Source organism: Centroberyx gerrardi, chromosome 16 (genome assembly GCF_048128805.1).
Source record: "Centroberyx gerrardi isolate f3 chromosome 16, fCenGer3.hap1.cur.20231027, whole genome shotgun sequence".
NCBI lineage: Eukaryota > Metazoa > Chordata > Actinopteri > Beryciformes > Berycidae > Centroberyx > Centroberyx gerrardi.
Genome location: NC_136012.1, coordinates 25,037,848 through 25,109,936, shown reverse-complemented (window position 1 = coordinate 25,109,936; position 72,089 = coordinate 25,037,848). Strand labels below are relative to the sequence as shown.

General features: G+C 42.1%; 1 protein-coding gene across 1 annotated transcript; it reads left to right on the top strand.

Moving 5' to 3' along the window:
• Nucleotides 1–31,213: 31,213 nt before the first annotated feature.
• ankrd50 (ankyrin repeat domain 50) lies at nt 31,214–66,234 on the top strand. The gene is made up of 5 exons (XM_071920254.2): nt 31,214–31,396; nt 32,828–33,963; nt 45,832–46,064; nt 60,592–64,136; nt 64,454–66,234. The coding sequence occupies exons 2-4, from the start codon at nt 33,458–33,460 to the stop codon at nt 64,131–64,133; spliced, it is 4,281 nt and encodes a 1,426-aa protein (XP_071776355.2). The 5' UTR covers nt 31,214–31,396; nt 32,828–33,457; the 3' UTR covers nt 64,134–64,136; nt 64,454–66,234.
• The last annotated feature ends 5,855 nt before the right edge of the window (nt 66,235–72,089 follow it).

Sequence of the window (72,089 nt, the reverse complement as noted above, 5' to 3'; positions counted from 1 at the left end):
AACCTGACACCCCGGCCAATTAGGTGTCTCCGAGGTGAGAGAGAGAGAGGGTCGGCGAGGGAGGAGGGGAGAGAGAGGGAGAGACAGAAGAAAGAGAGAAGAAAGAGAGACAGAAAGGAAGGAAGACTATAGAAACACAGGAGAGGGTGCAAAGAGAGAAAGAGGAGAAAGACACAGAGAGATCGGCTACATTCAGGATGTGGATTACAATTTCTTGTATTTTTTTTTTACTTTAATGCTGATTGTATTGTTTCTTTTATCGTTTTTTTGTGTTGTTAAAAAATTGTAAATAAAAATACCAGAGCAAAATTCATCTTCATACTCAATTCTAAATTGCTGCTCATGTCTGATTTTTTTAGATGACTGTTCAGATTTATTGTAAGATTTAATCCATTTCCGATTCCAATGTGAATTGATGGAGCATGTGCAGAGTGACAATAACAACCTGAATACTGAATTGAGGCATTGCCCCAAATACCAATCAAGTCGGTTATGTCACTTTCTTTCTGTTGTGTCTGGCTCAGCCAAGCTGCCGTGGGCGACATAATTATTACTACTGTCTGAGGTGAATGATGTAACATTTACTTATTGTCATGGCAACACTGACAAATTCCAATTTGAATGTTTAAAAGTCAAGTCACATGTAAGTCACATTGCCTTTTCGATTTTGTTCCACATATCCAACTGAAAACATGCAACTCCATGCGACTTTTTGCCGTTCACACTGATTAGAAACCATCAGAAACGTGTCACATGTGAGGGGGAAAAAAAGCAGCAATGGGACATTTTCAGCTGCAGTGTGAACGAAGCCACAGAGAGAGAAACGGAGATACAGAGAGAGAAAACAAGCGAGAGACGGCCTGGAGAGAGAGAAAGAAGAGAGGGGATGGCGGGGGGGGGTTGGAGAAAGGTGTCAGTGGTCAGATCGCGGCTGGATCAATCGGCTGCTTGTTTGGACAGGCCACATTAATAAGAGCAGTAACACCCTGTGGGCTCCAAACATCCAATATGGGGGCCGGAGAGCCGGAGGATTCCATAATAGAGAGTTACACCAGCAGGAAGGGATCGCTCTGTATCAAATTAACTGCGTCATAATTCATGTGCAGTGCTGCTGCATTATTAAAGCCCCAATCCTTTTTTCATGACAAGATCAATTATGGGTATGTTTTCTGTTGCAGAGTATAATTATGGGTATAACCATGGAAATGACAATTTAGGAGTGACAATTGGAGTGACAATGACAATTTCGGCATCAGACATCAGACTCAAAATATGTCTCTTTAACCCACAGTGTTAGAAACAACACTAAAGTAAAGCTTTTTATCAATAGCTGTCAGTAAAATTGAAAGAAATTGAGTGAAAAAAAAAATTGCTTTCCAAGTCCCAAATATCATTTTATATGCAGCCCACAGCTACTCAGCTACTTAATTTTTTTGCGCTGGCATTACTAGTCTGAACAGACTGATAATTTCACTGTGAATGTGGTTAACTAATGACTTTGTTGTATTTTGTCCACTGCTGTGCATGATGAGCGCTGTTTTCTAACTGAATTTCCCTCGGGACAATAAATGATATTGTACGGAGACTGGGAGTGGCCACTGGAGACGAATGTGTGTGTATTTTGAGGCCACAATTTACTACATCAAGGGCAGGAGCCGGTGCTGTGTGGACCTTGTGTTCTCCTTTTGATTAATTTGAGTGCACAAGATATACTATATCATTCCCTCATTTGGTCAATTTCCCAATTTTGGCAAAATATAAGTAAGACATTTTACTTGAATTCATTGATTTATTTAGTTTAATCAGCCTAATATTTTGTTGAAGATATATTTTGTTGAATTAGGCTACTGTATGAGGAATAGAGATTCGTTAATCAAGTATTACTCCAGGTAAAAATTATCAAGGGATAAGTTATCAAGCCATTGCCTGACGATGATGCTTGTGATGTGAGGTGTTAGAAAGAAACTATTGACAGGAATATTGAGAGCTAATGGCCGATACGGTCATCAATATGCAGACTTGAGGGATGTTATAGGTTTCATAATTGATCAGTTGCAGGGTTTGGTATCAGTCAAGACTTAGAGCTCTCATCACATCTCAGAGAGAGTTGTACTGGCTCTGTATATTAACTTATGTGCACAAGTGTTTTATCTATTTGCACACATTTTATGCAACTTGAGCATATGTTATACACATGCTATTGAGTGGGCACATGTTAATAATTCATATCAATTTTCCCCCCCTACAGGACAGCCACTCCCAGGGCTTTGTAGTATTGTATTAAGCTTTTGCTTTTTTTTTTTTACCTTTTGGTTTTACATTTACGCTGAAGATTGGATCTTTAAGCAGGATTTTTAAGCATCATTTTGTTTTTTCAGTTATGACTTCAGCTATTTTCTGTGTGCATTTAAACATTATGCAGATCAATTGAAATTCACCTCACCATAAAAAAAAAACCTAATTCAATAACCCTTGCCTCCAGGGAATCAGCAGACTATGAATGATAATCACTTGTAATTAACGGCCAGCTGAGTTTCTCTGTTTCCAAATGTGTGAGTTAAAGCCAGCCTCTCGCCTCTACTCCCAAGCCTTTGACACCAACACCCGGATTAAATTGCCATTTTGAAGACACTAAACAACTCAATTAAAACTGCCGGACTCCATCAGCGAGCGGCGAGCAGAATTCAATCTAGTGACTTGCAGCGGCGGATCCTGTCTGGGATAACGCGCCACGTAAGATGTATATTCTCCGCTCTGTGTCCGATGCTAAAGTACCTGTCGAGCTCAATCAGTGAATGAAGGAGTGAATTACAGGAGCAAAACAGGTCTATTCTCTGGAGCACGGAGAGTTTAGCCCGCTCAATCTACCAGCAGGGCCTCAGAAGGAGAATACATGCATCTTTAATTAGCAATCAGTTGGCAATGTATTCACAGCGTTATGTAACTTTGTCATAAAATGTGCTATGCAGTTAATATTCTCTTCTTCTGGTAGTAATAATAGTACAGTAGTAGTAGTAGGTCTGGTGGTGGTAGTAGTAGTAATAGTAATAGTACCAGTGGTTGTAGTAGTAATCATAGCAGTAGTATTAGTTATTATTGTAGTTTCGTTGTTAATGGTATTTGTATTCATTTATGCATCTTAGAAAATGGGATTTGGTCATATGTTGGGTTGACTGAATATACATCTAACAAATAAAACCCTAAGGCATCTTCAGCAAAACTTTGGGTCCAACTGAGGTGTAAAACACTTGCAGAATAGAAATATTGATAAAAAACAGGACGTGAGCGGACTTGGGATTAAATGTATCTCTATTTACTTTTTAATCAATTAAGTCTTTCTTAGCAAAAAGAAACACAACTTATAATGTGTGAGTTCTTACAGCTGGGTGTCTGAACGCTTCTTGGATGTAATATTTAGTTTTTCTAACCTGAGGCACAGTTTCTGCCTTCCTGCAGAGAACAATGTGTGCTCGCACATATCTTTGATAATAAGACTCAATCAGGAACAGGCCTGCATCACATGGTATTTGCGAATAATTCTTGCCGTTCGTTTTAACCTTCTTGCAGTATCGGATGGGTGGGGTTTATCACATAGCATAATACAGTGAGTGCTAGAAAGTTGAGATAATCACAGGAAAGTATTTGAATGTCAGTTTAGTATATTTCCCTGTAACTGACAACTTTATTTGATAAGTTATGCGGTAAATCCCACCCATCTGCTGCTCCGAACAGGCTAAAACAAACAGCGAGAATTATTTGCATATACGTTTTGACCCAGATCAGTTCAGGTAACAGCCAATGGATGAGTGTTTGCACCTGCAAGAAAGTGCTTCATTTTATCCTCTTCTCAGCCTCCATGAATTGGTTTCACAAGTTTCACAGGTTGGCTGAATCAACATGGCTTATGTAAGACTAAAACACTGAAAAAGTGGCCCATTGGGTGGATTTGCATAAGTGTAGGAAAAACCAAACACAGTGTCAAAATGAAAATTTTTGTTAAAATTTTTGACCATTAATTATAGTGTCCTCATTAGGCCAATCAGTGTATTTTGTAAGGATAGCTGGATGTGTGTAGCAAGTTTTTATGTAAATTGGAGTTATAGATTAGCAGTTACGGCCTTTCAAAGCGCCAAGATGCATCATCCTTCCAAGTTTTGTCAAAATCGGACCAGTGGTGTCTGAGATGTCACCAGAGATTTCACAGGAGGTTTGACAGACAAAAATCAGATTTCTACCAGTTAAAATCCATCCATTGACACCACACTTATCCACACCTAACACCCACCCTACTTCCCTCTGATATCCACAGGCAGGTTTGTATATACAGTGTGTACTCACCCTGGTGTAACAGCACAAGGGGTCATTACATCAGATCCTGTGTGTTGGTAAAATAAAACTACGGTAGGGAAGTTTCTGCAAGATTTGTGGAGGGTGCTGGAGCAGCGAAGACTTCCATCTGCACCATCTGGGTGGTGGATTAGACACCTTGCTGCTTCCATTCAATAAGCTGCGTGTGAGAGAAAAAATCTTTATTGATCGGAAATAGAGAACAAAAGCCAGGCACAGCGTGGTGTGAACAACAGATACTCTAGTCAATCAAAACCCAATTTCCATGTTTCAGAGGGAAGACTGATGAAAACACTTGATAAACACTGAAATGACCAGTTGTAAGGCAACACTTTCTATGAAGGCCATGTCTATAATGCACCATAAGCATGTTCATTACATACTGTAATACATTTATAACGCACTATAGACCTCGTCAAACGTGTATAAACATGCATGATACCTTATAACAGGGTTTATTATGTATTATAAGTTGCTGACATAATGTTTATAATGGCAGCACTATTAGGCTATATTTGCTTATTGTGTGTGTGCGTGTGTGTATGTGTGTGTGTGTGTGTTTACTTACACTTTACTTAGAGCCAGCAAATACGACTCATCAGTTCTTATAATTAGGTTATAGTATCATACAATTGTTAATAATCTCACCAAACAAGTACATGATTTCTGTCACTTTTCTTACAGCTTGCAAGGACATTAATAATATTTATTACTTGAGAGAATTATAATAATCTGTTATGATACATCAGAAGAGTTCTCCAAGTGTTTGGTAGCTGTAATGCGATATGCAACCCAAGACTGAACTTACAATACATTATGTCAACAACTTATAATATGTAATAAACCCCATTATAAGGTGTCATGCATTATTATAAACATTTATAATGAGGTCTATAATGCCTTTAGGAATGCACATAATAAACATGCTTATAGTGCATTATAGACATGGCCTTCATAGAAAGTGTTACTCAAATTCTCACTAGAAAAAAGAGCATCTCTGTTGTTTTGTGCGGGTAAAAAGCTGAGAAAGAAAACTGTTTTGAAATCCTTGATATCCAAGATATCACACAGCTACTTTGGTGTTTTTATCAGTGGCTGTACAGTACAGCGACGTCATGAGCGGTTATATTCAGTGGTGGCTCCAGACTTTCTCTTGGGGTTAGCAGATGTGGAAAGAGCTGTGTCTCCTTGTAGATAGAATCTGATCCGCTGGAGTCAAAACAAGTGTACAACTGGGGGAAAATCCAAGGTTGAACGACAATACTGAGAAGGCAGAGATTTTAATCATCACAAAACACTACCATTTTGCCACGTGTAAAGGAGATATCTGCTCTCGACACGTCATGTCGTTGCCTTGACTTGATGCATGTCAAACAAGATGGCGCCCCACGAGTGGCTGCATGTTGCAGCAGCTCCTGTTGCCTTGTGGTTGTTTTGATGTGTTTTTTTTATTGCATCTAAGAGGTTCTATCTATCTGTCTACTGTATCTATCTATCTAAACTTGTTGGAATCCATTTCAAAGCACCTTCATAGCTTTTGAAATCAACAAATGCCAGAACCCCCTCAGGTCTGAGGCACTTACTCTTTTTGGAGTGTTTATTAGAAGTGAAAAGAATATTTTGGAGTTGAGGTGCTGACATATTTAAAATTCAGTTATGCAATCATGCAGCAATCCGTCGATTTTGAGCTGTTATCTACAGGAAAAAGACAGGAAAGATGGCACCTGCACCGCGTCAGTTCAACTGAAAAAGTCAGGAAAACAATTACATGCGGATGTCAGAGGTTTTGGATCAATGAGATATTCCTGTATTCCACTGTGGATTGCACAGTTTCATTAGGACACAACTTTGCCATCAGTGCTGTGTTTATAAAGACAAAGCCCTGCTCTCTCCAATGTGTGGGAGTTTATTTTCACCACATATGCTGATATTTCATTTAAAAGACTAACAAACTATTTCAAGGTGGTAAATCCATTGCTGCAAGCTAAGAAATAAAATATGAGACTGTTGTTGATTGTTGATTGCTTGATTGAAGTTAAATACAGTACAGTAGAACATCAGGGGAACAGATTCCACACGATAAGAGAAGTATCATGTTTTACAGGAAAGAAAAAGCCAGAATGTTTTTTTTTTTTACAGAGTTTGAAATGTATTCTCCATCCACGCTGCTGGGGCGGTTCAGACATGGTTTGCATGTATTCTCTTTGGGCCGTTGCAGTCCAAGGAGGCCTCAAAAATAGAAACAGCATAGCCTGCAATTATACTATCTAAGGCATTGAAATATGGATCACAGAGATGGGTGAGAGCGATCGCAATCTGCGTAAATAGACATGAAAGAGTAATGAGTCACACACCACGCTCATTTGCCTACCGAGGTTTAGTCTTAATGTAACTGAATTTCACTGTATAAATAAACTCAGCTTTGGAAGGAACAGCTTGATAACATGGTGTAACTTACTACCTTGGAAGCCTATCTAAATGTTTTTTTTTTCTCTTTTTTTGCTAAGAATAGAGCTTTGCAAATATAGTTATTATATAAATAAATGTCCATTAAAAAGATGTCCTCTATTTTCATTTGATATAACACAAGTGATTCAAACCATAGCCAGTTCATGAAATCTTTTACATTTGCAGTTCTAAAAACTAAAAATCTCTGGTACACAGGAAGTGAGGGAGTTGGAATAAACAGAAGAAGAAGAACTGGGTAGTCAGCATGAGCAGCGATAGCCACCATGGCTGAACAGACAAAGAAAAGAGAAACTCAAACTGCATCAACCGAAAATCCAAGGAAAAAGACAGTACCACCCACACTGTTTGATTGACAGGTGACCTCTGGGAAGCTTAGCACCAAAGATGTTGCCAGTATCTAAAAATCAGAAATGACCACTTTAAACAGAATGGTAATGGTAACAGCACTCCCAGCACTTCATTTGCACAGCTAGGCACGGTTTCTCCTTAGACCTGTGCAGTCTCATTTTTTTTAACAATAAATGGTAAGGAAAATTCCCAGGATCAGGGTTGAAGCACTGCACTGAGCAAAACAGTGAATGGGAAAGCAGCTGTTGGTGTGCCATATCAGCTTGATCTGCACCAGTTAACCCCAGTCTGCAGCCCAGTCTGTGTCTAATGGAGGCTGTCAGCTAGCAGACCTGCTCCCCTCCCCTCCCCTCCAGGACGTTTCTCCTGACACTCTGGTTTTAGTGGCTGCTGCTGTAAAAGCTTTACATCTCCAAAATGTCAACTTTCCAGCAATTAAGAAAAACAGGCTCATTTTGAGACTGATGACCGTGCATTTTGTAAAATATACAATGGGCTCTGAAAGGGGTCATAACATTTTCTCAGCCCGTAGAGGACTTTGTTCATCTTTCAGTTTCAAGTAAAAAATAAACATGATGGCATAAATCATTAAAATTGGAGTTACATTTTTCACCTGACAACAGTGATTTTATGTTATTTTTTATGCCTGCAAACTTGGCTGTTGGTTATTCTCTTTGAGCTTCACATGAGATGCTAATTAATTTAAGGAGATTAGCTGAGAAATGGACATCCATTTTAGCTTTCCAGTCTTAATGCTAATTGAGCTGGCTAATCTGAAAATCTTGCCAAATATTAATATGAAGAATGAATCTTATATTACTCTTCACTAGACATTCACAATTTAAGGAAAAAGAGTTATATATTTATCCTGCCGTAAAAATAGCTTGTTATTGTTAGCATTAAACCAATGGGTGTCTTAGCTAAAAGCTAACCAGCTAGCTTGCAATGAACAGTGACCATTGGTTTGATGGAATGCTAATTGTTACACTGTTTTTTGGTTATTTGCAGTACTGAAACAGAGATTACAGCGATCATGATGGTGAGGAAATAAAGTGAAAATATCAGGTTTTCCTTTTAATACGCTTTTAGACTTGAAAGTAGCCTGTTACTATACAAAAAAATGAAAAAGTAGTTAATTTGAGTGAGTTGAGCCTTGTTTATATTGGAAACTGGCAGTTCTTTTTTTCACTTCATTTCACAAAAAAAACCAGACTCTGAAACTCAGTGCCAGATAAAATCACCTGTTAAGGTAGACACGTTTGGCTGTGCAGGAACTGCACTGTGTTTGAGGAGACAGCAGAAGATGCAGTGAGGAGTTGCTCGGCTGTAGCAGGAACATAAGTGCCAAGATAAATTTGTTCCCACTTCATGGCGGGACTCGCTGAATCTGGCGTATAGTCCTGGCCTAGAAAATACACACACTGAGATGCATCATTTCACATTTTTCAGCGACAGGACCAAAAACATTACTTCTGCCCTGTAAGTGTGTGTGTGTTCCAAACAGTCTCTTTGAAAAATGCCTTGGCTCTTCCTGTTGCCCTACTTATGTCGAATGGCCTTAAAAGTAAAGGGGCAGAACACACATATTGCTTGTTTTCTCTATCCCATAGGCCCATGTGTAAACAGTGTTTCAAACAGTTATCCAGGATCCATATTGACCACGTAGCTACTGCCATTCACTACACTTTCCTTTATAAACCATATGCCAAGGTGTTAAAAGGCAGACAGCTACAGATTGTTGGATAGGCCTACGGTGGAATAAGAAACAGAGTCACTTAGGATTTGTGCAGTTGTGTCACAAATCTCCCAGCAACCATGACTGGCTCCATCATGGAAGTCCAAAGGAAAGATCTGTGCACAAATAATTGCAAAATATATAACAATTTGGCTAGAAAAGAGAGATAGGCTACCTCAAAAAGATTGTTTTGGTCTGGGTGTAGGTCCATTCATGCATTAATGTTATAAATAAGTAAGTTTGATAAGGTAGATTTGTCAACTGTGAGTTGTAGTGTGAGAAGACTCAGCTCAGTTAACCTGAACAAACAGTTTTTGGCTTTTGGCTTTGTTAGCTAGCTAACTAGCCAGCAGGCTAATTTACCAAAATGGCTAATAACACTACTTCCTACTAGATACATTAGTGTGCAAATTAGATGTTAGATGTTAACAACAAGACAGCGAGGGTTGTGCTATGGTTAGCTAGCTAACAAGCTGACATTAGCAGAACACAAAATCGGTCAGATGTAGGCCTATCAGTGGTGAAATGATCAGTTCCCAATCAAAAACAGCACGGAAATGAAACATGTTTATTCCATCCTGTTGAGACATTCTTTAAAAACACAGTCAACCATCTGCAGCCTGTTGCCCAAGAGCTGAGGACCCCCACTACATCCTCCAGAGGATGAGTTACGTCACCTTGAAAGCCCTCTGTTTGCCATGTACAATTAATTTGCAGCAATATTCTGATGGCATTGATGCAGGAACAAATTAAAAACTCTGGAGAAATGAGTGCAGACAGACACACATGGTAAAGGGACAACAGCATTCTAGCACTGTGTGTTTTCAGGCAGGCTGACATGAAGAAGGTTGCAGCTGTAGGTGAATTAAAGTACATAAGTGCATTGGAATATGCTGGAATAATAGGATATATGAGATATGGACAGTATAGTCTACTGTCCATATGTCTTACACTGTCCCTTTGAAGTGCATGTGAGGTGTCCCTGGATCATTGTGTGAACATATATAAACTGTAATAAAATGTAAATTGTCCATATGTCTCTGTGCCAACATCACAAAGTCCGGTACATTTATTGTCTTTAAAGTGATTCTGATGCTGGTGGAATTTGGTTTCGGTAAAGGTGAGAAGTGCCTCTGATATTTGCAACACACACCCAACTTCAACAGCTTAAGAAACTTCACTTCTAATCTCAATTACAGACAAACTCCAGACCGATTACAGATAAGTGCTCTTCCTCTAGCGCTGGCCTTGACGTTGCGCGTTAGTATTTATATTCATTATGTAACGATATTATGTGAATAAATAGCTGTTGTTTTGATGATGTGTTTGCTCGGTGGGCTTGACTGAATGACATGGGCTTCACTCCCACACTCGTTTGCTAGACTAGATGTTTTGGCAATTATTGTAATGAATCATTATTAGCTGTGGGAGTTTTGTGCATCAACATCAGACTGTTTCTCTCACGCTTTTTGTATTGTTTTTTTTTCCTCTTCCTCTTCTTCCTCTCTCTGTCTGTTTCCCCTGCTCACCCTAGCTCACAAACATACAAACACACACACAAACCTGAGAACACACACACACACACTTTTCCATGGTGAGAGCTGGATTGAGTTTGATTGGGGTAGAAGAGAGAAAGAGTGGGAGAAAGTGAGGGAGAAGGAGCAGCAAACTAGGCTGCTAGTCTGCTGCGTAAGGCCTGGGTGAAAACCTAATTACTTGTGTCTGTGGGAGATGGGCGCGTTTGGCTCGTCAGCAGAGACCGGCCGGAGATTTAGGGGCTTCGACGGCGCTCGGCGGCACTGCTGCAAGGCATTCTGGGAAGGCTGCACCTGTCAAAGGACCGCTGACAGCTTGTCCTGCTCTTGTTATACAGCCATGCGTGATCCCTCCCATTAGCAGGCCAATGACACAGTTGACTTGCTGTCTGCCGGGGGTGTGAGTGTGTGTGTGTGTGTGTGTGTGTGTGTGGGGGGGGGGGGTTGCTGCCTTTACCAGCCATGATGCTCCTGTCGTGCTCCTATGTGGTGCAGTAAAGCTGTCGCTGTGGCCTGGTTTACACTGTAATCCAATTTATTTATATTTTTATTTATGTATATCTTTGTTTATCCATCTATCTATCTATCTATCTATCTATCTACTGTATCTATGCATGTGTTATGTATTTTTTTATTTACCTATTTATTCTTTTTACCAATCTGACACAATGAGTTTTTGTTGTTATAATCAAACTTTTGGAGAATAAAGTTTGCTGCTCTCTGCCCAGTGTAGCATGCAGCAGTAAGCCTAAAGATTAGCGCAGCAGGCTTGTGACCAGGGAAGTCGCCGGTTTGAATCCCCTGAAGGAAGTCAGAGTACGGGAAGGGAATGAATAATCCGCTCCCCTGCCTACTTGCCCTTGAGCAAAGCCATTACCCCCTCGCTGCTCCGGTGGAGCGGCTCGGCGGCCAGCGGTGGGAGACTGCGGCTCAGCCTGCTGTGTACAGTATGAAACTCTCCCTCTGCCTGCAAACGCTCCGACCGACCCTTTCTGTAAACAAGAATTTGTTCTTAGCTAAGCGCCTGGTTAAAAAGAAGCTTCAAAAACACTGATTTCTCGTCTCTTGCCGACTCCTTTCCATGCTGCACATCTGCGTTGTGTTAAAAAGTTGCCCACGTATCACACCGCATTAGTTTTGGTCACATTTTACTGTCAAAACTTAAAAGAGTCTGCAGAGGGTGGGGATGTTCTCTGGAAACTCACCACTCTCTGCACGCGTTTCCACCCAGGCAGCTGAATTTGGGTCTGACCCTACTATACAAACAGCAGGAGAGTGTTTTTACACCGGGACAGCTGATTTCAGAGACGCCTCGCCACTCCATGGGTCACTCTGCTCTGTTTGTTGTGACAGCAGAGGCCTCGGTGTGTCTGTGTGTGTGTGTTTCATTGTGTGTCTTTTGTGTGTGTGTATTGTGTGTGTGTATATGTTCACGTGGGTGGGGCCGACTAAATAAAGCCCGTTTTCCATGCATCTCTTTTCCCCCCTTATACTTTCACTTCTGACTAGCCGGTGCAACATTTCTCAGGATTTCTTATCTGCCAATCAATCGCTCCTCCCACCCACATGCTTCACATTCTCAGACAAACCCCGCCCCCTTTCAATGTTCAAATAGTGGAGGTCAGACTGATTAATGGCAACCCATGGTAAATAGACCAGCATACAGCATGTCATGTGAAATATGATATAGTCATGTGAAATAGCCAAAAATAGACTAATTGTATGGCTCTTAGATTAAGAAAATACAACTTTTGACAACACATTTTGAAGATTGACTTCAACATGACAGCTGACGTTTGGTGGCTGTTCGTATCTAAAATGCCTACACAATACATTTTTGACATTCCTTGCATAGTGAGAATGGATTCCTTTACGATGGCAGTGTTATTATCTTCAAAATGACAGTAATTTGTTTATTTTTGGGATGTGAGCGATCTTCAACCGCTGCTGTGAAGGAAAGCAAATAACGTTAACTTCACTAGAGCTTGTTCTTTTGGATAATGATAAAAAAATATCAGCATGCCCACTCATCTTTATGCTACCAGCTGCCAGCCGCTGCTAAAAGACATTGTTGGTGGAATTTCAGAGCATTAATGCGATTAGCAAAAACAAGCCAGTCACATTAATATTACAGATTTTCTTACTTTAATTTATTTAACATTACGTTGCTGTCAGGTGAAAACCCTGTATCTCATGTAACCTTTCAGGAACTAAGAAGAACAGCTTTGTTTTGGCTTGATTACGATGCATTTTTGAGTTTATCCTGTGGATTTTCTTTTGGTTTCACAAGACCAAGATGTCGGAGAATCTTCTGAACCCTCTGAGGAGCATGTAATCCTTCAGATGAAGTGAAAACATGAAAATCACCAATATTGGAGTTACATGGTTTGCCACAGGACAACAGCACTAGAGAGGAAAAGCTCTAGTGAAGTTAACGTTATTTGCTTGACAGCAGTGATTGAAGACAGCATCTATTTAACAGTTGACACATTGATCAATCAAAACTTACTATGAAAACACCCAAAACATGAGCTAGTAAACCAAATAACAAATGATCCTCAGTGTCATTGCTAAGGTAGAACACATTTGAAAACTAAGAGACTTAATTCCACAATACAAAATGTGCTGCAGGCTGTAGAGTTTGTCTCCAGTTAATGCTTGGCTGTGACGGATCTGACTTTTCCTTCTTCATAGATTCCTTGACCCATTGAGCTACAGAGGAAATGGAAACTGTAACCCTGGCAGTGTTGGTGCCACACTCTTACCTGTTGAGCTGCACAGGACTATTTTCTGGTAAATGTGTGAAATGTGAAGCAGGGCGCTGCTGGAAATAAGCAAGCAAACTCAGTCGAGCTTCACAGAATAAATCATGGTAAAAAAAAAAAAAAACTCTACTGTGGCAAAGTTCTTCATGAGGATATCTTCTTGTTTAAGCAGACATACGTCATAAAGTGCAAAACAATATATAAAGAGACAAAATAAGCATCTTCAGGCTAAACAATGAACAATGCCAACCTTGGAGGGAGTGAACTGCACACAGACCTCAGGCCGCAACCCAAACACTGCAAGTCTGCGAGTTGACAGTAGTTTTATAGTCTTTTTTACCCATTCCTTTGATAATAAACGAGTTAACAAATTCCACTTCACACAAAAGCAGGCTTGAAAATAGAAGCAACTGCCCTTTGAGGAAAAACAGACTACCTTGCAGTGTAATTATGTTTTCTCAGCTTTAATTTGTGCATTTACTCGATCAAAGAGAGGCTCTGAGGGAACGCGATGCTGCAGTCTGGACTTTATCCTGTTCTCTGGTTTGAAAAATCCCTCTTGCTTTTTGGAGAACTGCAGATTTTGACTTGCTGATCACCCATACTGTAGTGACGATTTCCCTTTGCCTCTTGAGCTGTAGTCACACAATACACACTTGTCGTCGCCTTACGAGCCGCGACTTCATCACACATATTTCACATGCCATTGAGATGTGACGGATTGCTGGCAAAACTTTGGCTTCATCTGTATTGTGTCAATATTCAGGACTTGTGATAGGGGGACTTCTACAGTCCAGATGACCTCTCGCTCTGCTCTCATGTGACATATTGTTGCCAAGTGGTAACGACATGCAGACATGTTACTCTGAGATCCTCTGAAAACTCCTATTTGCTTGTATTTGTTCGTTAATCATGTGACCGTTTGAGTTTTGCTCTTTGTGGGACTGGCGGCGCTTGTCTTTGGAGCAGTTTTCCTCAATGTTTCATCACCTGGACAGTGTGCTATTACAGTGCAGTAAGAGTTGCTTAAAGGAGTATTACGTAAGCTCATATTTTCACAGTAGAGACGGGGTAAGCTAGCTAATTAGAGCAGAGATCCAACAGGAACGTCTAGTGAAGAGATTCAAAATACTGGAATAATAAAAACGCTTTGTCATTTGCTTTTTTGGCTTGAGAACGAGGCTTTTTAGCTTTTGTAGATGAAATGTGTTGCAGCGCCAGTCGCTCGCTCATAGCACCGTCCTCCATCATGGAGCAGATGAAAATACAAGTAGGTGGGGGGGGGGTGAATAGGAGAGTATTGATGAAACTCCCTCTATTCATTATTCAATGTTTCTCAAATGTAAAGGATCCAGTTTGTCAAGTGATTTGTCAACCAAGAGCTTAAGTTAACCTTTTAAGGTATCATTGAAATGTGTCGTCAAACATTTTGTAAGAATTTTTTTTATATATATATTTATATGATCTTGCAATTAAACTCTTATTATATTGCATGTCGGTCTTTTTAAGCTATCAAGGATAACACAGTAAAGCTTTACATTGCAGTTGTTGGTTTTCTACTTCTGTTCTTTTGTTTATAAAAGCCAAATAGAGCTCAATTATCAGCATTACACAAACGGAAGTGTGAGAAGACAACGATGTGAAAGCCCTCGTCGATCTCATCTGCTCATTCAGATGTTTTAATGAGCGATGTGAGCGGTTTAACAGCTTCAGCATCACAACTCACAGTCACTCTCCTGCTCCGTCTATTCTGATAGAGGGTTCACAGGCCATATGCCCCGGTTTTCTCTCCTGCACACACACACACATAAACTCACACTCGACATACATAACACACGCAGGCTTCACACACACACACACACACACACACGCACACACACACACATCTCAAACATATCACCCACAGGCCTCCAGAATACATCACCAGATGGTGTGAGGAACACGGTGGATTTGGAGTCCTGAGCCAACTCACTGAGCCTCACTTCCATGTTGTCGATACTGTGAGAGGATCCTCCTACACAGCAGATCCACACCAGTTCAGGCTCTCTGCTGTCTTTAAGCTTCCCTGGACTCCGATTTTTACGGTGTCTGTTAAAATGAGCATTACTTCCAGGGAAAATAAGAGAAAGACAGAACGAAAGACAGAAAGAAAGACAGAAAGAAAGAGAAATAGAGGAAGAAGAAGGCGGTTAGAGAAACTGAGAGACATTGGGGGAGAGAGTGGTTGTCAGTATCAAAGGAACCATCACAAGCTTAAAATTGCTTAAAATGTAAATTCATTTTGCCCCGGTACTTGGTAGACATATGGTCCTTATTCTGGCTGCATTCATTCTGGAAAACATTCATCAATCAAATCTAATTCATAGATCACTTGACATTTCTTCAGGATTCAGCCCGCTGGTGGCCGTCCTGTAGGGACAAAGCTTGTTTCATGGTAACACAATATTAACTAGTGCGAAAGACATGCTATTGTGTGTGCACAAGATATAAAACGTGAGGTCAAGTTGCATAAAAAGTGTGCAAATAGATATAAAATGTTTGTAGCACAATAAGCTCATTTATAGAGCCAGTTCAGAGTCTTGGTGTTGGAGAGCTTGTTGACTAAATGACATCCCTGCAGTCTGCATACTGACGACAGTAAAGCCCATTAACTCTCAGTATCCTTGTCAGTTGTTTTTTTTTTTTTACTAATAATAATGCCTTAGTTGTGTGTCAGTCAGTAGTGTCTTGATAACTCATCCACAGAGTTTTCTACCTGAAGTAAAACTGAATCAATAAATCTATCCTTTATACCTTAACAAAAGCCTCATTCAACTAAATTAATCTTCATTCAACAAAATATCTAAACGAAATAAATCAATGCAAGTAAATTCAACTCATTATGGCAAGTAAGTGACATCAGTTTGAAGGAGCTAAACACACGCTTTAAAAAATGCACACATTTTCTAAACTTGTGGGCATGTGTTAATTTGTTCGCATGAATTATGAAATTGTGCACAAATGAGGGAATGAATTACCCAAAATGAGGGAACGATATGTATTTTATGCACTTGAATTAATCAGAACAAGGGTAGGAGGTCTATCAACATCATCTCATGCCCTCGATGTAGCAAATCGTAGTGTCGCAATATGTATTTCATTCTCCTGCGGCCACTCTCAGGCTGCAGAATGGTCAGATATTAAAGGAGCCATACACAAACTTCAAATTGCTTAGAATTGAAAGTCACTTTCCCCCCACTACTTGGTAGATATATGGTCCTTAGCCTGGCTGTACTCATTCTGAAAAACATCCATCACTCGAATTCATAGTTCACTTGGCATTTCTTCAGCACTTCCAAAGCTGAACATTCACACAGGCTCGGCCATCTGGGCACTATGTGAGCTCTCCTCAATTCTCTGCAGCTTGAGGGAAGCTTTTCTCCCTCTAACAAGAAGCGGGCTTTTCACGACTTAGCGAGAAGCAATCTTTTTCTATAAGAAGTGTCTCAATGCCCCTGTGTATCCACTACCCAGCATGCCAGTGTTGGTGGCTGCTGCTACTGTCCAAGTGAAAATAAACAAGCGATAGAAGAGCCCCAGTAGAGTTGCTGTATCTCTGAATAGAGCATTGTTGCATTCGAACTGTATACAGAGGAAAGGCATTGTACAAGAGCCAGAAGGGTAAAATGTAAATGACTGTAGCATGTCGGACCACAATGCCGCCCCACATTCAACATGATACTTAGGAATATAGTTGTTCTAGACAATACTGAATGACCCGCACTTATGTAGGCAATGCCATCACGTAGCCAGATATCGCTCTATCTCTGATGCATGCCGTTCCCTCTTTCTCTTTTTTGTGTGGGAGAATGAGAATGTTGCGTCAAACTGCGTGCTGAAATCCTGCAGTTTAAAACGTTGACGTGCTGATGGGCAAACATACATACATGACTTAAGAGCTTTTCTGAATCATTTCAACTGCTTCATCTGTTGTTGGTATGCCAAATGTGGAGCCTAACAATTTAGAAAAGGGCATGTTCTGCATACAAGGCATGGATGTTTGCCAGTAAGCTACTATAACTCCAAGCAGTGTTTCCAGACCAGAATATTCTTCATGATTATCATGCCCAAAAATGTATAGTATGTAAATCTTACACTGTATCTTAGCAGTTTGAAGGCATGCAGGAGCTGCTGGTTCTACAGTACTGCAACAGCAGAGGTGGAAAGCAGACTGCAATGTTTTATTCAAGTAGATGTGCTGCTATTCCAGCTAAATTTTAACCAAGTCAGGGTATGAATACATGTCTAGAAATTTAATTTAAAAGTAAAATTGTATCTCTGTAAAAAATACTTTTGAATGACAATCAGCATGTTTGTGTGCATGTTCCAAAATAAAGTGCTACCCATATTGGCCCGGTCCTTGCAAATAATTTGATGGGAAAATGATCAGCTCAAGGCTTGAGGGTGGATTAGCTTTGGTTCATATCAACAAAGCATCGGAATCAATATTATTTAAAGTCCAGAAGGGCTGTTTTATTGTAAAAATCTTATTATACTTACTACACTTACATCTAAAAGTAGAACATGCTCAACCTAGAATGCACTCTGAGAGTGCAAACCTCTGCCAACGCTGAATAATTCTCCAACTTACACCCACAGACATCATTGCTATCACTTAAATTTTTAGTTCAATTGATTGGCTACAAATGCTAAAATCGAGTGCCACAAATCCCAGATCCGGATCACTTGTTCCTTGGCCCAAGGCCGATCTGTCCACCAAATTTCATGGAAATCTGTTCATAAGTTTTTGTGAGATCCTGCTGACAGACAGACAGACAAACTAACAGACAGGCAAAAACATAGCAGAGGTAATTAAAGTACGATTAAATACTTAAGTACTCAATTAGAAGCAAAAGGACAGACTAAATACTTTTAAAAAGTAGTGTTTCTCTAAAAAATACTGAAATACAGTTACTAATGTAGCTGTAACTAGTTAGTATCTAGCAGTAAACACACCTACACATCTGAACTAACCTGCAACATTTACAGAAACATTGTAGGGTCGTATTTGTGAAAACCGCCTTGAATGAAAACCCTAAAAGCTGAGTTCAGCAATGGGCCTGTGGAGTCAAAACAGAGTCTTTTGTATCTATTCTGCATCTTCCCCATTTGTCATTCCTCCTGTCCCATTACAGAAACAACAATGGAGGAAGACAGACTGTGTTCTTGTTAAAAAAGAAAACACTTCCCCTTAAGTCACCAACAATGTCAATTCACTTGCTTGACCTTTTTTAAAACTCCTGCACCGGCTTTTCTTAGAACTACTGAGCAATAACAGTGCATGCCTAACAGGCTGTATAATAGCGTGGTAAAAAAAAAAAAAAGTTAATGTCAATATTCCCTGAATAGATAGCATTCCTGCAAAACACACAATTTCCAGCACCTGCTAAGGCTGTAGAGCCCACTTTAGGCAATAATTGCATATTGGTGGTGGAGGGGAAGGAAGTGGCACCCTGTGAATCGCCACCTTAAAAGAGGTTGACAGAGCAATCTTCTCTGAAATGCATTGGAGGAGCGCTGAAGCACGCTTAGAGGGAGAGAGGGGAGGGGCGAGGGAGAGAGAGAGAGAAAGAGAGAAAAGACAGGAGAACAGCTTGCAAATATTGCAGATAATTTTTGTATTTCTCCAGGCATCCAGTCCCTACTGTCTTGCTGTTGTGAATGCAGGTTATATTGCCTGAAGTGGTTCCTAATATGTCCCTTATTATTGGAACAGAAAAACCATGTTGCACGCTGATAGCTTCACAAGAGTGAAATCAATCTCCTGGGTGGATCTTGGGACTTAAAGCTGCACAGGATTTTTATGTAAAAATACACCCGTCTTATCAGCCTAAATGCCAAAGTGGGGCTGCAATAGAGAGGAGCTTCACATCCCTCTGTAATTTAGACTGTGTAGATTTGCACTATTTGCCTAAATTCCGCCCACAGAAAGTGACCATTCAAAACATAAGAGTGAAATCCGAACTATCTCCTAAACAGCAGTTTAGTAGGACTATCCTGCATTACGGGATTTCTGGGTATTGAAGTTAACATTTTTTAAACAGTTATCTCTCGCTGCCATTCGAAGCCGCCAATGTGCAAAGTTACCTAGTGCAGCTCTAAAATCTGGCTGTAGTTTTGATGAGAAATGTTCAAAATGCAATAACATCTCCCTGTATCTTGCACCATGTGTGTCAGTATGTATTGTGAATTCTAACAGTGTAACAGTCACAGTTTTGGTATTTAGATGCCGTTCTTATGCAGAGCAACATACAGTGAGTGAGCAGGGACGGGTATTTTGTCTTGCTCAAGGGCACTTTGTCAGAGCCCACAGTTGTTGATGGATACATTAACTGTTGTGTGTGTGTGTGTGTGTGTGTGTGTGTGTGTGTGTGGGGGTGAAACCTGTGGTCTTCCAGTTGCAGGACAGTCTCTCAAACCACCAGGTCAACCTGCCACCGAAGCCGCCAGTATGTCTCTGCATCAAGGCAACCAAGAGAAACATCCTGAAATACTGTAACACTGTTAAAAAATAGCTGTAGGTGATGGACTTTGCATTTCTGTCCATTTTGTTGTTTGGTGTTTTTTTTTCCTGTGGATGACTGGCCAAACTTAGACAACGTCGAAATATTTCCAATGCAGCTACAATGGAGTTTCACAGCAGAAAATGTTTCAGCGATCTAAAACATCAGCGGTAAACGTCAGGTTTTGGTGTCAGTGCCTCAGAATCAAAGAGCGAGGGCTTCTTTCTAGAGCCGCCATTTTGCACCAAGAGACGTTCAACAATCCTACAGGGAGAAATCCATCGTAGAAGAGGAGAGAGACCAATTTCTCCACCCACAGGAGCAGGAGAGAGAGACCAGAATGCAATGCTTACTCAAAGCACAATATGCTGTGTTTTGAGTGAGGGGCACAGCTAGTTGGCTAGCTAGCTAATAGGGGAGACAAAGTAAAATATAACCTCTTTGAGCATAATGGCTTCACCCACCTTTGATTGAACGTAACAAGTACACAGCCCTTCTGTTGCTTGTTGAAAGGCATTCTGGGAAACATAGGAAATCACTTACTAAAGTAGAAGCAGACAAGGCCTGTTGAGTGAAAGTGGGTTCATCAAAAAGTAAATTATAACACACTCCTGGAATGCACTGAACATCACAAATTGATGATTTCTAACAGTGTAAGAATATCAGAGGGTGTATTTTTCCTTTAAAGTAGTTCTTATTCCGATGGTGTACACCCTCTAATTTTAGCATTTAGTTCGGCTCCTCAAGGTGGCATGAGATTAATCTTACTTTTTCCATTGCATAGTTTCTTTATGTTATTTACTTCACAGTCATTTTACTTGCATATATGGCACTAAATGGATTAGCACTCTCTTTTACCCTTCATTTCCATTTGCATTTTAATCATTTAGCTGATTCTCAGCTTAAATTCCTAGATCACCAACATTACAGTACAAGCATACAATAGTAGACTGCAAGTGATCAGAGCCATAGTGCAATAGATGTGGCAAAATATTTCTGTGACCAGAATGATCAGTTATGATAGAGAAGAGCTAGGAAAAGAAATGAGCTGAGGGGAGAGATAGAGAGGATTTTTTAACTTCAAGACAGCAGCATTTGCGATTGATTTTCTTTCCACGTTCCATCTCGTACACTTAGATCCTCCTGTGTGGGACTGAATGTAGCAAAGGTTTCACTTAAAAAGATTAGTGAAAGAGGTTTCTCTTTTCAAACACAGAGACTATGGATTTCTCTGTCCCAGACCGCAGAACCGAAGTCAGCAGCCATTTTCTTAAAGAGTCTAGGTTTAATCTTCTCTTTTCTCCTTGTATAGTGTCTTTATGATGCGTTTTATCTATACTCTTCACCTGGCATTTATGAGAACTTTTACTGCAGAGGACTTCACCTGCCTCGCATGTTTGAACTCCCTCTGCAAGGCTGTGGTCATTAAGTCAGCAAATTAGTCCAAGGCTCTGGAAGGAAAAAAGCAAAAAAATTAAGAGCCACTGTTGCTCAGAGTGCGGTGACCTTTGAACTCCTTGGCCAGTGCACACTTGAGTGAGCGTGTGTGTGACTGTGTGTGACAGCAAGGGGTTAACCAAAGAATGCATGAAGTCTGCCGGTACCTCGGGTAATTGGGCCATTTGTTGCAAGGTCACCCCCCCCAACCAGTCAATACTTACTACATCTGCTAATGTTTAGTGGTAATCTGTGAGAATCTTATTTTTTATTATCATTTTCACAGCATCTTCGTTGCTCAGCGCTCTTTGCTGTGGTGTTTCTGCACCGCACTTCCCAGAGATCACCTGTCAATCAAACAGTGTGGGCGGGGGCTGTGACGTCTTTTACCTTGGATTTTTCTGTTGATGAGGTTTGAGTTTCTTTTTTTTTTTTTCAGCCATGGTGGCTATCGCTGCTCATGCTAAGTAACCTTCTTCTATTTATTCCAAACAAACTGCTGTTTCTGCTGCGTGATGGAAATGTAAAACGCATCACTAGCTGTGTGGCAGAGGATTTTTACCTGGAAAGAGCTACCAGACACCGGGTGTTAAGAACAGTAAATGGAAAAGCTTTCATGAACTGGATATATGTTGAATCGCTATACTGTGTGATATTAATCGGCAATACAGAATAGCAAAAGAGACGTTCATTTATATGAAAATGTCACAGATTATTACTATAAAGCCACACTGGTGCATGTGTTTTGCTGTATCTAACAAACATTTCCTCATTTACTCCGTTATAATCAGACCTGGCTCAAATGTTATTCGCAAATAATAACAGTGTTTGTTTGTCAATCTAGTTGGAACAGCAGATGGGTTTACCACATTAGGACAATTAACTCAGATAGTGTATATGTTGACAATCATTTAAAAGTATACCATATTGACTGTCATATAATCTAAATGCTCTGGTATTCATGGTAAGACCCACACATCTGGTACTCCAAGCTGGTTAAAATGAATTATTTGAAAATACTATTTGACCCAGATCTCATGATAATCCATCCTAAATCTTTTTGGAGGCCTGCGTCTTTGTGCATCAGTCATGAAATTCCCTCTGTCCAAAGAGGAAGTGCAATAAACAAGAAAGCCTGGGTGAAACCTTGTTCTAATTGATTTTATGGCCTGCGCAAATACACACACTGCCCGAGCGGAGAGTGTATGTCACTTAAACAGCTAGTATTGTGGTGGTGAACACACACACACACACACACACAGCGGTCAGCCACGCTGCCGGCCTGGACACAGGAAGGCTCGCTGATTGAGGGTCAACAAAGGGCAGAAACAGACAAAACAAGCCATGTAAAAGCATTTTTTACACATAGCATCATAAACAGGTGAGATTTAGGTCAGAACACACCGGCTTTGCCTTGCGTTTCACAGCATTTTTGTTTCATACAGGCTGCTGCTGGATAGTCTTTGCATTTTGTACACTTCTGACTTGCAACATTTTGTCTGTCGTTGTCAGTAATTGATGCAATACAGAAAGTGGCAGTCGTTAAAGCATAATACTGGTGCTTTTTTTTTTTTACTTTGTGCCAATGATGTAGGTTCACATCCATGTCTTCTTGTTTAGGGCGTCTTTGTTAGCCAGGACAGCAGTTCATTTTCAAGTTAGGTTTGACACCATAAAGGTTGTATTTTTAAAAAATGGCAAAAACGAGTGAATGTTAAAAAATCTAATTACATACAGCATGCATTGCAAAATGATTGGGGGAAATGTAAACTAGACACAGACAGTAAAGTGCTCTAATTCTACATGACAGCGGTATTCTCCTGTTAAGTGTGTGATGTTTTTCTGTGAAAGCCTCCACCAGGTAACATATGTTACGTCCCTGTCGCTGCACACTCATTTGCTCACTCAGTGCTTCCAAACTTCAATGCTACCAAGCCAGTTTCCAGATGGGCCATTTGCAGTAAGTGAGATAGTAAGGTAGAAGTAACAAGGCAACATGGTGTGTGCTAAGAGGCAGTACCGTATCTGTGTAATGTCCAGACTGCAGTTTCCTTTTCACTGAGCGCTCAGTGGGTCAAACCTTTGAGCTACCAAGTGAAAAGCATCTTGAACAATACCTGCTTCTAACGCTCAATCTCAGGATTCAGCAAAGAGGGAAACTGGAATAATGAGAAATGACGTCTGAAACTTGTCCTGTATGCCTTGAAATAAGTGGTTGCATAACAGAAACACAACAGGATAAAATGTTTATTAAATAATTTTTACATTAAGTCCTTTGTAAAGCTAGAGGAACAGATAGACATGTTTGTCTCACTCTGATGCGACCTATAGGGGCCGATCCACTCTCCTTTGATTCAACGGATTCGTCATTAATTATGTACAAACTGTATAAATTGTTTTACAGAGTTCACGATTCGATTTCCATGTCCTAGATTTCTGGAGATGACATGTTTTTGTAAGACGCCTTTTCCTGTTGTTTTAGAATTAATAATTCAACACTTGTGGGGTTATGAATTTACAATGAGAATTTTGTGTTAAATTTGAGAATGGAAAATGTAATAATACCGTCGCCTCACGCCAAATTGTGGGTGCTTCAGTTTGTGTGCTATGGGTGGGTTGTTTCAATGAACAGGACTTGGAAAGTAACATATTTATTATGTTATTTTTTATTAATAGAAATAGAGGTAGACATTTCACACTTTATCAGTGCAGAATCTTTTATTGGCCAAGTAAGTTTGCTCAGACAGGGAATTTGTGGTTCGAACCTGTAGGTCACATTAATCATAAAACCACACAAAATTATAAAAGAAGAGGTATATAAAAGAAAGTGGAAAATAGGGAATAGGTCTGCTTATTTTATTGTTTTCATAATGTGGCTGTTTGAAGCTCTTGACAGGGCTGCACAAATAAACTTGATATCTGAGATAGTAAAGAAGTAATATACAGCAATATATATACACTACCAATCAAAAGTTTGCACACATGCATTTTTCTTTATTTGTTACTGTTTTTCACATTTTAGAATAATAGTAAATACATCAAAACTATGAAATAACACAAATGGAATTATGCAGCGACCAAAAAAGTGTTAAACAAATCAAAACTATCTTATATTTTAGATTATTTAAAGTAGCCGCTTTGCCTTGATGGAAAGGCAAAGGCTTTGGAAAGAAATTCATACATAGGATCAACTTCACTATTTATATTCGTCTAAGAAACACATTTCAAGCATTTAAGCAGAAGCCTTTAGATCAAAATGGCTTTAACATTAAAAGAAACATAGTACATTGAATCAGGTGTGTCCAAACTGTTGACTGGTAGTGTATAACTAAAACTGGTAGTGTATAAAAAACTAAAACTAGGATTTTAAGACACTTTTTAATTTATTTGGGATCATTTTAATTGAAGTAACTAACCCCATCATTGATTCATCAAAACCTAAAAAGAGATTCTCAAAATCCATTATAAGCTCCTAAGAATTAACAAGCAGTATAGCAGAGGGAAAATCAAATCCCTTCATGAGTATCTGCAGAGAAATCAGTGAGGAGTCCTGAGCTGGCGCGGGACGGACTGAGCAGTGGAGGGAGGTCAAGGTATCTTTAACACTGATAGAGGGAGAAGCAGCCTGGAGGAACACAAGGAAGAGCCTCTCCTTTAATGCAGTGCACATGTTAGCCTGGACGTTGTGCTGTGCCAGGTTTCCACAGACACTACACACACACACACACACACACACGACAGATGCAACACACACGTGCACACACACACACTCTCTCCAGGGACATAAATATTTGAGAGAGCTGTTGTTAGTTCCAGTCTGCTGGGCCGGACAGCCCCGTAGCAAGAGAGCAAACACCCAGTCTCTGCAGAGGGACACAAGTTCATGACCCATATAGACCAAATACAAGTCAATAAAAGCAATTTGCCATAATGATTTCATAATTTCTTGCATCTACAGGAAGACTTGTTGAGGAAGATTGGAAAATAAATAAGAGGAAACAGGCTGGACAAGGTTTCAGAGAACCAGGAGTTTATTTTTTGCACATGTAGCCTACAGATTGTTTTATCTCTGTAATAACCTCAGTTGAATTGTTTTCCTATTTCTTGATTCTGTGCTGAAAGTCATTACAATGATGATTATCTCAGGCTGGCCTCAGTGTGTGACCTCTGACACCCATCTAATCCATCTTGGAGACACCACATCTTCAATCACAGCACATATAAGCTTCAGGTGGTGATTTGTTTCCAAAATATCTATTGTTTTGGAATATAGCTGTTATCCGTTCCAAAATGCAATGTCACTCCCTGAGGCTCATCGCTTAATATCTTGATTAAAAATTTAGTCTCTGCTATCACAACAAATCAAAAATTCTCCCAGAGGATTGAGAGAATTCCACTTGTTTCCAATGTAGTTTCATTTGTTTCAGAGATTTGTGATGTGTTGATGTGTAGAAACAAGGCAGAATGAGGCGGTTCCTACTAGTATCCCTACTAGTATCAAGAAAATGACACTTGATTTAAGAAAATGCTTGAAAGAAGTTGACTTGAAAGTGAAATGATCTAATCCCAACAGTAATTTGTTTCACTTGTTTTGAGAAAAACAAGAAAACTGAAAGATGTCAAGGACTCCAGTATCTTAACTATATTTTATCCTGTAAAAAATACCATGACATGTTTTAATTTACTGCATATACATTTTTCCGAAATGGATGTCTCAATGTGGCATAAAACCCCTGACATATTTATTATCGGATTTCTCCAATCTGAGGGAGGCTGTCTTGTGAAATGCAACATAATTTTTTCAGCTTTCAAGCGCTGTGCAGCTCAGCGGCCTTGAAACTGCCAAATGTGCTCCCTCATTGTCCGGGGGTCACTCAGCTGAATCATGCCGTTTGCTTGTCAGCTGGTTCTGTGTAAGCCTGGGGTTTCTGCGCAGGAAAGACTTGTCCGATCTGACAAGGAAAAAGAAAATCTCTATTTACAAAAGGGCCTCGGGCTCCACAGCAGTCATAGAAAGTCAACAAATTTTAAGAACTGACATGAGTGAGTAAAAAAAATGATATATTTTGTATTTATCATGATATAGTCATCATTTGATAAGAAAAAATGAGAAAATATCAAATGAAAACACCCACGTCTGAGCATAATGGTTACATAGGTGAAATAATCTCAACTCCATCAAAAGAAACTATATTTTCAAACTGAAATTGATTTCAAATTATACCAATCGTGATTATTGTGTCATAGTCACATCACACACAGTATTTAATTTCCTGTATTTGCTTGCCAGGTGAAGTTCAAAGCATTTAGTTGAACTAACCACTGGTTTATTGATGGAGTGCCACATTAAATCACTTAAATGAATTCACATATTCTAAAAATAAATGGACACACTAATCAACTACCAGTGTACGTGCCAGGTTTAATCTCATTTCTCACAGTTTATCGTCACCCACAGTACCAGAAATTGATCATGCGTCTAAATTATTTCTGCACTTACTGACTCATGAGCACGCTCACACATACGTGCGCACACACACTCACACACCCACACACACTCACACGCTCACACACCCACACACACAAACACAAACACAAAGAAAACTCTTGGAGTGTTAGCGATGCCATCCTGTGATTGCAAATTAGCGCTCACAGGCCTGCAGCTCCGGGTTCCATGATTGCCAATTATGTTTTACTCAGCCGCTATTCAGAGACGGAGTGAAGTGATATTGCATGAGTTATCACACATCCTCATTGTTCATTATTACCACATTACCATTCCGGGCGGTGAAATATTGATTTTTGCTTGTCATTGTGCAGAAAACATTCCTATAACACGCATGTCGCTTTCATGCATGTTATATTTCATGACACCGCTGCATGACATTAAAATGGATGAGCTTTGCTAATACGACATTTTGCTGTTTTGTTACGGATAACATAAAATGTGATTTGATGAAGGCTTAGATTTGATGAAAAATCCACCGTAATTTAACTTAAACACTGTTAAAATTCTACCTTGATGTGCCTTGCATATCTGGGCCCATTTTGTTGTTTGGTGGTGTATCAAAGAGCAAGGACTACTTTCTAGACTCACCATTTTGCACCGATATTCAATAATCACACAGGGAGAAATCCATCGTAGAAGAGGCAGAGAGACCAATTTCTCCACCCACAGAAGCCTCATTAGACCAGAATGCAACGCAGACACAAGACATGTTGAGTTTTGAGTAAGGGACACAGCCATGATAATAGAATCAGCCTACCATAATAACATATTAAGGCTGGCCAACAACATCGTCTCTGACCCCAACCACGTCCTGAACAGCGAATACAAACTGTTACCATCAAATCAGAGATATAGGGTTCCACGATTTAATAGGGTTAGACTGAAGCACTCTTTTGTACACCAGTCAATCCTAAAATTAAATATAGAGCTTAATCCCAGATCAAATGCATGTTGAAGGGCCTTGAATACTGTCTTTTGTGATTGTAATGATATGTTGAATGTATGTATCTTTGTGTCCTGTCTTAATTTTTGTCTTTTTTGTGATGTTGCAAATGGAGCTGCTGTGATGCAAGAAAAATTTCAGACTAGATCTGACAATAAAGTATTATCATCATCATCATCATCAATAGACATGTACAACCCACAGCTGAATGATCGTACTTTCAAGCTATTTCTAGTCCCATATGGCCTTTAACTGAAAGGAAACAAGTTCACGCCCCTTCTCTGGGGGTTGTCAAAAGGAATTCTGGGAAACGTAAGAAGTCACTAACTGAGTAGACGAGGCAGGTTGAGGGGAAGTGGGTTCACCAAAAAGGAAATTACAACACTTCATTACAAAATAACAGTGTCAGTCAGTTTTATGGTACCTAACTAGTTAAATGTTAAATAACCTGTGGCCCAGATTATGATGAGTATACAAGGATGGATTTTCCCTTTAATCTTATCTGTATCTTATCTGTCAATACATACAGACACAAACTTTAGCTTGTAGCTCTCCGCCAGCTGTAATTCCCTCTTCCTTAAAGCTACAATATGAAACTTTTCCTCCCCTTCAGCTGGTCAAATGGATGAGCTGTCTACCTTAGAACAGAGTCTAACCTGAGGCTGAGGTAACCGACATCCATGAAGCCTCCACAGGCGATGAAGAAGCAGCTCACCTCTGGCCACGCCCACAGAAAATGATAAACGCCCCAAAATGTCCCGAATGTGATTGAAATGCCAATTTTAGGGAAACGGGGAGACTTAGGCATGAACACACAGGATCACAAACGGACAGACTAATGAGGTATAATATATCCTATTTATTTATTGTTATGTCAAAAACATCGCATAGTGTAGCTTTAAAGACCCACCATGTGTATCTGAGACATCCACAGCTTTCTTCTTGCACCACACTGGAGCATCAGCCAACACTGAGAAGAGACACAAAATAGAGAAGACATGGAGTAGTCCAACTCAATTTTCAAAAGCAAACCCGATCTCCCCGAGCCAAACCAAAAATCACCAAATGTGCGTCATCATGCTGTTAATGACAAATTGGGGCTGATATTATTTTTGAATATTCACAAAAGCAGAAATAATCATGGCAGCTCATAGTGACCCAGCCTCCAGAAGCCTGTGCCTTGGACCAGTTGGTATTTAGTCGGCACAAAGAGAGAAAATTGCTGCAATTATCTGAATTCGGCAGATTGGTGAGTGTGGCGGGGAGCGGGTCTGCGCACTGAGAACGGTGTAAAAATGGAATAAACAGCGACATGCGGCTTTGGAGCTTTCCTGTGGGGAGGAATGAGCTTGTAACTCGGCTCCAGCTGACATTGGAATGGCAAGCAGATTGGAGAGGACTTGTCATTTTGCTGAGCGCTCTCTGAGACCTGGCAACGTTCTGTGTGTGTGTGTGTGTGTGTGTGTGTGTGTGTGTGTGTGCCTGATCTATTTGGTACAAAAATCTGCCTATACTACCATGGGAGTACACTGCATTTTAGGGTTTGATCTTACTTTTCACAAGATCTACAATATAAAATTCTAATAAAAATACATAATTAAGAAAATAATTTAAGTGGTAATCTGCAAGACTCTCCTTTTTTGATTTAGTCGCCATCTTTGCTGCTCAGCCTCATTGCTGTGGTGTTTCTGCACTGCGCTTCCCAGAGATCACCTGTCAATCAAACAGTGTGGGCGGAGCTTGGATTTTCTGTTGATGCAGTTTGAGTTTCTCTTTTCTTTGTCTGTTCAGCCATGGTGGCTATCGCTGCTCATGCTAACTACCCAGTTCTTCTTCTTCTGTTTATTCCAAACAAACTGATAACGTAAAACGCATCACTTCCTGTGCGGCGGAGGATTTTTCCCGGGAAAGAGCTACCAGACACCGGCTGTTTAGAACAGACAATGTAAAAGCTTTCATGAACTGGATATAGCTTGAATCACCATTGTGTTACATTAATCTGCAACAGACAGCAGCAAAACGGACATTTATTTATATGAAAATGGATTATTACTTTAAATAATTAACTAATTAACTGGAGTAAGAAGTGAAATTCAAGAACTGCTGGACAGTCCTGTCTTAACATGCTTATTTGGCAAGTAGCAGGCATTAGTAGATGAAGTATCATGTAAGGTCGATCAGTGTTTGTGATTACTCTGGAGGGCAGTTCAATATATGGATTTGTTTATCTCTTCTGTGCATCCACAGGGGGAAGACAGGCCGCCTCTCTGGACCGCAAGACCGACACAACAGGTTACAGATCAGAGGGAAGAGGAACAGGCTGAACTCCAACCTCCACTTTCTGGAAAGAACATGCAAACAAAGCTGAATAACACAAGCCCTCAATGTAATTTTGACTGTTTTGTAAGCTCTACAGGGAATCAGGCTTGATTTGTTATGGAATTGACAGCGGACAGCTGGTTAGTGTTGAGAAAGTGTTTTGTTTTCCCCAATCAGCAGGCTTCCTAGTGTTGTAATATTGTTATTTCCAACACTATTATTATCTTGATGGAGTAATTACTTTGCTCTTGGGAAATCCTAACAAAAAACACTATAATTTTCCTATAATATTCCAATAGTGGTTTATAATATGTTAGTGGTACTCGATAGCACATTGCACAGTACTTTTGGAGTAGATACTCAGAATAAAGTCACTGAGTAAAAAACTGTGTTACAGATGAACCCATGTGAAGCAAAAAAAAAAGGTTAACAATAAGAAAAGTATACTACGAAGTAAAGCATGAATAAACACAACAATTTATTCACTTAATATTACAGCAACTCAGTGATCTGTGATTCAAAACAAGAAAGAAAATGCCCATCCCCATTATTCAATAACTTTCTTCTGCTGTTAGCCATCCAACTAGCTAGTGAACTAGACAACCTAACACTGTAGCTAGATGGATTTAACTAAACTGCTATCAGGGATTGAGCATTTACTGTAATGTTAAAGTTGGTTTATCTTAAAGTTTTGATGCAGATGAAATTTAACATTGACCAGTTTTGACGCAGTGCTTACGAAAAGCCTACAAAATTTGTATTCTGCAATTGATGTGATTTAAAATATAGTGAAGTACATAGGTCAGTCAAAACATAAGTTAAAGTAAAATCAAAAAATAGCTACTCAAAGTAGAAGTTCACAAAAAGCTACTTAACTTAAGAGAAAATGTAATTCATTTTCCACCCTTGAGTTTCACAGACTGGAGGTCACAGTTTACCCATCTTTTTATTCACCATATTCATCACTGCCTGATAGTTGATTTGTAATTGTATGACAAGATAATGAAGATGACTTGCAATCATGTTGCCACTTTTTATCAACATGGACCCAACACTTAGGGTAATAACGCATCAATAAATGCATAACGCTCGATTACACCTCATCACAATATCCTAATGGCGGCAAGGGGATAAAACTCCAAGTCCCATAAGACTTTGCGCCGCTGATTCGTGTGTGCTCTGCATGCAGCGGAGAGAAATGTTTGGAGGCGGAGAGTCAGTCGGCTCAGTGTTGAGCTGTGTCGGGCAGCAGGAGGAGCCGACACCGAGAGAAAAGGCTGATTCAAAGAAGGAGATGGACGTTGTCTAAATGCACAAATTTCGGCTTTGAATTGTGCTAGACGCAATGGTCGAATGGTTTATTTGAAGCATACGGTTTTAATTTGGGGAGAAGGCGTGCTGACTACGGACACAGCAACCCAAAAAAATCAGGAGGAATCGGCAAGAGGTGAGAGGAAAGCCGTTTCGGGCTGTGAGAGATTTGAAACTGTATCGAAAATAAGAGGAAACGCTCCACAATTGGCTTAATTGAAGTTTATGGAATAGTTGCACGGACTGGAATAACGCGACAGGCCACATTCAATGTATAGCTTTGGGTTTTTTTATGTGCATGCCATTACCAGCTAGTATTGAGGGGGGTTTAAAAGCCCCAAAGGTGTAAATTGTATCCCATCTGAAATGGGTGAGGTTTTTTTTTTGGCCATACAAAAGAGCCGTACTGCCTCAGTCATTGGAGTGAATCGTGTCGTTTGCTCTGCTTTATACTGATCGCCTGGCTCATTTGTCGCCTACAGCCTCAAATTAAACCTGACCCTTAATATTTGGCATTTATTTTCAACGCTTTGTGTTGAAGGCAGAGGTTGGAGGCTGGTGAGCGCCTGAGCAAAACAGAGAAAGGTGAAAATGTATTGCAGCCCGTGTAAAACCTTGTTATTTGGCAGCGTTACAAAGTAACCACCAAGACGGTGGGTTTTCTTGGCTGGAGAGGCAGGGGAAAATTGCATTTGCTCCAATATTGCCTGTTGTGGTAGAGAAACATGACTGAGCAGTGATGTTGTGGTAAATAAAAAGGTGGGTAAAGTATTACCACCAGTCTGTCACAGCCAAAAGGCATCAGAAATCAACTATAGCTTCAGAAAAGCATTATTCCATGCCATTTCCCCCTTAAAAATCCTATCCCCATGTAACTTAACACCAGTTTAATACCACTTACTATCATGTGTACTATGGATTTAGCTCCTAAAGATTTCTGTCAGCCTAGAAAGGTGGGTGAACTGGTTTTAGGTGGGGTTACCCTCCTCTACATGCCTGTAAACGACCCTGTAAGTGGAGGAAGGGGTCCTCTCATTTGGACTTTTCCCCTCAGTTCAGGACGGATGTGGACTGTTTGCGATTTAAAGCCATATAGGAAGGAAGGGGGGATCAGTGGGTTGACTAGAGAAACTGGACGAACCCCTGCCAAGAATTTAGTTCCAGGCAGGGATGTAGAAGTGGAGGGTAAACCCACCTCAACCCACCTCAACCTTTTTATTTGCAGAGTATAGTTTACCCATCTTTCTGGGCTGGCATAAATCTTCTTGATATGGAATTCAGAGTATGCATCATACTAAGTAGTGTCGAACAGATGCAATTTATGCTTTTCTGAAAATATAATAGATTTTTGTTTATGTTGGTGGTTGTTTGGCTTATGATGATCACCTCCAGGCCATCGTTTACCCACCCTTTTTATTACATCTCTGGTTCCAGGACATAAAACACTATGTCTCACCAAGCACTGTCATTCAGTATTTAAGATGGCTAATGGTGCATTAGCACAGAGGATAATGTTGTATTTGATTTTTGTCCTAATCTAGCCTTCATTTGTTTCTCTATTTTCCAGGGAAAGAGCCAGGCTCGCAGTGTTATTGGAGAAATTGACTCTGCACTGGCAGTCTCTTCCGTGTTAATGTAATGGAAACGCGCTTCGGTCACCCCCGTTAGCGTCTGAAATGCATCAGCGGAAATATATCAGCAACTCCCACGGCTAATTGTATCAAGCAGTGGTTTAAGTTTGCCAGTGGATGCACTCAAGAGCCGGGTGCCCTGCCATGCCCAACGCCATGCTAAAGCAACACAGTCATAATAACAAGGAGCACTCAGTTCAACCAATGAGAAAGCCGTGGAAAAAGTTGGTGGAAAATCTATGGTTTAAGCCTCAATTTTGATTTCCTTTTTTTATTTTGACCTAGATATTCTGCAACGCACCATAGCTCAGCTGCTTTGCTTGCCATTTCTGCAGCTCTCCCCCTCTCTCTCTCTACTTCCATAGAAGACCCAAGTTGCACTCTGGCTTCTTAACATAAATACCAAGGACAGCTAAACTGCAATCTGCTTTCTGAGAAGCACGTTTGGAGCCAACATAATGGATGTTCGAATTTACAGCCGGCCTTTGTTGGAGTTGAAAATGCGAGGGGCAGAATGAGGGGACCCCTATGAGGAGGAATAGCTGGAACAGCAGCACTAGATCAAAATGGCCCAAACCAGTTTGCTGCAGGGGAAGCGCTTTTACTGCAGGGAGTGGGTCTTCCACAAGATCCAGCATTGCCTCCAGGAGAAAACCAACGGCCTGAGCGGAGTGACCAGCACTCCCAGCAAGCAGACCCCTTCGGTGCCCGGCGGGGGGACGTCCAACCCCGGCGGCTCGACAGCGGGGTCCGCGAAGGCCGGTACCGCCTGGGGGGTGTTGCTGGTGGGGGGTCCGGGCAGCGGGAAGACCGCCCTGTGCACGGAGCTGCTCTGGCCCACCTCGGCCCAAGGTACCCACCGGGGGCTGCACCAGCAGAGCCTGGCCTTCCACTTCTGCCGGGCCGATGACTCGGACACGCTGTGCATCGGCGGGTTCATCCGTGGCCTGGTGGCTCAGATCTGCCGCAGCGGGCTGGTGCCGGGATACGAGGAGAAGGTGCGCGACCCCGCGGTGCAGAGCACTTTGCAGCCCGGCGAGTGCGAGAGGAACCCCACAGAGGCTTTCAAGAGGTAAGGAAAGGAGAGAAAAAAAACATGCCTCCTCCCTCTCCGTGACTCTTATTTCTTTACCTAGCACTGGCATGTCAGTTCATGATCATTCTACAGCCAGGATGGGCAACCATGTGCCATAGAGGATACCAGGATTATGCAGATTTCATTCCAGCCAAAGACTCTAGGTGATTTCACTGACTAGCCCACCTTCATCCAGGGAGGTGAAATCACCTGCTGTAGTTGTTTGGTTGGAATGAAAACCTGCAGACTCTCAGCCATCCATGCCTTTTCTAGAGGAATATTTATTACATCTATCATCAGGACATGGTGATTTTGACCCTTCAGCTCCTTTCTGGTGGTTGCTTGCAATGTTGGTAATCTAGGAATTTAGGTTTGCCTAGAATGTAAAATGTAAATGCAAGGCCAACCCCCCCCCCTCCCCTCCCCTCCCCTCCCCTCTCCACCCCCTGACCCTGATGCACCCCCTCCCCCTTTTTACTGCTCACACACACATCACTTAGCTCCGCCTCAGCAGCCTCTCGACTTATTTGATGTCATGGTTTTGTTGGTTTTCCCCCCCGGTGTGGCATGCTGTGTGGGACCGTCCCTGCCAGGCTCCTGCTTTAAGAAAGGTCAGATATTTTTAAATTGCACCCGAGCTCAGGTGGCCGGAGACTCGTGAGGAAAGAGCTTTGAACTGCGACTGACTCACTGACTCACTGACTCACTGACTGACTGACTGACTGACTGACTTACCGGCTGACCCGAGTGACTGCGCTGCAGAAAGATGAAGTGCACATGTGAAACTGAAGTACAGTACGGCTGTGGACTTACAGCGTCCTGCCTGGGCATGTAACACGATCAAGACGGACTGTTATTGTAGGCAGAGGCTTTAAAAGGAGGTGTGTGTGTGTGTGTGGGTGCATGTGCGTGTGTGTATGTGGGTTACTTGCACGACTTGTCTACACAGTATAGGTCAGGCAGTCTATGCAACACTGGCTGGAATGCAGCGCTGAACACACACGCCTCTTGTCTGGCCATCTGGTGACGCTTATTGCACCATCTCAACATCACACAGAGGGAGGAAAAAAGTAGGTCAAACGTTCAGCAAGGTAAATCATTTTTTAAACGGTCAACAGAGTCAATGATTCCACCCACGCTTTTTTTTTTTTTGTGTTCTTTTACTACACGCTCTTTCCCAAGGAAGCGAGCGCCGCACTCATCATCTGCTCATAATAACGCGGCCACTACCGGCGATGACTTTGACTTCGGTTTGACCCCGCAGATGAAAGCCAGGTTATCGAAGGGGACGTAAACGGGAGATTGAATCCAGCGGGGACGGACTGCTCGGGCTCGGGCTCGGCTCTGCTCTGTGTCAGACTGGATGTTGAGGACGGTCACGTTTTCTCAGCCCCGCCTTGTGAAGCAAAATGTTCTCTACAACATCCCCCCCGCCTCCCCCCGGCCCCGATTCTGCGTACAACAAAGACAGGAGGCTTATCATCGCAGTCTGTTTTGTTTGTGGGGTAAATAAGCACTTCTTGGGTTGAATGTCTTATCGCCATCTCAGGTGTAAAAGCGTCCCAGGCACCGTGGTACACAAATAATCTCGCGGCTCCCCTGGTGTTCTAGATGCTATCTGGTTTCAGGAAGCAGGAATGCAAAAGGAACTGTGGCCAAGATTTTCGGGCTCTATCTGGCAGTGGCATTTAAAAAAAAAACAACAAAAAAAAAACACAGCAAGAAAATGGAAGGATGTAAAAGTTTATTATTATTCCAAAATTATGATCCCTCTAATTTACATCGGGGATAAAACAATTCACAGAGGGGCGCATAACTCATTTTGAGTGAACATATTCACAGACCTGTACTTTACTCAATAAAAATTATATGATGTTCATGGAGTTGAGGCTCTTGTTAAACATGACTTTTTGGGGAGCTTTTGACCGCCCCCCCCCCCGCCCCCCCCAGCTGTGATTTTAAACGTTAGCCAGTGAGTGAATGCAAGAGGCCCTGCCAAATTCTTTAGCCTAGTCAAAGACAAACAAGTCTGTTTGTTGATAGTAATCACCACTCGTGTGTTAATGCATTAAAACTGGTTCAGACGTGGGTTTACGTCCCGTCTGTGCAACATGATCATTTGCTTTCCCGTCTGTGAAGAACAAGCCTGGCTTTTGACATGAGATTTCTATATAAAAGCCACTTATATTTTCTTCTTGTGCCTACACATTTTTCTCTTCTCTCCGTTATATCAGTGTTTTTATCACCTCACTTATGTGTTTTATCACCGTGCAAATAAATAAGCCAAAATAGCCAAAAGCAAACTGTCATGATACCACAGTTTTTTACTTTTGTTATTATGGTTTTAGAATTTGCAGTTGGAATGCATCTTTTTCACATTACTAATATAACAAAAGTAATGTGATGCTGTTGCAGGGCAGATGCTTGCCAGCACAGGGTTTGCAGCCAGGTCCTCCGGTTGAACGGAAGTCTCTCAACTTGCTTTGCCGTCCTGCCGCCCGAATTCTTCTCCCACGAGCCGGTGTCTTGTTCGGACCGTAAATCTGACGCGTTATGATATTTTCATTGCTGCGATGCTTCAAAATCTCAGCTGTCGCCGTTATCTGAAGGGTTTTGGTTTTGTGACACTCTGGTTGTGTTGTAGGTTTTATTATTTTGTTAGGTTTTTATGTTCTGCAAATTCTGTCAGGGACCTGTTGATATTGTAAGTTTCGTTTCCAGATGAAGTCAAACCACATTCCTCTTTTTTTTTTTTTTTCCCCCTCGTGCATTACGCTCTGTCTTTTCTGTATCAAAGGCCATCGCCGTGTTTTGACTGCAGTCCTCCAGTTTGAATGAATTTGGCTTTGTTTCAAACAGCCAGACAGCTCCCTCCCTCCAAACATGCCTCACTTTCTCCCTTCAGGACAAAAGAGCACGCATCAAATAGGTGGAATTAACACAGTCATGCGGGTCAAGCTAAAGGCAATGGCTTTTTTGCTGATAGGGCAAGCTGCTTTTTAGTCTAGGTGTGACTTTTTGGGGATCTGTTGTGGGGCTGTTCTCTACTGTGCATGCATTAGTTTGAATTGCAGCTGGACAAGTTTCTGTTTCTTAGTAAAGGGCACGCATTTCAGAAATGATGAATGACCATGGCTTGAATTGGTGAACAAGACTTGAAGTTCTTGGCAGAGTTTTATTCCCTCAGCTTGTCCACCAGAGAAACTGATGTTGCAGCTTGGTTATTTTCTACAAGACAGCAGAGAAACTTAGGCAACTATATCAAATATAACTTTTTACAAAATTGCCCTGATATTTTCTTCTAAATCAATGTTGATAATTTGAGTAGTGACATTAATCAAAAGAAAAGCATGATTAGATCTAGTACAATGGCCTCCGGTGAGCATGAAGGTTGTTTGGCTTTTCAAAGCTGTCATTGTGCAAGGCTGAACGCCAATTATTCTCTCCTGGTAATCTAGGAAATTGTAAGTTGCAAACCCAGAGATAAAGACAAATATGAAGACGTTTGTAAAGCTGGCTTGACATCTTATACTTACGGTGCTCTAATAGTTACCTAAAAGTGAGAAACTGCACACCAGCCGCAAATAATCATTTTAATTGTGAAGCACAGACAAACAAAACCTGTCTATCATCTTTCTCTTTGAGTACGTTTCAATCTCAAATAAAACGAACCTAATAAATAAACCGCTCTTTCAGCTCTGTTAGCAAGAAAAGGGGGAGACGGGGGAGCTGTGTGTGTGTGTGTGGGTTTTTTGTTTTGACTTTTTGACTGTTGCACATTGGGCGGCCCTGCTTATTGGGGTTAAGGGACGCTAAGAGAAAATGAAAGCGCTCGGTGCCTTTCATGTGGTGCACGGCTGTGGAAAACTCGCTGCAGATTAGGGCCACGTTTCAGAAACAAAAAAAAGCATCCCAGTGTGACGCATCAACTCCAGTTGAGCAGATGAGGAGAAACAGCAGCACGGTCGGGGCTGCAACGATGACTCAGCAATCTGAAGCCAGCCCCCCCTCTCTCCGCTATGGTTGGTGTATGTGCCGACTTGCGTGTGTGTGTGTGTGTGTGTGTGTGGCCGCGTAACTCGTTCATATTGTTGCAATAACACTAAAAACAAAGCTTGTGCATGTCAGTGGTGCTTCTGCATGTTAGGAGGGCTAATTCACGAGGGGGAAACGAGACCTGAAAGCTGTAGCTGAGGGTCGATCGGGGTTCACTTGAGTTTGGTCATCTTTCCCGTGCCGGACGGTTCACATCGCTGCCTTTTGCAACACTGGGAATCTGGTGAATCGGGGTGGGGGGTAAAGAGGGAGGCGTGTATAGCATGCTTTGGCTGGCATGGGACGCCTGTGTGTTTTTCTTATCCATGTTAAAGTCCAGGGAATCGTTGTGTATCTGCGTGTCTGTGTATGCACACGTGGGCAGATGTGTGTCCATGCATACATCTGTGTGTGAGAGCCGGATAGAGTAGAGCAGAGCAGAGCATGTCCCGGAGGCAAAACTGTGGCAGGGGTGTGGAGGGAGGGAGGGAGGAGAGGGGAGAGGGAGAGGGAGAGGGAGAGGGGGGGTGGAAAGGATGAAATTTCAGATTCCTCTGACAGTATTGGATAGCTGGCCAGGAATGCACACCTCGTCTGGGTTAGGGAAGAGCTTTGGGGATTTGGAATAGTTATCCGAGGTATGTGTGCTGGCCGAAAATGTCTCAGCGTGCAATGTATTTACACTTTTGTTTTTGTTAATCATTAATAAGCGGCGTTTATAGGGGGTAAACAAATTTGATTGGTGTGAAACGGAGTGATTTTTCATGTTTTTGATTGGACTTTTTGTTCTTTTTAAGTGATTTGATTTTCAACAATTTATTAACAAGGCTGAGAAGTTAACTGAGAATGCATTCTTATTTAACTAGGCAAGTTGAGAGAAAATGCAGCCTTATTAACAGCAACAGCCTTTGGGGGGGGAGGGGGGGGTAGATTTCAGATGAACAACACTCGGATATAACCCTCGTGTTTAGTCTCTATATAAACAATGTGATCACTGTATGAGACCAGTCACATGACACAGCATTTAGGATTAAAAAAACATCATGAGACTCATCTAGGTGGCACAAATCGCAGGCCATTAGCTGTAAACTTTTTATTAGTAAGGATAGACTGTGGAGAAATGTTTAAGTGTGCTTTAGGAGAGGCTGCATTTTGACTCTTCTCAAGTGTGTTTTTGTGTGTGTGTGTATATCGCCCAGCTTTGCCTCTCACTCCCTCTTCACTTCCTATTGACCAAGTTGACTTAAGAACGTTGTCTCTCAGACAGATGGAGGCATTTGTCTGCTTGGGATCCTGCACAGAATTGATTGTGCAAATCCATTAAGCCGTGATCAGATTCTCTTTTTTCAGTTTAGAGAATGGGAAACGAGCACTTTTTAATACTTAAAGGACCCCAGGGTGATTGTAGTTTTTTGTTTATTTTTTCTGTTTTTACATGCATACACCACGGTCAGTGATGTTTTAAAATCAGTTTTGCCAAACCTCTCAGGCTCGTTCGCTAAAAATTAATTCCACACAGTTTAGAAAACAGCTCCTGAGATGTCTTATTTGGTCGGTTTAACTTTTTGCAAGAAGTTACCCTTTCTGTAAGATGGCCGTTTTATATTAATGCACACATTCGCGAAAACCACTTGTGCTGAGATGAGACAGGACAAGGGTGTATTATTTCCGGTTTCTGCTTGTAAACAAGAAGAGGAAAGATACCAGGAGTGATTTCCGCTTTTTCCTCTCTAAAATAAACCATTCTGGAATGGTGGAATGACAAGATTTTTATATAAAAAATACATCCGTCTTTTCAGTCTAAATCACAAAGTGGGGCTGCAATATAGAAGAGTGTCCCATCCCAACTAACTAAGACCTCACACATTTGCCCAGTTTATTCTGTTGTTGCTTAAGTACACTTCTCCGCTGACTGGAAGTGCCAAATCAAAACTTATGGGCAGAATACAGACTCTAAAGTCTCCTAAACAGCAGAAAGCGAGCGCTCCATCCAGAGAAAACTGGACTCACTCTTTGGTTTCCTTTGGTAAAGCATCACAGACCGGCTGGGTTGGTAAACATGAGCATGCTGTGTGACGTTCACTGACGTCACTTTGCATGATTTCTTGAAGTTCCAATTTTTTTTTTTGCATTTTGCTGCCATTTGCAACCGCCAATGTATGAAGTTGTCATATATTGTCAACTATTGTGTTCTAACAACAAGAGCAAAGGTGCAACTATAAAATATAAAGACATTCACAAAGCATTTTAGGTTTTAAAGGGGATGTTTTCAGTCTTGGTGACTTTCGACAGACAACAACCAATATGACAAGCTTATATTCAATAAACAGGCAACATGTGGGGTACAAGGGGGATGCCAGGACTCAAGCAGGAAGAAAGTCAGCAGATAATCAGTAACTATTCCGACATAAAGCATCAAACGGACAGTAGCTAATCACACAAGTGATATCCAACAGAAACCGAATGCAACATGGAAATCTTAGTCAGTCACTTGTATGATTCACTGCTGTGAGATACTTGGTAACACATTGCCGGGGTATGTCATCGGTTGAAACTTTATTAGTTTCCTGATGTGCTGAAGAAAAAAAAAAGCCCACTATAAAGCAGTCATCGATTAAAATCACTCAACCAATCCATTACACTTACAAATTCAGGAGAGGTGCAAAAAAAAAAATGATATGATATGAAATGTGGGCAGAATAGCTTCATGCTAGGAGAGACCTTGATAAACTCTGCAGTTTATCAGAAAATGGCAGAAATGGTTTTCTGCTCAGGGGCTTTTTGTGCAGAAGAGATGTGGCTGTTTGAGCTTCATAGGGATTTTTATTTTCATTTGAATGTTTTGTTTATTGGAATGCCTCAGTCTGATGTTGCTCTGATGCTAATTCTCCACTCGAATGTTCATTTCTGTTTTTTTTGGAAACGAACCAATTTGCCGGTCTACGGTTGCTGTCCCTAAAGGGTTATCTGTCTAATGAAAGGCTCTCAGCCCAAGTCAATGTAAATATGTCTGTCGGGGGCTTACATAAATACAGTTTTGCTTCTGTATGAGTAACCCTTCTTCATCCACTCCTTGATTTGCAGAAAGCATCACGGCAAAACAAGCCTGATTCAGCGCGTACCCACATTGCACATTCTGTAATGTAGCTGCAAAATTGGAGTTTGAGTCCGATCCAGTCAGAGAGGACTAGAGTGAGGTGAGAGCAGATTGAGGAGGAAATGAGACCATATGGCTGATGTAAGAGCGAGAACACAGTTAAAGTGCCTGAGCCGCCGCCGTTCTGCCGGCTGATTTGTTCAGAGCGTTTGCTCTCAGCGCAAGTCCCTCGTATTGTCTTCATCAGCTTGATTGCTTTGAACAAGATGATTGGAATGGTGTTATGCATAATGTGAGAATTGCATAGGAAAGTACATGGAACGAATCGGCAAGATGGTTGTCTCTGTCTCGCTCTGGATGAGTCCTCGCATGAGTCAGCTGTTGTCGTTCAGCTCTGTGGCGCTAAGCTCTTCCGACTATGCAAAGACGCTGAGCGGGCTTCCTCCAAATTGACTCTTTGCTAAATGATTCTTCTAATGAAGAGTCTCCTCTGGTTTTCCACTGATCATGGTGGAATGTTTTGTCAGTATCACTTTGTGTGGTGATCTGTCCGGAGTTAAAGGGTAACTTCGGTATTTTTCAACCTGGACCCTATTTTCCCGTCTTTTTGTGTCTAAGTGACTAAAGGGGACAACAATTTTTGAAACTGGTCCAGTATTGAGCGAGATCGCTTCAGCTGGCAGCCGCGAAACGAGCTGCAATGTAATCTGACGGGGCAAATCATACCGTCAATGTACGTCCACTAAAAGTTCTTGTTTTTGCCACTGACAGGCTCAGATTGTTATTATAAGTGTCTGACAACATTATGGAAAGGACCCTACAGAGAAATGAAACGTTTTTCCTTTACCTTTGGCTTGATCCGGTCTGTGTGTAACCAAGTCTCGCTCAAGTCTCGCGAGAGTTGAGTTGTTGCAGGAACAGACTGGATCAAGCGAAAGGTAAAGAAAAACGTTTCATTTCTCTGTAGGGTCCTTTCCATAATGTTGTCAGTCACCTACTTGCCCCTTTTTCCATTAATAGATCGGTGTCAAGGCCGGACATGTATAGTTTACCTCAGCCGCTGTCTTCTTGTGCTTTTGCTGCATAATGGTCAGTGTTTATGTGTGTGTGTGTGTGGTGGTGGGGGGGTGGATAAGGGTAGGTAGGGTGGATTTCGGCTCTGCGCCCACTCCATAAAATGAGTTGTGTAAATTTGTAAGGCGCTGGCCCGGTGCCCAGCGCTGCCCTGTTGGCCCAGACATCTTCACTGAACGTCACAGCGAAAGCTTCACTTTGCACATTGTGGTGGGAGAGACGGCGGCCGCAGCGGCGAACACGACAGATGGTGAGAGCATTAGACGCGTTTCACGTTCCCCCCCCCTTTTTCTTGTCTTAAATGGCAATTGGCGTCAACTCCGGCATATGTCGAGGACTTGAGCGAGAACCAAAATAGTCGGTGCTAAGGTCCAAGACCACAGTGTGTGGCTAAATTACTTTTAATTTATTGGCTCAGGTATGCTGAAAGTTAGTCTGGCAAACAAAAGGAGATTTACTGCTCTCATTTTCTCTCCCTTTGCCTCATCCTATAGAGTTTTTTTTGACTGCAGTCTTTGCCTTTTGACTCTTGACAATCCAAAAGTAGCTGAATTGTGAGAGAAGAATGGCTCTTTGTTTTGTGCACTTGCTGTCACTGTGGATTTGATTGTCTCAGCAGGCAACATGGCCCCAGACACAACCATACACACATGCACACTCTCTCTCTCTCACATACACACACACACACACACACACACACACAGATTCACACACACACACACCCCTGTGGATGGACATTCCTCTTGGCTGGTCTCCCAGACGGCGCTGCAGATTCTGTGTGGGCTGCGGCCATCACAAAGAGCGATTGGCCGTGTTCCTCAAAGACCGCGCGACATGACGGAGCGTGCAGGTTGACAAGCGTCCGCGTCGCCTTTCTTTACCTTTCTCTTCCTGGTGAGAGACGTTGGATAAAAAGTTTCAGTTTGCACAGGTTTCACAAAAACTCTTGAATGACTCCTGGCACATTTTGAGAGAATGGCACAATGATCTATATTGCATCATTTAAATGTCTTGCAATTTGTACAAAGCAAATGGTGTATTATTGTCTGATATAGCATTAATGATTGGAATGATTTTTGTTGGCAAGACCATTCCAATTTATTATGCATGGGGGAAATTCATTTTAAACAAGGGCCACTTCTAGTGTGTTCTAGTGCAGTGATTCTCAACCTTTTTCATATCAAGAACCCCTAATTTAGTCCACATTTGGGCCACGGACCCCCACTTGATTAGATTTGTTCTCTCTGACCCAAATCTGATCTATTTTTATTGTTCGATATGATTTTATCCAGAATCCCATGACTATCTGTATGGTAGGTAGAGAGATAACAGAGAAACTATGATCAAAACAATCATTCTTCTACATTCTCTAATTGTGTTAACTTCTTGTAAATGAAATAATGCTGAAGTTTAACAATTCATCAGTTTGCTGTGGACCCCCTGGAACCCCCTCAAGGACCCCCTGGTGGTCCCCGGGACCCCACGTTGAGAACCGCTGTTCTAGTGCACTGGACTTAAAAATAAAACACACAGACCTTCACCCTAGCTGTGCTTACTTCTTTGTGCTTAAGGGTAACTAACTTGGGGTAAAACTTAAGCATATAATTGTAGATGCTAAAAAAAGAACCAATTTTGGAGCCTCAGGGTCAGTGACGGGCTGCCGTTACCACAGTATTTTAGTTTTTTATGACAAAGCTTACCGTCAATGTCAATTTCTTTTAAAATGAGTGGTGGTCAATGTGTCCACATCTGCATTCAGACCTTGAAGCCCCACCTCCTCTGCCGCTGAGTCAAATTTTCAGATGTATTGATTTATTCAACCCCTTTTTTTACCTGTTTAATATTTAATTAACCTAGCCCCATTTTAAAAAACGCCACCAATATAGAATCAACAGGGGCGTGTTTGAGCTGGAAGTAATTGTATCTGTTCTGGGAAGTGACATTTGTCAAACAGACGTCTTATGGCTGGTTTCAAACTGTTGATGGCAGTCACAGAGGGACTGTCTCGCCAGCACAAACAAAACAAAAAGCGCAGTTGTAGGCTATCTTGCTTCAGTAAGCATTTATGCATGAAGTTACACATTAGCATCGGGGCAAATAGATTCCTCGCCTTTTCCTCTAGCTTGCAGTTCTGTGTTGTTTAAAGGTTAATGTAGCATTTACACCCTTAGATTTTTGCAGTCAGCTGAGTATTGATGTGATGCTTGATGCTGTATGCTATACTTCATGTTTGCTTTATCACTGAATGCCAAAGGGCTGTTTGTAAAGGGTGTTCAAACGCAGACGTCAATATTAATGATGCAGGGAGATTTCTTTAGATTCGCCTTTTGAAAAAACCCCAACATGTTTAGTTCTCACTGGTTGCAGAAAGCACTTTTCTCCGTCATGTCTAAGATATAATCTCAAGGCTGAACATTTAGCTCAGGGCACCGCTTTTTTGTGGAACAAAAAAAGCTCACTGAATTATAGATGACAATATCTGCACTGGATGTTTCTGTGCGCTCACATCATCTGCAGTGGGCCTGTTTAATGGATGCAATTTGGCCTGGATGGAGACATATTTAAACACCTACGCTGTCTCCCAATTGAGACTGATGAACTGAGATTGGTGCGCTTCAAGAAAATTGCCCTCTTCTTCCCCATGCCTTCGTGTCGTTCCAGTGGCACCGCTGTATCATACAACACAAACGTATGGGGAACAGATTTATTCTGGAGTAAAGCCTCTAACGTACTAAGAGGAGTAGCGATAGAAATTATATCTTTCTTTTATTGTAGACATTTTGTAGTTTTAGTTATACGATCATCCCTCGTAGTCAGAGCTGCTCTGGAGGCAGAAATAATCTCATTGGTTGAGTTTGAGTTGAGTTTGAGTTGAGTTGAGTTCTTTGGCTCCACCTCAATGGGCGGAGCCAAAGAACATTTCATGTTTAAGTTTGGCTCTGTTCCTCTCTGCATAAAAGGAAACTCATATTTTAAAACCAGTTGGCAATTGAAATAAGACCTTGACAAGGGCTTGGCCAGTATCAAAGCGGAGGCAAAAACAGAAAGAGGTGAGAGTCAGTCCAAATAAAATAGGAGATAAGTGCCGTTTATCAGATTGTTCCAAAATGGAATATTCCTTCAAACCATATCAAAAACAAAAAGAAAAGACAGGTTTGTCAGCTGAAAATACAGTATATGAGGAAAGAAAATAGGCAATCACAAAAAATCCTAAGATACCAGGAAGTAACTTACTGATAACGATTAGCCATTTAGATATACATTTGTGGCATATATACAACTGCATTTTCCACTGATGACTTCACTGTCAACTTTCTGTGTAAGCCTAGTGCATATCTAACCATACTGAGTTATCTAGGTTAGCTAGTTAGTCTAGCTGACCTTCTGAGATCATGATGGATGGAAAAAGAGTTCATTGCCATTTACATCCTTTTATTTAGACTTTGCCTTTCAAGTTAGCTCACTTGCGCCACCAAAAAACTGTTTCTTTGGCTCCGCCCACTGAGGTTTAACTCAACCAGTGGGATTATTTTTTGCATCCAGAGCAGCTCTGCCTCCAAGAAATTTTTGTACAACTAAAACTCCAATCGTCTTGCTACAACGGGCACAATCACTAACATCTAAACATCGTAATAATTCTCTCTCCCTCCCCTCCTCAGGTGTGTCCTCCTGCCTCTCCTGAGTGTGAAGCCTCCTCAGCAGGCTCTCTTCCTGCTGGTGGACTCCATCGATGAGGGCTGTCAGCTGGGGGAGGGCGAGCAGCGGTCCTCCCCCGGCTCTCCCAGGACCATCGCCGAGCTCCTGGCCAGTCATCATGAATTCCTCCCGCCCTGGCTGCTGCTCATCTGCTCCGCACGCCGGCAGAACAAGGCCATTACCAAACTGTTCACAGGTAAATAATCGGGCTGCGGTCTTGAGCCAGTGCACTCAGGTTGACCTTTTTGGTGGTTATTAAGGTCATCATTCTCTAAGTGAACAGGTCATTTAACTGGTCGCGTTTTTAAACCTCATATCATTGTCAAATTCATTGTGATACCGTGATATAATTACTGTAAACAAATGAGACAATATTTGCGCTTGTCAGTAACGCTCTTTGCTTGCTTCCTCTCAATGCGAGCCATTTTTCAGTCTTAATATGATAAATTTCACCCAAAAGAGCTGTTACAAACAAAGCCCGCGGCGTGGGTCCCTTCTGTCACGGCTGTTCCAATACTGCGAACGCAAAAGGCGTTTTACCATCACGACGTGCCCACAGAGATTAGGGTCACCGCCGCAGAGCTCCCAAAGTATTGCGATGCCTCCTCGATGTGCTATGACACGCCGTACTAGCTGCTATTATCTCCTTGTCAGGCCACCAGCCTACTCTTCGGTGATGAGCTGGCATAACATGAATGGAGAACCTGACTGTGTGGGACGAAGGCTCCTCCACAGCCTCGTGTGTGTTGTGCTGTGTTGTGTTGTGTTGTGTGTACCCCCTCTACCTTTCCAAAACCACTAAATGTAGAGGCTTCTCCTGCCCTCCTCGCCTCTTTCATCGTTACGTAACATCCCGGTCTAAGCAGTGCTTTCTCTGCTGCTCCCCACACAGGGAGTGCATCAACTCCGGTTCTTTGCTGAACCAGCTACACTAGTTGTTTTTTAATTTTTTCTTCCACTGCTTAAATGAACAGTACAGTGTCTATACTGGTGTAGTATAGGGTCTGAAATTAACTATTTGGCTCTCCTGCCAAACGCTAGTAAACTAAAAAATGTACCTGCCAAGAATCATTTTTTATGCGCCAAAATAACTAATCATAGAAATTTGTCATCTTACCCATTTTCATTGCCTTTTTAATGTATGGGATCAGGCTCTCTGAGAAATAAAGAGATAAAAGCAGATTTCAAGTTTTAATTTGAAACATGCTTGCACACCTTTTGGATCTTTTTTTTGTCTTTCGTCTTCATTTTTCTGGCCTCACACCTGCTGTGTGTCACCACATCGAAATAACATTCATTTTCAGCTAACGTTGGCCTAGAAGCTTAGACGCTACTGCTTTGCGTAGAGCAGCATAACAGGCAGCCAATCAGGAGCCTGTGTGATAAAGAGCCATTGTCTTGCTTTGATTTGATTGGCTCATGGACAGAGAGAGTGTACGGTGGCCAGCAGGGACAAAGTTTGAGAACAGGCAAAGACCAAAGACTATATATAACCGAGACATTAAAATGTCATTGTCTTAAATGTTACCAGACCATGTGGCAGTTTACCAGAATTTGCCGTTCAGTGGGTGTTAATTTTGGATTCTGGCGTAGTGTGTTCAGTAGACTGTCATAATGTTTTGTGCACAGTACAGTTTGGTACAAGTAGGCTATAAGTGTGATGGGCAAGGCACCTAAGCATATTTGACACTAGTTTGATTTCAAAGTACGCTCGTAGGACCTGCTCAGTATTCCAGTGGAAAACCAAAGCATACTGTTACTGCACTATACTCATAACAGGCCCAGTGTGGGTAAAGCAGAGTACTTTTGTGGAAAAACTCTCCAGTTTGCGTGGGCGAGTGTCTCAAGGTTGTCTGCTGTGGTCAGAGGCTTTCAACAAATATATATTCATTTATTCATATTTAGCTGTTAAATACTTTTAACAGTTGACCATATCATTATGGTGTATGATGTGGTGAATTGTTGTGTTTTCATTTTAAACCCCGTCTGTCTGCACATTTTCCTTACGGGGAAAATAAAGATTTTAATTGAATTGTCTCAAGCTGAGCTCCAACGCAATTGTGGACCCTTAGTTCAACATTGAGGCAGTAACAAATACGATTCAGAAGAAGCTTTTGGTCTGGTTTAATCTAATTTTGTATGTTTCCAAATGTGTGTTACTTTCTCGTAAGGAGACTTTACTTGTGGGTGTCATTTGAGTATTAAATGAGTAATAACTCCATGATGCAGTCCAGCGTCACCACTATCAGAGGTCCTGTCTCCCATTAGAAAGATTACCATGTATTTACCCCTCTATAGTTTGAAATCAGGCTGTAAATTATTGGGTGCGATGTTGTGGATTAAGCGTAATCTTAACTGTAGGTGTCAGGTAGTGTAAGTGCGGTGTAGAGGAGTACAGATCTGATCAGTGTTGATAGTGGGTGGGTTTGGGGACACCAGAACTTGCTGTTGAGTCTTCTGGGGGTGTCATGGACCTAATTCAACAAACCAATTGTGATTGATTGAAAACCCCAATGACATACCCGCTCTCCCCCACCCGCCAAAGCCAGTTTTCTGCATACAGTAGGTTCTCCCCATAAATAACACAAGGGAGAGTTACAGTACATCAGATCCTGTCGATTTGGTAAAAGAGCGAAGCATGAAGCGGCTTCACAGCATTTTTCCAAGACCTTGAGCCTCCAGACTGCAGACATGACTGGAGAGGAGCTTAGTATTTGATTTTGATACAGCAGCAATTTGCATACAACTGTATTTTCTGGTTTATTTCATTCTATATGTGCATGTGTTATCTGTTGTCATTGCCCCCAGCCATAGATCTTAATCCTCTCATTGTGTTTAGGTACCACAGAAAGTTGACAATGAAGTCATCAGTGGAATATGCAGTTGTATATATGCCACAAATGTAAATCTAAATGGCTAATCGTTATCAGTAAGTTAGTTCCTGGTATCTTAGGATTTTCTGTGATTGCCTATTTTCTTCCTTCCTCTTATGTTTTCAGCTGACGAGCCTGTCTCTCCTTTTTGTTTTTGATATGGTTTGAAGGAATATTCCATTTTGGAACAATCTGATAAACGGCACTTATCTCCAGTTTTTTTGGACTGACTCTCATCTCTTTCCGTTTCTGCCGCCGCTTTGATACTGGCCAAGCCCTTGTCAAGGTCTTATTTCAATTGCCAATTGGTTTTAAAATATGAGTTTCCTTTTGTGCAGAGAGGAACAGAGCCAAACTTAAACATTAAATGTGATGCCCTTGGCTGAAAGGAGTTTGAGACAAACCTAGCAGGTTAGCAGATTGTGATGTTCTTGTTTTTTTACTTTGCAGTATATCAGCATTTATTTGAATATGGACTTTATTTTTTGGTCCATGTTTTAGATTTAATGTAGTGCAGGGTACCATAGGGCTGGGTCCCATTGAGTTTGTGCAACGAGACACTCTTGCACAGCTCCAATAAGGTCTGGCATTTCTTTTTTGCTGATGCTTTTAGCATCGGCTTTGTTTTGTCTAGATTCAGTCTTCCGCTTTTAGCTCAACATTGGAAATTCTTCTGCAAGACTGGCTTCTTTTTCTTGCACGCGCACAGATATAGGCATACACACACACACACACACACACACACACACATACACACTCTCACTCACTTACCAATACCCCCATTAGCTGCAGGGACTTATTATGACAGCAGTGTGAATGCTCCTTATTCATGCAGCACTAGACCTAAAATAGACCAAAGGACTTCAGAGTATCAAATTGAGGCCAAGTGTCCCCTAAAAATACCCTCTATATTGTTTACAAGTTAGAGATGGCAGTGACCTGCCAAAAGAGTCCACTTTCATGGTCTGTGCAAAGCCAACTCTTATTTTATAGGAACGGCCTATTTTGTCTGGGGTGGAGGTTGTGTGGGTTTCCCAGTATACTCTGCTCTGTGGAGATGGGAACTTTGTGGTTCCATGAATATAGTGTCGATAAAGTTTGAGGAATGACTTTAAACCAGAAGGTCATTTTGCAGAGGAGTACTGGTCCAACTCTCCCCGAGATTTCTAAGAGAATTTGGATTCTTTCACCAGCTGAAGAATTTCTATTGTCTTTGATGTGCGCTTAATTCACTCGGGGGCGACACGCGTGCGCATCAGCTGGAGCGCTCTCGTCGGAGTTACTGTTTTAAGGATAGATTTCTTTCCCCAGGAGCAAAGCCATGAATTCCTTTTTCCTTGCTCAACTGTTATTCCTCGTGTCTGTCTCGGAGTGGAATGTGCTCTGGGAAGTTTTCAACACCTCTGAGACCGAGCAGGAAGAAGGAGGCATTCTGACTTTTCCAGCAGAATGCCTCGCTCGCATCCGCTCGGCTAATGCCTCACAAACAAAGACCGTTCTGTTTGTGAGGAAGGATACAAGAATTTTCGCAGAGTAGTATCTCTTCTGGCTGACTCACATTATATGATCACTCTGTTTTTATTAAGCATCAGTCCACTCCCTCTGTTATCTTGTACGCCGGATTTCAGTCTTCATCTTGATAATTCTCCCTTCATATGCTGTTAAATGGAACGGAAGGGTAAGGTCGAGGATTTGTAGCGCCGCTGCTTTCTTACGTCCCAAGTGACAGCGGACCTACGGTGAAAAGGTTGCTTTTTGCTGCCCTTACCCCCTCCGTGTGCTGTGCTACTGTAAGGCCATCATCGGGGAAGCGGAGTGGAAACACTTAGGCAGCGATTTTGGTTGGGAGCCGGGTAGAATCTGTGCCAATTTAACAAGGCCTCCGGCAGAAGGGAGAGCGAGGGAAAGGGGGAAAGGGAAGGCGGGGTGGAGGTGGGGGTGGAGGGGGGGTTTAAATAGAAACAGCCACTCAGACATGTTTTTTTTTTTTTTTTTTTTTCAACAGCTCATACCTTAATCTGTTATCATTTTCTGTAGTTTATTGGATTGCTTACTCACACATGACCGATACAGGTGATCATTTTTCAGAACTGCTGCTAACAATTTCACGTGCTGACATTGAAATCCCTCTTTTTTTTACGGACCCCGTACCTTTTTAAAATCCCCAACCAGCGCGGTTGCAGTGAACTTGAGGGGGCCATATTGTGGAGCAGAAATTAAATGAATTTTTTTGTATTCAACTTGGAAATTGGAGAAGCTCCTCTGTTCCTTGTATTGTTTTTCAAACATTGATTCATTGGGGCTCTCATTGAGACTGACGGACTAATCGTATTCATAAGCCCCTCATAGCATTTGATCCAGCCTTGTGTGTGATCTTTTTATCGGCGTGGAAGCATCACTGAACTGTAATGGCTACCATCTGCCCAATATTCTTTGTGGTGCAGGCTTGTCGAAGTCACTGTTTCTCAAGTCGGGGTATGTGCGGGCGCACTCCCAGAGGGAGGTGGGGGTACTGCAAGGGGAACTGGAGAGTATCTCTAAAAAAACCCTGGGAATTTTTGATCAACATATCTATAGATAAGCCCTTGATTCATTTATTAGAATAATACATTTACATTTTAGTCTTTTAGCTGATGCTCTTATCCAGAGTGACTTACAGCGACTGAGCAGGTTCGAGTTGAGTCTTGCTCGAAGGCAGGAAAGGTGTTTGTTGGTACAGGGATTGAACCTGTGACATGTCGGTTACAGGACAGTCTGTCTAACCACGACGCCTTTAGCTGACGCTCTTATCCAGAACGACTTACAATGAGTTCAACAGCAGAAAAAGCTTCCAATTCCTAGATCACCAACATGACATCTAGCCGATAGTAAGGCACGCAAGGGTCAGAGCCGTAATGCGCTGACCTCATTACCGTGATAGAGGTGCTAGGAAAAAATATATAAACAGGTTAAATAGAGCGGTAGGCACTTTTTTTAGAGATTGGAGATAATTGGAGGGAATTAGAGCGAGCAGAGGACAGTGTATTGGTACGCAAATCTCTCCTCCCCTGCTGAAACATCTCCCAACTAATCTGCGAATACAGGAGGAGGTAGATAACAGTGATACGGCCTAGATCCAATGAAACGCTAAACAAAATCTCGTGCGAGCTGTACTTTGTGGTTTTGAGAGAACAACCAATACGAGCGAGGGATGAGGAAGGACGGTTCTTAAGCCAAGAAGGCATGGATTTGTCAACGGCAATACCAACAGTTATAATAATATATCAGTGTGCTACTGGAGCCATGAAAGATAATAACTCCCTTAAACATTCCTGCAATATAGTATTACAGCAAGTTCAGTTACATTGTTGATCCCCACAATGATAAAAGACATTATTATTCTCTTTCTGTTTCCAAATTGTTTTCTCAGTCTCTCTGGTTGGCCACAGGGGGTGCTTGGCAGGGGGTGGGGGTGGGGGGGCAGTGTACACCAGCCAAAAACTTGAAAACAACTCGTCTAAGACACACACACACACACACACACACAGAGGGATGCACACAAAAGCTCCTCTTAGTTATGAATCATAACTGTAATTAAGACGGTTATATTCCTGGTTCTCTCTCAGGAATGTTACTGTGTGGCCACTTTCAGAAGACACTCATGCTGTGAGGCATTTTGATTTGGGGGTTTACTCATTTCCTTCCTCAGATGACACATTTACTCACGTCCGTTTTTATTTTTTTTTACCCCAAGTAATCACTGGTTTTACTTGTATACCTTGTATTGTTAGAGAAGTCATTACGAATTCCACACCTATTGTATAATAAAAGCTACACTCTCAGGAAATTACCTAGCTGCCCACATGGTCCAGGGCGGGTGTGTGTGTTTTTGTTTCCTGCTGTTGCGTCTCTTTAGAGAGAGGCCAGCCCACCTTAGCGAGGACCTGAACCACATCTTCCTCCTCCCGCTCCGACCGTGAATGGCGCTTTCTTTACCCACCCGCCCACCAAGAGACAGACCTGATTTACCACCGCTGATCACAAACGGAAAAATAGCAGCCCTGTTTGAAGTGGGCCACCCTCCTCTCCCCGGTCCCTGCCCCACCTCTGGGACCGGCCCTTTGTCCCGAGGCCTGCGGGTGACGACCGAGGGGCCGCAGAGCACGGCCGTCCCTCCGCAAAAGGTCAACCAAAGTCTTAAACGTCTCCGTGGATTTTTTTTTTTTTTTGCATGCTTCTCTTTTTGGGCAAATGTGAGACCTCAGCGGAGGGACCGCGAGATATTCTGGCCAGCTGACAACACAAACACAGTCGTAAAGCTGCGAGGACGGTTTATTTCTTCTGGGCCGCCGTGGAATTCTCCCCGAAGAGAGACAAAGATGGCTCTGCTTACTGACTCCCCAGTAAATGACATTTTGCGGCATCATTGATAGAGGGTTTGATTTATTGTGGTGTGAATGCTACAGATGCAGTAGAAACTATGAAATGAAATTGTGATTTTTATGAGGGATTAGGTGCCAAGCAGAAATATTGAAAAGCCTTTATTTCATAGTTCAAAAGAACATTTGAAAAACAACTCCAACACATTTTGGCTTTCATCAGGGAGAAGCTCAATTGCATGACACCAAACCAAAGAGCACCTTTAACAAATGCCTCCACCCACCAAGGTCCAATAGAAACATTCTCATCTTGGCTTCTTTGAATTTTCAGTATTGATTGGCTCTGCACCTCGATGCCTGGGTAAGATGGGTAAGATGAGCAAGGACGGCATATTTCATTAGCTTACCCCCCTTCTTGAAATTGGCTTATGCAGACAAGAAGATTTGTGTTCATATTCATGTATGTGGTGTCGTCGGTGAGGCTGCATGTTGAGCCTCACTTGGGATGAGCTGAAGACCATAATCCTTGCTGAATACTGTAATTTACCACCATGCAGTCTGACAGCCAGGTAAATTACAGGTCTACGGTGTCTGTATCTATAACACGTTGGGTGCTGCACTGCAGTAACATGATTCTAAACATGGCGGAGCAACCGGCTGGCCTCTTTCCCTCTGAGGTGATGCCCTTTGGTATGCGGCATGCCCCTGCCAAAGCTTTATAGACTCGAGAATGGCATTTTTTTTTTTTAGGCTGTGGTACAGAGCGAGACATGTCAGCTTTTGCTTTAATTGAAGGGTGTTTTAATTAGGTCTTAATTTGACTTTAGGTGAAATAAATGCAGTGGAATTCTTGGCACGTCATTGGCTGGTTTTGCTGCAGGGGCAGCGGGCTCTAAAGTAAAGACGGGGGTTTTTATCCCACATTGCCTCTTGACTTGCATGCCAAGGATAACTTTGCAAGTACCCGATTCCACAGTGAGCTCTGTGAGCTTTCCATGTGCTGAACTTATTTAAAACTCTGTTGTCTGGACATTTCCCCGTGAACCCAAAATGGTTCCAGACCTTCCTGCCGCTGCATGTTGATAGCAGATAATGGGTGATTTGACTAGATGGCTAATAAAACGTGACTGACATGCTGGACTGAGTAGTTTGCTGTGCAGGTGAATGGAAGCATGTGGCGATATGGCTAAATGAGGTCGCTGGGAGGTCAGCCAGTGTAATGACGAACAAAAACATGGAGAGAAATTGGGGAAATGTGATCCTCTATGGGGCGAGGAACTCCCAGGACTACTAGAGCTTATCGCTGCCATCAAGGCCAAAACCTTGTATCTCCAAAAAGTAAATGGGAATTTAGAAAATGAGCCTTACTTTTTTAGGTTGACGACCATGCATTTTTGAAATGACACAGTTGGTTTGTAATGGATTTTATGGTTCTTAGGGTCATGAAACTTATTTAGCACATAAAAGATCATCTGACCTTTTTAAATTTAAGTGCAAAAATTGAAAAACAGCATGCAGCAAGACATCAAACAGAAGGAGGAGGAGTGACTATCGGCTATAAAAGCCCTAACATTAGTACTACGTTCTCCTGATTTTGCAGAAAAAGGCAATTGGTAAATGAACACTTTGAATAAAATTCATACTATTTATATACTGTTGGTTATGTTTGATCTGTGTATTCTTAGCATGAGTGGAAAAATGTTAGCACTCTGTTATTTTAGCAGTAGTTCTCTATCGGAATCGTTTCACTTGGATGAAATTTCCAGTCATCTGTGCAGCTGTACTCTATCAAGAAGTTCCATGATATATAGTGACAACTCACTTAGAGTAGATATCCATTATGGGATAGACTGAGTGGAGGCACATAGATATGACCAGGTGTGCTGCCTTATGAGTTAATCTCATGTCGCCATCCTCATGAGCTCCCTTCATTCAAAAACACATCTCAAGTACAGAACCTCATTTCTTTGGCTGTTAGAAAAAAAACCTTCATCATTTGGCTGTGGGCTCCGCAACGTTCCGCATAAATCATCTTTTGATGGATGTATTCCCCGGCGTGTCATACCTTTTCCGTGCAGGTGGTTTGATAAGACTATTAGATTGCAGACTTAAAGCTGTGCGGTGCTGTCGGTGTTTTGAATGTATTCCTCTCATTGTAATTTTTGTTTGCCCCCCTCTGCCTTCCCAGCCCTGTTCAGTTACACCACAACGGGTTTGACTGGAAAACCTCTGCGTCCCGTTTGAAATTCAACATGAGGCATGTTTGGGCAAGGATGTTTTCATGTGCTTTGCCTCCAGCATAACACAAATTAATTGTTAAAGCGTAATCGTTTCACAGTGTCTCGCCTAGTGGTGCTTCGTATATCAGGTACAAGAATAGAATTGACACATAAAATGTAGTTACTAAGCAAAAAATGACTCTCTTCCAAGAGTTATCTTTGTACAGTTGAAAGAGTGTCCTCATTAGAGTCCAGGCCTCTCTCTGCTTGGCTTTGTCTTTCTCACTTGTGCATGAGCCACATTCATTTAAGATGAAATAGAATATGCTATCTCCACTCTTCCGTTGAATAGTATAAATGAGATGGTATATAATCAAAGAAGGAACATCGTTTTCAACTATGAAATGGCAGCTCACTTTTCAAAGGCCTGTTGTTTGCAGACCGTTGGAGCTGACTCTCATCCACATAGTTGTGTTCAGGAGGTTGGCGCTCTTATGTTTTGGAGCTGGGAACTCTGCAGCTGTCGAACAGACGTTTGTCGAGCGCGGGTTTACTGGAGCGCTTGAGGAGAGGGCAACAAGGCTTGGGTTTCTGTTTTCTTTTTGGATCCTATGACTTAAGATGGTGTCTCGCGAAGAACGTGCTGAATCTGAGACGCTGCCATTCTAAAATCCCGGTTGATGAGCTGGAACGTTTAGTTTCTCAACACACATGCGCGCGCACACACACACACACATACACACACACATACACGCTGCCTCGTTTGTCATCTGAAAAATTAATCTAGAAGGCAAACAGTCCCTCTTTTGTACGTGGGGCTCTGTCTCTTGTGGCCGGTATCCAGTTCCGTAACGAGCAGCAGCTGGCTCAGAGGCCTGTACTCGGGAGCTGCATCCCTCGCCCTGATGAATGTGTCATTTGTTGCTTGTTTAGCAGTCGCTTTGTTCAGACTCTCAACCATCCACACACACTCACACACACACACACACACACACACACAATATTCAGCTACAGTTTGTGTAGTCCATTTGTAATGGTGCAAAATCTAGGTCTTCAAAATCTAGGTCTTCACTACTGTTGGGTTTTGGAGAGAAAGAAAATGGTTCTTGGAAAGCATTTGAACATTGGTAGCCAATAAGAGTTCTTGCAAAGTATTTAATAGTAGTTCCTGTTACATGACAACACATGGCGCAGCCGTCGAATACTTGGTTGGATGCCTTTGCCCTGTGGCTGCTTTAGTGCTTTATCTGCAATAGTAGGGCAATGATAATGCCATGACTTCACAGTTGAGATCCAGGCCTTATGAAGTGATGTCTGCGGTGACTCAAGTGGAAATTGTAGGTCATCTTCCACCATTTACAGTAATTGAAAGAAAGGTCTTTTTTGGCATGTTCAGACTGGAGGCCCTTGCCTTTTCAATTCTTTTTTCTTCCTCTTGGCCCCTAGAAATTGATTTTAAAAAGCTTTTTTTATCCATGCAAGCGCTTTATTTCATGGTAGCTGCAGTTAAATTTCTGACTCCTTCTCCCTCCTCCAGCTTTCCTAGTCTGTGTGTCTTCATAATTGGTGTGTCAGCGACCGTGGAATGTAGGAGAAACTGTTTATCATAAAACTACAGCATGGAAGCATTTTTCTTTTGTTCCCCTGTCAAAATATTCATGAGACGGTAACATCTCCAGAATGGGGTTGTAATGCACATGCTCTGTTTTTCTTAGTCCCTCAGAGAATGGAACAAATCAAAATCCAACATCAAGACAAAATATTAAAATGTCACGGTGCTGAAGTCACTTGCTGGATGAAAATAGTTTTTTCTTTTTGGTTCCCTGAAGTTTTTCTGTCCTCCTTTTCCCCTCTTAATGGCCTCTTCCCCCCTCTCAGCTCGTGGGTTTCCTGTCCCAGCTGGAGCTATCCCAGAATGCCCAAAGAAGGATTGGGTCCAGAAGGAGTAGGAGGACCAGGAAGAGTCAATGACGTCAGAGCGTCAGAGAGTCAGACGTGTGGGGGGTAACGCCATTCATGCAGTGACAATTTTTTGACCATGAAATGGTGAATAAAAACGTTTGATACTTCGCCTGTGTTGACTAAGGCGCTTGTCATTGTGCGTTGGCTGGGAAGCAGATATCAAAATCACCAGGCTTGCAAGCCTCAAAAAAGGGCATTAAGAAGGTGAAGTAGCAATAAGAAAAAAAGGTGCGAAAAAATAAAATGAAACATGCTCTGATGATAGCCTGATGGGCTATGGGCTTAATTTTTGCTTTTTTGCATAAATATTACTTGTGTATATATTAAGAGGCTAGTTTTCTTCATTCTTGTTAAAAAGATTACCTTATTTTTGTATTTACTCCTACTTTTGCACGTTAAGGTCATTTGGAACTTTACCTTTCTTAACTTTTGTTATAGCTTTTGATTTATACCTGACAGGAACCGTCCCCAAATGCCAAAATGGCTAATCTGCCAGATTTTGGGGGGAAAGGTTTGGAATATACACAAAATCTTAATGATTTTTAGCCCTCAAAAGTAACAAAGTGCTGGAGTATTTTTACTTGCCTGCTCTTGTACTTACTCTGACTTGAGTAAAATGTAACTTTGGTATCAGTGCTTCTACTGGACCAAATTATTTTAGTATCTTTCTACCTCTGCCAGCGTTAAAACTTCCACTGCGCATGCGTTTTACCCTGCGTGTGTCTGCTGTGGTGTTGGCGACTCCTCCCTCTCTGTTACTCCCAGGACGAGGCTGGGAGCCAGAGCAGGAGGTCATGGAGCCTGTGAGAGGGAGGAGGCAATGGAAAATCCACATAGTCACTGAAAACAATGGCAGCATCAAAGTGGGTTAGGGTCACTGAGTTCTTGTAATGATCGAGTGAGCTTACTGTACATTGCTGGAAAGTGATACTACTGTGAGGAATAAACTGTTTTGTCAGATTGGACACTTTGCACAGCAGCCCCTCTACCATACATTAAATTACATCTGTGGACATGAATATACAGTATATGTAATATGGAGTGAATGTTTCCTTGATCATTTTTCCTTGTAGCAGAGACTGGAGGTTATTGGTTTCACATCTGTCCCAGTTTTGGTTGTAGTTTAGGTTGAAGAGTTAAACTTGTCCTCATTTGGATAGCACTAATCCCAAAAACTGACAGTATATTTGTTTTGTGTTTTTAATGTCATGTCTTCCCTAGCAGTGGTGTTGCTGTTGTGATACATCATTGCTAAGTGAATATAAAGGAAACAGCAGCCCTCATTCATAAAAGGTTTTATTGTATGAATTTTGTGCCTATGACCAAGTCCAAACCAACAAAAAAAAATATGACACAATCTGTGGGTTTCATTGATTCTCTCATTTTCTCCATCATATCAAAGGATAAAAATAAATTATATCTAAGGTGTGAATGCTAGAATTTCATCTGAACTCACAACTGAATTGAGGTGTGCTTATCTTGTCAAATACTCAAGATTCAGAAGTGGGTGATGAAGATAAACCATTGCTCCTGCTGTTTTAAATGGGTCTGTTATCCAAGCTGTCAGTACCTGCTTGGGAACTTGCAGGCTGTATTTGTTTTTCTATAAAACCTTACACAATAGCCTCGATTGGGGGAGTTTCGTCATTTCTCTCCAGGTGTGGTTACCATTGGCCCTGTGTGGAATAAGATTTCACAGCCTTTTCTACCCACACAATACCAGTCAGATGAAGAGAGCAGTGCCTCAGGCTTGGTGACAAAGTGTGATTCATATTCTGCGCAGGGAAAAGTTGTATTATATAATCGATGCAATCTAAGTTACTCTTAAGGACGGGCGTGTTGGTGTTGATTCATGTGTATTCTTTTCAAGTAATTTCCTGTCAGAATTCAACTTTGATACATAGAGTTGGTAATGAATAGTTTACAATCAATAAGGTACCTTAATTTCAAAGGTAAATGTTAATGGGCATGTACACTTAAAGACTGAGATAAAATTGCACCTCTTTTTTTCAGGAAACACAGGTCTGCAATAGGTTGTTACCCAGCTAAGCAGTTGGATATGAAAGTGTTGTAACAACCCCTTTTCCCAGAGTAGGAAACCTGTTAGTCATTGAGAAATATGTCAATAACACTGAGGGAGCCTCCGCTGATTTTTTTCTTCTTGCCCCACTAAGCCTGAGAACCATGGGAACTGTAAATAAAAGTATGCAAAAATGCTCTCTCTGCCCTTGGGTTGCAGGCTATGCAGACCATGAACAGATTGTTTTAACATGGAGAAAAGTTCACTTAATGCCCATTAGCGGAGGCTATTATGGGGCTATTTTTCCACTGTCTGGGAGAGGAATTCCCATTAACGATCATTAATTAAGACCCATGGTGATATTTCTTTTTTTCAGAAGGATTTCTAAAGGTCTGTGCTGAGAGCATGTAGCATGATAATGAGTGAGACACTGGAGAGATGTTTAACAGGCCATTGATGTGCTACAGGCATGGAAATTATGTCTCCCTTGTTCTCCATTTCGATTCTTGTACATCTTCAGCCTTTACCGCAGCTTTGCCCCTGCTGATTAAGCACTAATAGTCTGTACAGTCAATGGATGGGTTTAGTGGCCAATCAACCCTGCTTTAGTATTAAGGAGGTGGATTTTTTTTTTTTTACCCATTTCTTTTTTTCAGGATGTCCAGAGTATTTTTCTGCTTTTTCTGTTGTTAATATATTTCAATGAAATATGTTAATTCTGAAATTAGTGCCTTTTTTTTCCCCGAACATGCAAATTTTCTAAATTATTACAATTGATAGTGGTTCTGCATCAAATACTATGTATTGCACCAATTGGTGCCTTGGTTTTGTTTTCCATAGTCCTTCATAGGCTGTACTGATAGTGAACTCCTGCTGAAACTGACCGCTGCCAGCGACCAGAGGGGTCATGCTCTCAATTCCTCTGAAAGGTTTTATTTTAACAACATGGCTTTAGCTCTAATTATCTTGTGCCTTAGGAAATTAAAGGATGGCTTAAGCGAATTATCTGAAGGTAAAAGATCAGTGGATAAATAGTTGGTATGATCTCAAGGTCAGACTTCAGATTGTGACTCTAGGGGCACTGTGGGGAAACTAACACTGCTCACCATCAACTATGATTACTACTGACACTGCCATTCATTGACAAGTTTATAGTTTATATCTTTTTATATTGCTCATGTATTTCCAGTTATTTTTGAAATGTGTGTTGAAATGTTTATCTTATCTTAATTTTCTAATAATTTTCTGTAATCAGACTCATCTAATGTACCTTTCTTTTTATCTTCCTCAGGATTCCGCAAAATCAGCCTTGATGATCTGCGCAAGGCCTACATTGTCAAGGACGTCCAGCAGTATATCCTCCACAGGCTGGACCAGGAAGAGGCCCTGAGGCAGCATCTGACCAAGGAGACTGCAGAGATGCTCAACCAGCTCCACATCAAAAGCAGCGGCTGCTTCCTCTACCTGGAGCGTGTGCTGGATGGCGTGGTGGAGAACTTCATCATGCTTCGCGAAATCCGTGACATCCCCGGCACACTCAATGGTCTCTATCTGTGGCTCTGCCAGAGACTATTTGTCAGGAAACAGTTTGCCAAAGTCCAGCCCATCCTCAATGTGATCCTGGCAACTTGCAGGCCACTCACGGTCAAGGAACTGTACCATGCGGTCTGGACCAAAAACATGACTCTGACCATGGAAGAGTTTCAGAAAAAAATGGACATTCTCTCCAAGTTGTTGGTTGATGGCCTTGGGAGTACTAAAATCCTTTTTCACTACAGTTTTGCAGAGTGGCTACTGGATGTTAAGCATTGCACCCAGAAATACTTGTGCAATGCAGCAGAGGGGCATAGGATGTTGGCGATGAGTTACACTTGCCGGGCCAAGCAGCTCAAACCACTCGAAGTGCAAGAATTTGCCCTGCACCTTGTCAATTCCAATCTGCAGATTGAGCCATTTAATCTGGCTCTTTGGATGGTTTGGAATGGTACTCCTGCTAAAGACTCTCTAACCACTTCCATACCAAAAGAACAGGAGGTGCTACAACTTTTGGTCAAAGCTGGCGCTCACGTGAACAATGAGGATGATCATGCCTCATGTATTGTGCAACAGGCCCTGGAAAGAGAGGACTCAATACGGACATTACTTGACAATGGGGCCTCCGTGAACCAGTGTGACTCCAATGGGAGAACTCTGCTGGCCAACGCTGCATACAGTGGAAACCTTGACGTGGTGAACTTGCTCATATCTAGAAGGGCAAACATGGAGCTAGAAGACAACCACGGACAAACGGCACTTACTCTTGCAGCAAGGCAGGGCCACACCAAGGTGGTCAACTGCCTTATTGGCTGTGAGGCCAACATAAACCACACAGATCATGATGGATGGACCGCCCTTCGTTCAGCAGCCTGGGGCGGACATTCAGAGGTGGTATCTGCTCTGCTCTACGCTGGTGCCAAAGTGGATTGTGCCGACGCTGACAGTAGAACGGCCTTGAGAGCTGCCGCTTGGGGAGGTCATGAAGACATTGTGTTGAACCTCCTTCAACATGGGGCTGAGGTCAACAAGGCAGACAATGAAGGAAGAACAGCTCTCATTGCTGCGGCATACATGGGACACAGAGAGATTGTCGAGCACCTCTTGGACCACGGGGCCGAGGTTAATCATGAAGACGTGGATGGGAGGACTGCCCTTTCAGTTGCTGCTCTCTGTGTACCCGCAAGTAAAGGCCATGCTTCTGTTGTAAGCCTTCTGATCGACAGGGGAGCAGAGGTTGACCACTGTGACAAAGACTGCATGACCCCTCTCCTTGTGGCTGGCTATGAAGGACATGTAGATGTAGTTGATCTGCTTTTGGAAGGTGGAGCTGATGTGGATCACACAGACAACAATGGCCGCACCCCTCTACTTGCTGCTGCGTCAATGGGCCACGCCTCTGTTGTCAACACACTGCTTTTCTGGGGAGCCGCTGTTGATAGTATCGATAGTGAGGGAAGGACTGTCCTGAGCATTGCGTCTGCTCAGGGGAATGTAGAGGTGGTCCGAACTCTGCTGGACAGAGGTCTGGATGAGAATCACAGGGACGATGCTGGCTGGACGCCGCTACACATGGCTTCATTTGAGGGCCACCGCCAAGTGTGCGATGCCCTTATTGAGCAAGGTGCTCGTTGTACAGAGGTAGATAACGACGGAAGAATACCCCTGATATTATCTTCGCAAGAGGGACATTACGACTGCGTACAAATTCTTCTGGAAAACAAGTCATGCATTGACCAGAGGGGATATGATGGGAGGAATGCTCTCAGGGTGGCTGCATTGGAAGGCCACAGGGATATTGTTGAACTGCTGCTGAGCCACGGCGCTGACATAGATTACAAAGATGCAGATGGACGCCCAACGCTCTACATATTGGCACTTGAGAATCAGCTGGCCATGGCGGAGTATTTCCTTGAAAATGGGGCAAATGTGGAAGCTAGTGACACTGAGGGCAGAACGGCCCTCCACGTGTCCTGCTGGCAAGGGCATGTAGAAATGGTAAGGCTGCTGATAAACTATCACGCTGATGTGAACTCCTGTGACAACGAGAAGCGCTCTGCCCTCCAGTCTGCTGCTTGGCAAGGCCACACAAAAGTCGTGCAGTTTTTGATAGACAATGGCACACATGTGGATCATACATGTAACCAGGGTGCAACAGCACTGGGCATAGCTGCCCAGGAGGGCCACATTGATGTTGTGCAAATACTTCTTGAGCATGGTGCTGACCCCAACCATGCTGACCAGTTTGGGCGCACAGCAATGAGAGTGGCAGCAAAAGGCGGCCATTCAATGATCATAAAACTCCTGGAGAAGTATGGGGCCACAACTCTGAATGGCTGCAACCCCTCCCCAGTACACACCATGGAAGAGAAAACACCATTGTCTGTAACCGGCAAAATGCAGTCCCTCACCATCAAATCAAGTAGCTCTGGTAGCACTGGAGCTGGAGATATGCAGTCGTCTGGGCGCGGTCTACCCAATGGACCTGTCCACGCTTTCAGTTCCCCATCAGAATCTCCCGATTCCACTGTAGACAGACAGAAGTCCTCCCTCTCAAATAATTCCCTCAAGAGCTCAAAGAACTCCTCTTTGAGAACCACCTCATCCACAGCTACAGCGCAGACCGTGCCAATAGACAGTTTCCATGGACTGACATTCACAGAGCAAATCCAACAGCACTCCCTGCCTCGCAGCCGGAGTCGACAGTCTATTGTGTCCCCTTCCTCCACCACTAAGTCCATTGGTCAGCAGCCATCATCTCCATCCAACGATTTTGACTGGACACAGTTAAAACCTGGTCTTAAGTCAACAAAGGGAAGTAAGACCGGAAATGGGACATCGAATAGTAAAGGGGCATTAGGAGACAAGAAAAAACTCAAGAACAGCGGATCAACCCAAGGACAGGTTCTGGAGTATGAGATGACCCAGTTTGACAAGAGGATTGCCCTCAACAAAGCGGTAGCAAACATTGCAGTGAAGGATCCCCATTGTAAAATCATGATTGGTGGTTCAATCCAGCAGGACGGGGGGCAGGGCCAAGATCAATTCTTTATCCAACAGCAGAGCTGTGCTGAGAAGAAGAGGAATGGCATTATGACCAACCCCAACTACCATCTACAGGGCAATCAGGTTTTCCTGGGGAGGGTATCAGTTCCTCGGACTGTGCAGAACAGAGGCCACCAGGATGTTCTGGAGAACTATCCCATAGGGGAAACTGAGCTAAGCCTTAAACAAGCCCTGAAACTGCAGATTGAAGGATCCGACCCCGGGTTTAACTACAAAAAGGAGACTCCTTTATAGCTGGTAAGAATTACTTTTCAAACTAATCCCACAGTATGTGCTCTCGTTGAAATACATCTCCTCTTGTCTCAAAGTTGAAATTACGGTCAACGTGACAGCACATAGGCGATGCTTTAGCTTGTCTGTTCATTTCCAGTGTCAAATATAGAGGCTAATAGGACGTTTTAGCTTTTACTGGATTGCACTCAATAGAGCCATCATTAGTTGGACTTCATCAGACATGTGCATGATGGATGCATTCAGAAGAATGCCTCAATCTGGCCAAGCAGACTTTTTTCTCCAACAAAGCATTAACCTAAATCATTCCTATACCATTTCAGATGTGCTGAATGCCATTCGTCATGCAGACATTGGAGGGAATGTGCCAAAGCAACTATTTTCATCTGCATAAAAAATGATTTTATTTTTTGCCACTCATCAGTGGGAGACCTCAAAAAATACCTAGGGAAGATTGTTGATTGCTGCCTAAGGCTTATGTGAACTGATACTTCGATGTGCCTACATCTGTTACAGCCTTCTTCATGTATTCATGCACACTATCATTTTAATTTAATGTATTGCTATTTAATAAACAGTGTATGCACTTTTAAAAGAGTAAAATGACAGACATGCATTTGTTCCCTTCGCCCTGTACCCCCATCCATGTGTTTTATCAAACTAATTGTTCAAGAGAAACGTACCAATGCTTTTTTATTATTTTATATTACATTTGTTGTTCGTTCTGTCTGCAGTTTTTTTTTCACACTGACAGCAATGTACCACTGAGTACATTGTCGCATCAAACCAGAGGACATAAAAGTAATTGATGCCATGGTATGAAATTAAGAGCATTGATACTCTGCCTTTCTAGAGACCCCAAATAATCTGTGTTAACCTTGATCAGTGTGCTAAACCTATGTTGTGTGTAATATGTTAATAGCTATGGCAATTTACTTCACAAGTATATACAAGCATATTTATTTTTGGAAAAAAGCCACTTTTGCTACATTTTGTGTTGTACGCTCTACCATGGTGCTGTGTTCAAAAATTGCCTGCAGTTATTTTGGACTCCCAGTTTTGTTGGCTTTGTGCGTTGTGTATTATTACAGATATCCAAGGGAGGAGGAGAGTTCATTGAAAATGTAAAAAATCCGTGAGTTCATTTTGTCCCTATGGGATTTTTCAGTTGTTTGTGTGTTTATATTTTTGTGCGTGCATTTAAAATATTTAAATAACCCATTGTGTACCGTCAGCAAGAGTTTGGTGCTAAATGCAACAATTTCAAGTGAAAGTAATGATTTAAAAAAATGCATTTGTCCGCAGAGTTACATGTATAACCTACTGCAATGCAAGAAACAAAATTCAAGCTTTGTTTCCCTTATTATTGTCATGTGGTTAATATGTTTCAGTAATTCCCGCTGGTCTTTTCAGGGGCATGATAGAAAACAGCTCAAAGGGGCTCAGCCATTAAGACAACTTGTAGATTTCAATAATATTATGGTCTGAAAGCATTATTTGAAACGCGTAGTTGTGAAGCCAAAGTTGAAACAACATACTTTGTCCCATCTCCTCCCTGTGAGCAGCTGCATATCAGCTCAACAGGACCTAACCCCACTGGAGATGGAGGGAGGAGGTGCTCCACTGTGACGCTGGGGGAACTGAAACATCTGTTTCTCATGAACGATGTGGAGCTGCGTTAGCGTTTACAGGCTGTGTCATATTTTTGCAGGCTTTTCATAATGTTAACAGTGAGCTATTTTTTGCCAAGAGCGGGGGGTTGGGAGGGTGGAAACCTATCGCATGCACAAACACTTATAAGCCCTATTCAAAGCTCTCAGCTCTTCAGTACAACAGTAGCTCAAAAGTATGCCATGAAGGGTCAATGGAAGGATTCGAGGCAGGACCAGGTCTAGAAGCAGTGTTGGAAAACATAGTCTTGTTAAGCAGTTATCTTGTTTGTCTTGCCTGTGTTTTGTCTGTCATCTTTGATTTGACTGTCAATGATTGGATTGTAAATAGCTTACCATGTACATTCAACTTTCATTTAAAAATAATTCCTGTATTATATGAAGTGGAATTTTCTGATGTATATTAAAGTGCTTAATAAACATATTTGCTTTACTGCTGGAAAAGAAGTCTTTCGCTGCTTTATTCATGCATAAATATGGGATATGGACAAATCACATAAAATTAAGAATGCAGTGATTTGATTTGATTTGGAGTCTAGTCTCTTCACAGTACTAGCGTTATGGAGGCATGCATTAATGAGTTTAGATGAATAAGTATTTCTAATTCTATTATTTTCTTTACTTCTATGTCTTCCGTGGTTTGCAGTGCTACGTATCCCTAGATTCAACACTGATTGGCTGATTGATTTGCCTGGTACAGAATAGCTTGTGTTGGCACTGATGCACCATTAACTCTCATGAAGCCTGCATTTTTTAAGATGGATGATAAAATGGCAAGTAATAGGGAAGGTAGGAGATTGAGAGGGGGATGACTTACCACTAGACAGCTACCAGAAATTGACAAATCTGTGTTGACAGCAGTCATTTATTGGCCATTTATCCTAGCAGATATCCATTCATATCCATTCCTGACTCCGTTACCTCGTGGATGAATGTCTGCTTTGAATCCAGAGGCATTTTTATTCAATGAAGTACATTTTTTTTCCTGTAGTGGGTCTGCAAAACCACAGGCTGTGCTGTCAATCCGTCCTCCACTGTTGGTCATTTGATGGTGGAGGGCCAAACCAGGACACTGCAGGCATCAGAGCACTTGGATCAAGCTGAAGTGGAACAGAGAAGTGTGCCAAGCGCTATCACAGCCCCCCCTCCCGCCAGTTCACTCAGTTCATCTCAGCCAAAAGCATGCTGCAAGAGAGATCGAAATACAGACATGTTGGACTGCTCTATATTGCAGAGATATCAAACTGTTTGTTGAAGAATTTCCAGTTTTAACAGTTACATTCCCAAATGAGATGTATAATAGGTAACTGGATTCCTTGGTTGTCAACATGAACATGCTTACTGACAAGGTCCTCTATATTTTAGAGATGTAATTCTTTATTTTCAAAATGGATACATAGTGTTTTAGAACTCTTCAGCTGTGAATGTAACTGAATGGGCAGCATTTAGTCTTTTGGCCCAAACAATGAGGATTGGATGAAGTTGTCAGATTAGCCTTAGGCTGAAATTGGTCTTTGAACTTTTTCTTTGGACTTTTACCTTGGCTCTTCAGAGGGTTGGAGGAGGGGTGTCAATGAGCAAACCGTCTGGTAATGATGTCATGTAGCGTGGAGTGTCCAAGCTTGGAGGATGTCTCTGTCCCTTGGACCGTCTGCCAGTGGCCACATCTGGTTCTTCTCCACCCATACCCTTGTTTTGGATACAGCGCTAACAAGCTTCCACACAATATACACAAAATGGAGGCAGTGGTGGCCCACTGCAGTGGTTCCAGAAGCAAGCTTTTAACCCAGTAGCCTGCAACTATGTGCCATCGAGAGCTGTGTGTATGCAGGTTTTCGTTCCAACAAAACACTTCAACACATGATTTCTCTGATTAGCACTTTCATCAATAGAGGAGGAACTAATGAGTGAAATCAGCTGCTTTATTGTTTGGTTGGAAAGAGAACCTGTATGCACATGGCTCTTGAAGGCATGAGGTGATTATCACGTCAGGGAATGCCAAGTCAACTTGTGTCCTTATGGAGAACGTTTTCTCTTAGTTGTCTTGGGGAGAAAGAACTTCTCAAGAATGCGAGAGAACGTATCTTTACAGTTTGAGATGGGTTGTGTGCTTGACATCGTGCAATAAGACACACAGCTGTTCGTTTACCAGCTGATTCAACTGACTCTGGACAACAGACTATAGCGCTGTTTGGACATGATGTGAACGTCATCGTTCTTGCAATGAATCTTGGGGCTTCATATTCGCTCGTCAGTCACCATTGGATGCATCCTAGGTTGGCAAGTACTTAGGGGATCTTTATCCGTCCTCTGCCCTTAGTGTTGCCCAATTGTTTTGGAATCGTACTTGGGCTGTTCCATGTTAAGCCAAACATGGGACACAAGAATACACAAGAACACAAACTGGGGAAAATCTGGTTGGAACGCCCAGCCACAATAGTGAAGCTGCAGGAGTAGACTATAGTAGTACTGGGCAGCATATGTGCTCAGTAAATCTTTCCTGGATAAATGAATGTTGAAAAATATATACAAGATTTCAGGTTTTCAGGGTTTTTGGACACACAGCTCCCATTTGTTTTTAATGAGATTACAGTTTCTGTGCTGTGTTGTTTTTCTGATCACGTCCCTGATTATAATTGCAGAGTGGAAAAGCCACCACAGACTGAATTTCATGTAATGCTGCAATCAAGTGACTAAGATGGACACATCTGGCAGGTTTTTGACACATCTGCTCGCATGACAGATTTTTCAACAGAGTGATGGAAAGATATTAGAATATGTAATAGTGTGTTGTTCTTATGCAAAACCAACAGACCCCTCACAGTTAGTGCCCGAGTGAGACTTTTAAAGTGTACGTCTTGTCAGACCGTTTTCTTTTTCCAAATATTAACTGCTGTTCTGGGAAATTGGCATCTGTACAAGCATAAATAGTCGACTTCAACGAATCAATGCTGGTAGAGGTTTGGTAGGGAAGCAGCCAAGTGGCAGACTCATGGAGAAATCTTACAAAGGGGTATTTAAGTCCGCTCATCCATTTTTATAATGACACAAGTGCAGCCATGCAGAGCACTTTATTGTACCGGGTTTCAAATTAGATTGGCTGGAGTTGCCGTTGCAGGAGCGTTTTCATAATGATCATAAATTGTGCGCTGAGAAAGGTGAATATTTTCCAAACTCACAGCAATTAGATAATAATCCAGAAGAGGAAAAGGCTTTGATTTATGTTCGCTGAAGGGGGATTTATGTTGTTGTGGTTGGAGGTAGCAGTGACCTTGGGACAGATATTAAATACATGAACCCGTCTCATTATCTTATGCTGTCTCACCTAAATGCACCCTCCCCCCCGACTATTAATGGGATGTTTCTCTAACCATTATTTACCCAGGAAAGGGGTTTCCTGACCATGCTCTTTCTGCAGCAGAACCTTGTTTCACGTTCATACAGTTATTCACATGAACACCTAGGAGCTGTCAAATAACAGATTCCAAGCATCTTAAAGGGGCATAAGTAATCTATGACTTATCAACGTCTATCGATGACCAAGGGATTGCAACAACATTGACACGAGTGTCTTGAAATTCCAATAGGTGTGAAGTTTTTGTTCTAAAACAGAGTACAGGCTGGAAAGTGAGTTTTGAAAGCCAGAAATCTCAGCAGCTGGTGAAGTAATCGTTGAGTCACTGGTACTGATCAGCAATCCTATCAACCCCCTGCAGATATATTATAGCCATTTTGTGATAAGTGGCAGTAAAAATCTTACTTATTGCACCTATAAACCTTTGGACCCTCACAATGCCAGCAAGCAGTAATCAGGAAGTTGGTCTCAGACGCTGTTGTGACAGCCAGTCTGCTGAATTGTATTCTCCTTACTGGCAGCGGTTCAGACACTGTTTTTCAGTTGAGCGAGGCCATTCTAGATGTGTGTCAGTGTGGTATAGCAGGTGGAGACGGGGGGGGATTCACCAGTCCTTCAGGAGCTAAGCGTTGAAAACACGGCTAAATAGACCTGCTTGTGCAAGTCTGTTTTCATAAAAGGAAAAGAAATACATTTATGCTCTTACATCTATCAAAAGGAATGAATAGACCCTTATGAATGACATTTTTACAAAAGGAAGAATTTCAAAGACTTGTACCTTCCTAACTTCTTTCTGGTGCAGTGCAGCGTCAACCCAAAAGTTGAATTCAAAATGTGAAAACAAGCCTTGCTTTTAAAAAAAAGACAGCTTTGAAGGCAGTTTCTGCTTGACAATAATGCAGCTCCTCATTGCCAACAAAGCTGGAGAATCAGAGATTATACATACCGTATTCCTTTTTGTTGCCTGTTTACATAATCCCTACAGCCTCTCATCAAGGAGCGTGGATGAAAAGCTTTCATCGACTCTCTATGGAAAACCTGTTTTCTCTTTGAAGCTCAACACAGTGGCCCAGCATGCACACAGGTGTTCTACTTTCACTGTACTGCGAGTGGGATCAGGAGCCCACCTGACAGAACGACCAAAAGTCAAAATGTGTGTCGCCTGGAGAGACAAAGCGCTTCTGGGTGAGTTGGCTATAGTGGACCGCCATGCTATGCATCATTAATCATCACGGTTGAAGCCAAGGACAATAAACAGTCTATAGCTCTACACAATAAAAGGTCTATAGCTCGTCCAAGACCAAAGGGGGGCTGCCTGTAAACCAGCCAGTTCAGTTCATAGCTCCTTGCTTTCTGTCCTTCATATCGGCGCTGTCAGACTCAAACCTCGTATCTCCAAAATGTCAACTTTTCAGGAACTAAGAAAAACAGCCTGGTTTATAGCTCGAAGACAAGGCATTTTTAACTTTATCCAGTGGGTTTTAAAGGGTTTCATCAGGCCAAGAGGTCGCAGGATTTTCTCAACTCATACAGGAGCATGTAATCCTTCACCCCTTCAGCTGAAGTGAAGCCATAATAATCACCAAAACCGGGAGTTGCGAGGCTTTCACCCGACAGCGATGATATGTGGGACAGTGGAATCTGCAAGAAGCAGCTGGGAATGATCATTGACAGCCTCCCCCCCCCCCCCCCCCTTCCTCCACTCCACTTCCTCATTTTTTTACTGTAGCTGAGCATTATGGGTACAGCACAAACACACAATGAGAAGCGAATTCGTCTGAAACATGCCGTTTGCCAGTCAAGCTGAGAAAAGTGAGCACCACCTGGGTGTTTTATTGGTACTGAGCTGCTAAATCGGCTTATTATGCGGAGCTATTATCGCCGGGAGTTGAGGAAATTTCACAGTGTTGGCAAAGGTTCTCTCTCTCTCTCTCTCTCTCTCTCTCTCTCTCACTCTCTCTCTCTCTCTCTCTCTCTCTCCTTGGCTGTCATTCTCTCGCTTTCCTTTTGCTTCTCTTTTTTCATGCCTCTCTCTCTCTCTCCCTCTCTCTCTCTTCCAGGCTCTGTCATTCTCTCTCTTTCCTTTTCTATTTTTTTTTTTTTTCATTTTTGTCATGCCCTTCTCCTCTCCCTTCTACTTTTTGTCAGTTTTTTTTTCTCTCGCTCTCTTTCTCTCTCCCTGGCTTTATCGTTCTCTCTCTCTTTCCAGTTTTTTCCACTCCTTGTCCTCCTCTCTCTCTCCCTGTCTTTCTCTATGTCTCTCGCTCCCTCTCTTGCTTTCCCTTGATTTCTCTCTCTCTTCCTGGTCTTTCTTTCCTTTTCCTTCTCTTTTGTCAGTTTTTTTCTCTCTCCCTTCTCCTCTCTCTCTCTCGCTTTCCTGTTGCTCTGCCTCTTCTTGGCTCTGTCAATGTCTCTTTCCTTTACTTTTTTTCATTTCTTGCATGTCGTTCTTTCTCCTTTCGTCAGATTTTTCTCTTCCTCTCTCACTTCCCTATTCTCTCTCTCTCTCATATCCCTGTCTTCCTTGCTCTTTCGGTCTCTCTTTCCCTTTCCTTTCGCTCTCCTCTATCGTTCCCTCTCTTGTCGTCAGTTTTTCTCTCTCTCCCTCCCTGTGTTTCTTCCCTCCGTCAGCAGCGACCAGCCCTCTCTCTCGGCTGCTGCAGAGTTCATCTCAGGACAAAACTCTGCTGTGCCGCCGCTGCTGCTGCTGCTGCTGCCGCCACACACACACACACACACACACACACACACACACGCACACACCCCGTGTGTCGACCCAATCAAAGTGTTGGGTGTAACGGGGCCCAGGGACAGACGGAGAGCGCTGCAGACGAAACAAAGAGCTTCTCCGCGTATCAGCGACGCACACAGCGGAGGGAGAAGTATTAAAATGACATGGCGGCCGGGGCGAGGATGCCACATGATATCACACAT

Bases quoted from the DNA above. Each gene is read 5' to 3' on its own strand.
- ankrd50 (XM_071920254.2), top strand. From the start codon at position 33,458: ATGGCCCAAACCAGTTTGCTGCAGGGGAAGCGCTTTTACTGCAGGGAG. The intron at 33,964-45,831 runs GTAAGGAAAGGA...TCCCCTCCTCAG, and splicing joins CCCACAGAGGCTTTCAAGAG to GTGTGTCCTCCTGCCTCTCC. The intron at 46,065-60,591 runs GTAAATAATCGG...TATCTTCCTCAG, and splicing joins CATTACCAAACTGTTCACAG to GATTCCGCAAAATCAGCCTT.